At 49.2% G+C, this 72089-nt stretch overlaps 1 protein-coding gene across 1 annotated transcript; it reads left to right on the forward strand.

The window, feature by feature from the left end:
• Positions 1–17263: 17263 nt before the first annotated feature.
• On the forward strand, positions 17264–59122 carry LOC140720446 (uncharacterized). Its single transcript, XM_073035300.1, has 10 exons — positions 17264–17322; positions 41029–41208; positions 43073–43141; positions 49794–49913; positions 54034–54150; positions 55883–55986; positions 56088–56274; positions 57826–57968; positions 58286–58350; positions 58666–59122. The coding sequence occupies exons 2-10, from the start codon at positions 41142–41144 to the stop codon at positions 58853–58855; spliced, it is 1062 nt and encodes a 353-aa protein (XP_072891401.1). The 5' UTR covers positions 17264–17322; positions 41029–41141; the 3' UTR covers positions 58856–59122.
• Positions 59123–72089: the final 12967 nt, after the last annotated feature.

Below are 72089 nucleotides of genomic sequence, written 5' to 3' on the forward strand. Positions count from 1 at the left end.
GAAACATATGTTATCCTCCCTCCACACCGTTTCATCCACTCTCCCGGGTTCAGAAACAAAGTGATTCTCCCTCCACACCATCCCATCACACACTCCCTGGGTTAGATACAGAGTGAATCCCGCTACACACCGTCCCATCACACACTCCCGGGGTCAGACAGAGAGTGAGGCTCCCTCCACAGATTCTCATCAAACACTCCCGGGTTGAGGCACAGAGTTAATCTTCCTCCACACATTGCCATCAAACACTCCAGGAATCAGACACGTAGTGAATCACCCTTCACACGGTCCCATCTCACATTCCTGTGGTCAGAGACAGATTGAATCTCCCTCTACACCGTCCCATCACCCACTCATGAGCTCAGACACAGAGTGATTCTCTCTCCACACCGACCCATCACACACTCCCTGGGTCAGACACAGAGTGAATCTCCCTACACACCGTCCCATCACACACTCCCGGGGTCACACACAGAGTGAATCTCTCTCCACACCGTCCCATCACACACTCCCGGAGTCAGACACAGAGTGAATCTCCGTCCACACCGTCCCATCACACACACCCTGGGTTAGATAGAGAGTGAATATCCCTCCACACCTTCCCATCACACACACCCGGGGATCGACACAGAGTGAGTCTCCCTCCACACCGTCCAATCACCCACTCCCGGGGTCAGACACAGAGTGAATCTCCCTCCACACCATCCCATCACACACCCCCTGGGTTAGATACAGAGTGAATCCCCCTACACACCGTCCCATCACACACTCCCGGTGTCAGACAGAGAGCGAGACTCCCTCCACAGAGTCTCATCACACACTCCCGGGTTGAGGCACAGAGTTATTCTCCCTCCGCACATTCTCATCAAACACTCCCGGAGTCAGACACGTAGTGAATCACCCTCCACACGGTCCCATCTCACTTTCCCGTGGTCAGAGACAGATTGAATCTCCCTCCACACCGTCCCAGCACACACTCCCTGGGTCAGACACAGAGTGAATCTCCCTCCACACCGTCCCAACACACACTCCCGGGGTCACACACAGAGTGAATCTCTCTCCACACCGTCCCATCCCACACTCCCGGGGTCAGACACAGACTGAATCTCCCTTCACACCGTCCCATCACACACACCCGGGGATCGACACAGTGTGAGTGTCCCACAACACCGTCCCATCACCCACTTCCGGCGTCAGACACAGAGTGAATCTCCCTCACCACCGTCCCATCACAGACTCCCGGGGTCAGAAACATATGTTATCCTCCCTCCACACCGTTTCATCACACTCTCCCGGGGACCGACACAAAGTGATTCTCCCTCCACACCATCCCATCACACACTCCCTGGGTTAGATACAGAGTGAATCTCCCTACACACCGTCCCATCACACACTCCCGGGGTCAGACAGAGAGTGAGGCTCCCACCTCAAAGTCTCATCACACACTCCCGGGTTGAGGCACAGAGTTAATCTTCCTCCGCACATTCCCATCAAACACTCCCGGAGTCAGACACGTAGTGAAACACCCTCCACACGGTCCCATCTCACATTCCCGTGGTCATAGACAGATTGAATCTCCCTCTACTCCGTCCCATCACCCACTCATGAGCTCAGACACAGAGTGATTCTCTCTCCACACCGTCCCATCACACACTCCCTGGGTCAGACACAGAGTGAATCTCCCTCCACAACGTCCCATCACGCACTCCCGGGGTCACACACAGAGTGAATCTCTCTCCACACCGTCCCATCACGCACTCCGGGGATCAGACTCAGAGTTAATCTGCATTCACACAGTCCCATCACAAATTCCCGGGTTGAAGCACAGAGTGAATCTCCCTCCATACATTCCCATCAAACATTCCCGGCGTCAGACACGTAGTGAATCTCCCTCCACACGGTCGCATCTCACATTCCTGTGGTCAGAGACAGACTGAATCTCCCTCTACACAGTCCCATCACCGACTGCCGAGCTCAGACACAGAGTGAATCTCCCTCCACACCGTCCCATCACCCACTCCCGGGGTCAGACACAGAGTGAATCTCCCTTCCCACCGTCCCATCACAGACTCCCGGGGTCAGAAACATATGTTATCCTCCCTCCACACCGTTTCATCCACTCTCCCGGGTTCAGAAACAAAGTGATTCTCCCTCCACACCATCCCATCACACACTCCCTGGGTTAGATACAGAGTGAATCCCGCTACACACCGTCCCATCACACACTCCCGGGGTCAGACAGAGAGTGAGGCTCCCTCCACAGATTCTCATCAAACACTCCCGGGTTGAGGCACAGAGTTAATCTTCCTCCACACATTGCCATCAAACACTCCAGGAATCAGACACGTAGTGAATCACCCTTCACACGGTCCCATCTCACATTCCTGTGGTCAGAGACAGATTGAATCTCCCTCTACACCGTCCCATCACCCACTCATGAGCTCAGACACAGAGTGATTCTCTCTCCACACCGACCCATCACACACTCCCTGGGTCAGACACAGAGTGAATCTCCCTACACACCGTCCCATCACACACTCCCGGGGTCACACACAGAGTGAATCTCTCTCCACACCGTCCCATCACACACTCCCGGAGTCAGACACAGAGTGAATCTCCGTCCACACCGTCCCATCACACACACCCTGGGTTAGATAGAGAGTGAATATCCCTCCACACCTTCCCATCACACACACCCGGGGATCGACACAGAGTGAGTCTCCCTCCACACCGTCCAATCACCCACTCCCGGGGTCAGACACAGAGTGAATCTCCCTCCACACCATCCCATCACACACCCCCTGGGTTAGATACAGAGTGAATCCCCCTACACACCGTCCCATCACACACTCCCGGTGTCAGACAGAGAGCGAGACTCCCTCCACAGAGTCTCATCACACACTCCCGGGTTGAGGCACAGAGTTATTCTCCCTCCGCACATTCTCATCAAACACTCCCGGAGTCAGACACGTAGTGAATCACCCTCCACACGGTCCCATCTCACTTTCCCGTGGTCAGAGACAGATTGAATCTCCCTCCACACCGTCCCAGCACACACTCCCTGGGTCAGACACAGAGTGAATCTCCCTCCACACCGTCCCAACACACACTCCCGGGGTCACACACAGAGTGAATCTCTCTCCACACCGTCCCATCCCACACTCCCGGGGTCAGACACAGACTGAATCTCCCTTCACACCTTCCCATCACACACACCCGGGGATCGACACAGTGTGAGTGTCCCACAACACCGTCCCATCACCCACTTCCGGCGTCAGACACAGAGTGAATCTCCCTCCCCACCGTCCCATCACAGACTCCCGGGGTCAGAAACATATGTTATCCTCCCTCCACACCGTTTCATCACACTCTCCCGGGGACCGACACAAAGTGATTCTCCCTCCACACCATCCCATCACACACTCCCTGGGTTAGATACAGAGTGAATCTCCCTACACACCGTCCCATCACACACTCCCGGGGTCAGACAGAGAGTGAGGCTCCCACCTCAAAGTCTCATCACACACTCCCGGGTTGAGGCACAGAGTTAATCTTCCTCCGCACATTCCCATCAAACACTCCCGGAGTCAGACACGTAGTGAAACACCCTCCACACGGTCCCATCTCACATTCCCGTGGTCATAGACAGATTGAATCTCCCTCTACTCCGTCCCATCACCCACTCATGAGCTCAGACACAGAGTGATTCTCTCTCCACACCGTCCCATCACACACTCCCTGGGTCAGACACAGAGTGAATCTCCCTCCACAACGTCCCATCACGCACTCCCGGGGTCACACACAGAGTGAATCTCTCTCCACACCGTCCCATCACGCACTCCGGGGATCAGACTCAGAGTTAATCTGCATTCACACAGTCCCATCACAAATTCCCGGGTTGAAGCACAGAGTGAATCTCCCTCCATACATTCCCATCAAACATTCCCGGCGTCAGACACGTAGTGAATCTCCCTCCACACGGTCGCATCTCACATTCCTGTGGTCAGAGACAGACTGAATCTCCCTCTACACAGTCCCATCACCGACTGCCGAGCTCAGACACAGAGTGAATCTCCCTCCACACCGTCCCATCACCCACTCCCGGGGTCAGACACAGAGTGAATCTCCCTTCCCACCGTCCCATCACAGACTCCCGGGGTCAGAAACATATGTTATCCTCCCTCCACACCGTTTCATCCACTCTCCCGGGTTCAGAAACAAAGTGATTCTCCCTCCACACCATCCCATCACACACTCCCTGGGTTAGATACAGAGTGAATCCCGCTACACACCGTCCCATCACACACTCCCTGGGTTAGGTAGAGAGTGAATCTCCCTCCACACCGTCCCATCACAAACTCCCGGGGTCAGATACAGAGTGATTCTCCCTACACACCGTCCCATCACACACCCCCGGGGTCAGACAGAGAGTGAGGCTCCATCCACACCGTCCCACCACACACTGCAGGGATCAGACACAGAGTTAATCTGCAATCACACAGTCCCATCACAAATTCCCGGGTTGAGGCACAGAGTGAATCTCCCTACACACATTCCCATCAATCACTCCCGGCGTCAGACACGTAGTGAATCTCCCTCCACACGGTCCCATCTCACATTCCCGTGGTCAGAGACAGATTGAATCTCCCTCTACACCGTGCCATCACCCACTCCCGAACTCAGACACAGAGTGAATCTCCCTCCACACCTTCCCTTCACACACACCCGGGGATCGACACAGAGTGAGTCTCCCTCCACACCGTCCAATCACCCACTCCCGGGGTCAGACACAGAGTGAATCTCCCTCCACACCATCCCATCACACACCCCCTGGGTTAGATACAGAGTGAATCCCCCTACACACCGTCCCATCACACACTCCCGGTGTCAGACAGAGAGCGAGGCTCCCTCCACAGAGTCTCATCACACACTCCCGGGTTGAGGCACAGAGTTATTCTCCCTCCGCACATTCTCATCAAACACTCCCGGAGTCAGACACGTAGTGAATCACCCTCCACACGGTCCCATCTCACTTTCCCGTGGTCAGAGACAGATTGAATCTCCCTCCACACCGTCCCAGCACACACTCCCTGGGTCAGACACAGAGTGAATCTCCCTCCACACCGTCCCAACACACACTCCCGGGGTCACACACAGAGTGAATCTCTCTCCACACCGTCCCATCCCACACTCCCGGGGTCAGACACAGAGTGAATCTCCCTTCACACCGTCCCATCACACACACCCGGGGATCGACACAGTGTGAGTGTCCCTCAACACCGTCCCATCACCCACTTCCGGCGTCAGACACAGAGTGAATCTCCCTCCCCACCGTCCCATCACAGACTCCCGGGGTCAGAAACATATGTTATCCTCCCTCCACACCGTTTCATCACACTCTCCCGGGGACCGACACAAAGTGATTCTCCCTCCACACCATCCCATCACACACTCCCTGGGTTAGATACAGAGTGAATCTCCCTACACACCGTCCCATCACACACTCCCGGGGTCAGACAGAGAGTGAGGCTCCCACCTCAAAGTCTCATCACACACTCCCGGGTTGAGGCACAGTGTTAATCTTCCTCCGCACATTCCCATCAAACACTCCCGGAGTCAGACACGTAGTGAAACACCCTCCACACGGTCCCATCTCACATTCCCGTGGTCATAGACAGATTGAATCTCCCTCTACTCCGTCCCATCACCCACTCATGAGCTCAGACACAGAGTGATTCTCTCTCCACACCGTCCCATCACACACTCCCTGGGTCAGACACAGAGTGAATCTCCCTCCACAACGTCCCATCACGCACTCCCGGGGTCACACACAGAGTGAATCTCTCTCCACACCGTCCCATCACGCACTCCGGGGATCAGACTCAGAGTTAATCTGCATTCACACAGTCCCATCACAAATTCCCGGGTTGAAGCACAGAGTGAATCTCCCTCCATACATTCCCATCAAACATTCCCGGCGTCAGACACGTAGTGAATCTCCCTCCACACGGTCGCATCTCACATTCCTGTGGTCAGAGACAGACTGAATCTCCCTCTACACAGTCCCATCACCGACTGCCGAGCTCAGACACAGAGTGAATCTCCCTCCACACCGTCCCATCACCCACTCCCGGGGTCAGACACAGAGTGAATCTCCCTTCCCACCGTCCCATCACAGACTCCCGGGGTCAGAAACATATGTTATCCTCCCTCCACACCGTTTCATCCACTCTCCCGGGTTCAGAAACAAAGTGATTCTCCCTCCACACCATCCCATCACACACTCCCTGGGTTAGATACAGAGTGAATCCCGCTACACACCGTCCCATCACACACTCCCGGGGTCAGACAGAGAGTGAGGCTCCCTCCACAGATTCTCATCAAACACTCCCGGGTTGAGGCACAGAGTTAATCTTCCTCCACACATTGCCATCAAACACTCCAGGAATCAGACACGTAGTGAATCACCCTTCACACGGTCCCATCTCACATTCCTGTGGTCAGAGACAGATTGAATCTCCCTCTACACCGTCCCATCACCCACTCATGAGCTCAGACACAGAGTGATTCTCTCTCCACACCGACCCATCACACACTCCCTGGGTCAGACACAGAGTGAATCTCCCTACACACCGTCCCATCACACACTCCCGGGGTCACACACAGAGTGAATCTCTCTCCACACCGTCCCATCACACACTCCCGGAGTCAGACACAGAGTGAATCTCCGTCCACACCGTCCCATCACACACACCCTGGGTTAGATAGAGAGTGAATATCCCTCCACACCTTCCCATCACACACACCCGGGGATCGACACAGAGTGAGTCTCCCTCCACACCGTCCAATCACCCACTCCCGGGGTCAGACACAGAGTGAATCTCCCTCCACACCATCCCATCACACACCCCCTGGGTTAGATACAGAGTGAATCCCCCTACACACCGTCCCATCACACACTCCCGGTGTCAGACAGAGAGCGAGACTCCCTCCACAGAGTCTCATCACACACTCCCGGGTTGAGGCACAGAGTTATTCTCCCTCCGCACATTCTCATCAAACACTCCCGGAGTCAGACACGTAGTGAATCACCCTCCACACGGTCCCATCTCACTTTCCCGTGGTCAGAGACAGATTGAATCTCCCTCCACACCGTCCCAGCACACACTCCCTGGGTCAGACACAGAGTGAATCTCCCTCCACACCGTCCCAACACACACTCCCGGGGTCACACACAGAGTGAATCTCTCTCCACACCGTCCCATCCCACACTCCCGGGGTCAGACACAGACTGAATCTCCCTTCACACCGTCCCATCACACACACCCGGGGATCGACACAGTGTGAGTGTCCCACAACACCGTCCCATCACCCACTTCCGGCGTCAGACACAGAGTGAATCTCCCTCCCCACCGTCCCATCACAGACTCCCGGGGTCAGAAACATATGTTATCCTCCCTCCACACCGTTTCATCACACTCTCCCGGGGACCGACACAAAGTGATTCTCCCTCCACACCATCCCATCACACACTCCCTGGGTTAGATACAGAGTGAATCTCCCTACACACCGTCCCATCACACACTCCCGGGGTCAGACAGAGAGTGAGGCTCCCACCTCAAAGTCTCATCACACACTCCCGGGTTGAGGCACAGAGTTAATCTTCCTCCGCACATTCCCATCAAACACTCCCGGAGTCAGACACGTAGTGAAACACCCTCCACACGGTCCCATCTCACATTCCCGTGGTCATAGACAGATTGAATCTCCCTCTACTCCGTCCCATCACCCACTCATGAGCTCAGACACAGAGTGATTCTCTCTCCACACCGTCCCATCACACACTCCCTGGGTCAGACACAGAGTGAATCTCCCTCCACAACGTCCCATCACGCACTCCCGGGGTCACACACAGAGTGAATCTCTCTCCACACCGTCCCATCACGCACTCCGGGGATCAGACTCAGAGTTAATCTGCATTCACACAGTCCCATCACAAATTCCCGGGTTGAAGCACAGAGTGAATCTCCCTCCATACATTCCCATCAAACATTCCCGGCGTCAGACACGTAGTGAATCTCCCTCCACACGGTCGCATCTCACATTCCTGTGGTCAGAGACAGACTGAATCTCCCTCTACACAGTCCCATCACCGACTGCCGAGCTCAGACACAGAGTGAATCTCCCTCCACACCGTCCCATCACCCACTCCCGGGGTCAGACACAGAGTGAATCTCCCTTCCCACCGTCCCATCACAGACTCCCGGGGTCAGAAACATATGTTATCCTCCCTCCACACCGTTTCATCCACTCTCCCGGGTTCAGAAACAAAGTGATTCTCCCTCCACACCATCCCATCACACACTCCCTGGGTTAGATACAGAGTGAATCCCGCTACACACCGTCCCATCACACACTCCCTGGGTTAGGTAGAGAGTGAATCTCCCTCCACACCGTCCCATCACAAACTCCCGGGGTCAGATACAGAGTGATTCTCCCTACACACCGTCCCATCACACACCCCCGGGGTCAGACAGAGAGTGAGGCTCCATCCACACCGTCCCACCACACACTGCAGGGATCAGACACAGAGTTAATCTGCAATCACACAGTCCCATCACAAATTCCCGGGTTGAGGCACAGAGTGAATCTCCCTACACACATTCCCATCAATCACTCCCGGCGTCAGACACGTAGTGAAACTCCCTCCACACGGTCCCATCTCACATTCCCGTGGTCAGAGACAGATTGAATCTCCCTCTACACCGTGCCATCACCCACTCCCGAACTCAGACACAGAGTGAATCTCCCTCCACACCTTCCCTTCACACACACCCGGGGATCGACACAGAGTGAGTCTCCCTCCACACCGTCCAATCACCCACTCCCGGGGTCAGACACAGAGTGAATCTCCCTCCACACCATCCCATCACACACCCCCTGGGTTAGATACAGAGTGAATCCCCCTACACACCGTCCCATCACACACTCCCGGTGTCAGACAGAGAGCGAGGCTCCCTCCACAGAGTCTCATCACACACTCCCGGGTTGAGGCACAGAGTTATTCTCCCTCCGCACATTCTCATCAAACACTCCCGGAGTCAGACACGTAGTGAATCACCCTCCACACGGTCCCATCTCACTTTCCCGTGGTCAGAGACAGATTGAATCTCCCTCCACACCGTCCCAGCACACACTCCCTGGGTCAGACACAGAGTGAATCTCCCTCCACACCGTCCCAACACACACTCCCGGGGTCACACACAGAGTGAATCTCTCTCCACACCGTCCCATCCCACACTCCCGGGGTCAGACACAGAGTGAATCTCCCTTCACACCGTCCCATCACACACACCCGGGGATCGACACAGTGTGAGTGTCCCTCAACACCGTCCCATCACCCACTTCCGGCGTCAGACACAGAGTGAATCTCCCTCCCCACCGTCCCATCACAGACTCCCGGGGTCAGAAACATATGTTATCCTCCCTCCACACCGTTTCATCACACTCTCCCGGGGACCGACACAAAGTGATTCTCCCTCCACACCATCCCATCACACACTCCCTGGGTTAGATACAGAGTGAATCTCCCTACACACCGTCCCATCACACACTCCCGGGGTCAGACAGAGAGTGAGGCTCCCACCTCAAAGTCTCATCACACACTCCCGGGTTGAGGCACAGTGTTAATCTTCCTCCGCACATTCCCATCAAACACTCCCGGAGTCAGACACGTAGTGAAACACCCTCCACACGGTCCCATCTCACATTCCCGTGGTCATAGACAGATTGAATCTCCCTCTACTCCGTCCCATCACCCACTCATGAGCTCAGACACAGAGTGATTCTCTCTCCACACCGTCCCATCACACACTCCCTGGGTCAGACACAGAGTGAATCTCCCTCCACAACGTCCCATCACGCACTCCCGGGGTCACACACAGAGTGAATCTCTCTCCACACCGTCCCATCACGCACTCCGGGGATCAGACTCAGAGTTAATCTGCATTCACACAGTCCCATCACAAATTCCCGGGTTGAAGCACAGAGTGAATCTCCCTCCATACATTCCCATCAAACATTCCCGGCGTCAGACACGTAGTGAATCTCCCTCCACACGGTCGCATCTCACATTCCTGTGGTCAGAGACAGACTGAATCTCCCTCTACACAGTCCCATCACCGACTGCCGAGCTCAGACACAGAGTGAATCTCCCTCCACACCGTCCCATCACCCACTCCCGGGGTCAGACACAGAGTGAATCTCCCTTCCCACCGTCCCATCACAGACTCCCGGGGTCAGAAACATATGTTATCCTCCCTCCACACCGTTTCATCCACTCTCCCGGGTTCAGAAACAAAGTGATTCTCCCTCCACACCATCCCATCACACACTCCCTGGGTTAGATACAGAGTGAATCCCGCTACACACCGTCCCATCACACACTCCCGGGGTCAGACAGTGAGTGAGGCTCCCTCCACAGATTCTCATCACACACTCCCGGGTTGAGGCACAGAGTTAATCTTCCTCCACACATTGCCATCAAACACTCCAGGAATCAGACACATAGTGAATCACCCTTCACACGGTCCCATCTCACATTCCTGTGGTCAGAGACAGATTGAATCTCCCTCTACACCGTCCCATCACCCACTCATGAGCTCAGACACAGAGTGACTCTCTCTCCACACCGACCCATCACACACTCCCTGGGTCAGACACAGAGTGAATCTCCCTACACACCGTCCCATCACACACTCCCGGGGTCACACACAGAGTGAATCTCTTTCCACACCGTCCCATCACACACTCCCGGAGTCAGACACAGAGTGAATCTCCGTCCACACCGTCCCATCACACACACCCTGGGTTAGATAGAGAGTGAATATCCCTCCACACCGTCCCATCACACTCTCCCGGGGACAGGTACAGTGTGATTCTCCCTCCACACCGTCCCATCACACACTCCCGAGGTCAGACACAGAGTAAATCTCCCTCCACACCGTCCCATCACACACTCCCTGGGTTAAATAGGGAGTGAATATCCCTCCACACCGTCCCATCACACATTCCCGGTGTCAGACACAGAGTGAATCTCCCTCCACACCGTCCCATCACACACTCCCTGGGTTAGGTAGAGAGTGAATCTCCCTCCACACCGTCCCATCACAAACTCCCGGGGTCAGATACAGAGTGATTCTCCCTACACACCGTCCCATCACACACCCCCGGGGTCAGACAGAGAGTGAGGCTCCATCCACACCGTCCCACCACACACTGCAGGGATCAGACACAGAGATAATCTGCAATCACACAGTCCCATCACAAATTCCCGGGTTGAGGCACAGAGTGAATCTCCCTACACACATTCCCATCAATCACTCCCGGCGTCAGACACGTAGTGAATCTCCCTCCACACGGTCCCATCTCACATTCCCGTGGTCAGAGACAGAATGAATCTCCCTCTACACCGTGCCATCACCCACTCTCGAACTCAGACACAGAGTGAATCTCCCTCCACACCTTCCCATCACACACACCCGGGGATCGACACAGAGTGAGTCTCCCTCCACACCGTCCAATCACCCACTCCCGGGGTCAGACACAGAGTGAATCTCCCTCCACACCATCCCATCACACACCCCCTGGGTTAGATACAGAGTGAATCCCCCTACACACCGTCCCATCACACACTCCCGGTGTCAGACAGAGAGCGAGACTCCCTCCACAGAGTCTCATCACACACTCCCGGGTTGAGGCACAGAGTTATTCTCCCTCCGCACATTCTCATCAAACACTCCCGGAGTCAGACACGTAGTGAATCACCCTCCACACGGTCCCATCTCACTTTCCCGTGGTCAGAGACAGATTGAATCTCCCTCCACACCGTCCCAGCACACACTCCCTGGGTCAGACACAGAGTGAATCTCCCTCCACACCGTCCCAACACACACTCCCGGGGTCACACACAGAGTGAATCTCTCTCCACACCGTCCCATCCCACACTCCCGGGGTCAGACACAGAGTGAATCTCCCTTCACACCGTCCCATCACACACACCCGGGGATCGACACAGTGTGAGTGTCCCTCAACACCGTCCCATCACCCACTTCCGGCGTCAGACACAGAGTGAATCTCCCTCCCCACCGTCCCATCACAGACTCCCGGGGTCAGAAACATATGTTATCCTCCCTCCACACCGTTTCATCACACTCTTCCGGGGACCGACACAAAGTGATTCTCCCTCCACACCATCCCATCACACACTCCCTGGGTTAGATACAGAGTGAATCTCCCTACAGACCGTCCCATCACACACTCCCGGGGTCAGACAGAGAGTGAGGCTCCCACCTCAAAGTCTCATCACACACTCCCGGGTTGAGGCACAGAGTTAATCTTCCTCCGCACATTCCCATCAAACACTCCCGGAGTCAGACACGTAGTGAAACACCCTGCACACGGTCCCATCTCACATTCCCGTGGTCATAGACAGATTGAATCTCCCTCTACTCCGTCCCATCACCCACTCATGAGCTCAGACACAGAGTGATTCTCTCTCCACACCGTCCCATCACACACTCCCTGGGTCAGACACAGAGTGAATCTCCCTCCACAACGTCCCATCACGCACTCCCGGGGTCACACACAGAGTGAATCTCTCTCCACACCGTCCCATCACGCACTCCGGGGATCAGACTCAGAGTTAATCTGCATTCACACAGTCCCATCACAAATTCCCGGGTTGAAGCACAGAGTGAATCTCCCTCCATACATTCCCATCAAACATTCCCGGCGTCAGACACGTAGTGAATCTCCCTCCACACGGTCGCATCTCACATTCCTGTGGTCAGAGACAGACTGAATCTCCCTCTACACAGTCCCATCTCCGACTGCCGAGCTCAGACACAGAGTGAATCTCCCTCCACACCGTCCCATCACCCACTCCAGGGGTCAGACACAGAGGTAATCTCCCTTCCCACCGTCCCATCACAGACTCCCGGGGTCAGAAACATATGTTATCCTCCCTCCACACCGTTTCATCCACTCTCCCGGGTTCAGAAACAAAGTGATTCTCCCTCCACACCATCCCATCACACACTCCCTGGGTTAGATACAGAGTGAATCCCGCTACACACCGTCCCATCACACACTCCCGGGGTCAGACAGAGAGTGAGGCTCCCTCCACAGATTCTCATCACACACTCCCGGGTTGAGGCACAGAGTTAATCTTCCTCCACACATTGCAATCAAACACTCCAGGAATCAGACACGTAGTGAATCACCCTTCACACGGTCCCATCTCACATTCCTGTGGTCAGAGACAGATTGAATCTCCCTCTACACCGTCCCATCACCCACTCATGAGCTCAGACACAGAGTGATTCTCTCTCCACACCGACCCATCACACACTCCCTGGGTCAGACACAGAGTGAATCTCCCTACACACCGTCCCATCACACACTCCCGGAGTCAGACACAGAGTGAATCTCCGTCCACACCGTCCCATCACACACACCCTGGGTTAGATAGAGAGTGAATAACCCTCCACACCGTCCCATCACACTCTCCCGGGGACAGGTACAGTGTGATTCTCCCTCCACACCGTCCCATCACACACTCCCTGGGTTAAATAGGGAGTGAATATCCCTCCACACCGTCCCATCACACACTCCCGGTGTCAGACACAGAGTGAATCTCCCTCCACACCGTCCCATCACACACTCCCTGGGTTAGGTAGAGAGTGAATCTCCCTCCACACCGTCCCATCACAAACTCCCGGGGTCAGATACAGAGTGATTCTCCCTACACACCGTCCCATCACACACCCCCGGGATCAGACAGAGAGTGAGGCTCCATCCACACCGTCCCACCACACACTGCAGGGATCAGACACAGAGTTAATCTGCAATCACACAGTCCCATCTCAAATTCCCGGGTTGAGGCACAGAGTGAATAACCCTACACACATTCCCATCAATCACTCCCGGCGTCAGACACGTAGTGAATCTCCCTCCACACGGTCCCATCTCACATTCCCGTGGTCAGAGACAGATGGAATCTCCCTCTACACCGTCCCATCACCCACTCCCGAACTCAGACACAGAGTGAATCTCCCTCCACACCTTCCCATCACACACACCCGGGGATCGACACAGAGTGAGTCTCCCTCCACACCGTCCAATCACCCACTCCCGGGGTCAGACACAGAGTGAATCTCCCTCCACACCATCCCATCACACACCCCCTGGGTTAGATACAGAGTGAATCCCCCTACACACCGTCCCATCACACACTCCCGGTGTCAGACAGAGAGCGAGGCTCCCTCCACAGAGTCTCATCACACACTCCCGGGTTGAGGCACAGAGTTATTCTCCCTCCGCACATTCTCATCAAACACTCCCGGAGTCAGACACGTAGTGAATCACCCTCCACACGGTCCCATCTCACTTTCCCGTGGTCAGAGACAGATTGAATCTCCCTCCACACCGTCCCAGCACACACTCCCTGGGTCAGACACAGAGTGAATCTCCCTCCACACCGTCCCAACACACACTCCCGGGGTCACACACAGAGTGAATCTCTCTCCACACCGTCCCATCCCACACTCCCGGGGTCAGACACAGAGTGAATCTCCTTCCACACCGTCCCATCACACACTCCCGGGGTCACACACAGAGTGAATCTCCCTCCATACCGTCCCATCACACACTCCCGGGGTCAGACACAGAGTGAATCTCCCTCCGCACCGTCCCATTACACACTCCCGGGTTCAGACACATGTTTATTTTAAACTATTTTTTTTTAAACAGACAAAAACAGAAACACTAAATATATGCTAACAAATCCAGGGAATCGCACATAAACAGCAACAAATAACTTTAACTATATAAATAACAAAGAGGTGTAAATACTGTCGGACAGAAGGTACTACTCCTAAGAGGAGCTCATAAGGATCATTTCTTTATCATAATTATTTTGTAAATTCACAGCAAATTTTATATCCATAAATGCAAATATGGCGAAAGTATATATTCGTTCATATTTTTACGTCAGACTTCAAACTACACGTTAATACTCTGAAACTTCCCATAACCTGAAAGCTGTAAAGACTCTCCATATCTGTCAACGTTTCTGGTTAACTCTGTACATGTTTTTGTTTTGTGACTCCTTTTAGTTGTGGGTCAGACACGTGGTGTAGCTCCCTGCACATCTTCTGAGTTCGACCGGATATCTATTTCTCTGTTCTCAGCTTCTCTAAGTCTCTGTGAACACAGTCCGTTCGTGTGGCTTCACACCACTTCCTCCCAGCCACTGCAAATTGAGCTCCCCTTCACAGCCCTCCCTCTCCTCCCCCTCCTTTCTCCGTTCTACATCTGATCTCACACACACTTATTAACTTTCAGACAGACAAACCGCCAGTTGTGTGAAGTACTGGCGATTGGTGAGAGGGAGAAAGAGAGTAAAGAGATAGATTCGCTGTATTTCAGACCCCCGGAGTGTGTGATGTGACGCTGTGTAGGGAGATTCACACTGTGTCTGACCCCGGGAGTGTGTGATCGGAATCTACGCGAGAGCTTCTCTCTGTTTCTGACCCTGTGGAGAATGTGATGGAATGGTGTGTAGGGAGCTTCACTCTGTGTCTGATCAAGGGTGTGTGCTGGGACGTGTGGAGGGAGCTGCACTTATGCCTGATTCTGGAAGTGTATGTTCGGACGGGTCCGAGTCTTTCTCTCTCTCTCTCTCTCACACACACAAACACACAGACTCACACGCACACGCACACACACACACACACACACACACACACACACACACACACACACGCACGCACACACACACACACACACACACACACACACACACACACACACACACACACACACACACTCATATTTCCTCACGAATGTAACGGTTTCATTGCTAATGTACTAGTTTCCAAAGAAACGGGGTCTTTGGAATGTGCGCCATCCAATGAGAGACTTGGTGTTTCTTTCTCGTGTGTCTGAGAGGAGATATTCGCTGCCTTTTGGGCGAGAGCTGAAGAGAGAAGACATGAGTGGAGTCAGCTAGGAGACTGCTGGACGGAGTGGACTTGGAGTGCGGGTGCGGGAGTTGACGACGATCGGTGAAATCGATGTGGAATTCCACGACGTAGAACCGTGAGCTCCAACTTGCACAACAGCCTGTTTCGTTAAAATGGGCCCTTTTGCTTTTTGTTTAGAACTATGACGTGCATCTCTTTAATCGCAAATGGTGAACCGCCTGATCTTTCGTGCTACTGAGTTCTACAAGGGGAAGATATCACGCAGCATCCACACAAGCGAGACTTCATCTGTTCGCCATGGGGGCGGGAGAGGACCGTGACTGTCTTCCGCTAGTCTAACACAGCCCGCCGAAACAGGGGGTTACACATTTACCCCACTGCAATCTACAATTGACCAGAACAGAGTTTGTTTTCTGCCGAGCGAACACTAGGGGGCACCACACACTCCTGTCTGGAGGCTGCGCCACACCGCCCCCACGATGCTCAGCTCTTTCATTTCCTCTCCCAACAGCAACTCTCAATTGACACCTGAATGTGAAGTGGAACTTATAACCCAGCGGGAAGTTTTGCCATTAGCAAGGGGGAGTGCTGGAGTTCAAACGAGAGTTGCAGGGGGATGAAGGGCTGATCGGCTGAACAGATAGTGGAGTGGTTGTTGGAACAGACCTCAGACAAAGTTGGGAGGCAGAATGTTGAGTCTGCTGGGACTCATGTCTGAGCAGCGTCCGTTTCAATGCAGGAAGTATTGTACAGAAAGTTGACCAGCTCAGGGCAGGGGCCTCCGTCAAACAGTCCCTCTCCTACACAATCTCCGTCTCCGTCACAGCTCCATCCCTTGCAAGCTCCCGCGTCACCGTTAGTCACCCACTCAGTTCTCATTCTCCATCATCCTCTCCCTTCTTTATGCCCACCCACTCTCCGTGACACGCTCTATCCTCTAAAGCCCTCACAATCTCCGTCGACCCCCTCCCCTCTCTGTGCTCACAGGCAATTGTAGTGACTATGAGTGAGAGAAGGCGTCTGGTGCTGCACCTCCCCCCGTCCACCGGATATCTGTCACCAGTTTCTGAGCCTCTCCACAGCTCTACATGCACAGACCGGTCACGTGGTTCCACCATCAGTGGCTGCAGCCCCACCACCCTTTCACTGACCTCCTCTCTCCTCCCCTTCCTTCCTCTTCTGGCAGCACGCCATCCGGTCACACAGATACACACAGAGCATCTGCGAGAGACACACACAGTTCGAGTCTGCTGGAACGCCGAAGTGCTGGATATTGGTGAGTGGGGAGACCGGGGGAGAGAGGGAGCTGCGTACATTTTCTGACTCCAGTAGACTGTACTGCGATGGTGAGGGGGTTGTTCACATTTCTGACACCGGGAGAGTGATGGGTCGGTGTAGGGTGAGTTTCTGTCTGTGTCTGACCCCGGGACTGTGTGATAGAAAGGTGTGGAGGGGGTTTCTGTCTGTGTCTGACACCGAGCGTGTATTATGGGAGCAGTGTGGAGGGAGATTCACTCTGAGTCTGTTCCTGGCAGTGTGTGATGGATCGTTGCGGTGGGAGCGATGCTCAGTGTTTGTTTCCAGGAGTGTGCGATGGGATTGTATGGAAGCATTATCATCTGTCTTCGACTCCTAGTCATGGGTCAGTGGATTTCGGCGTTTAAACAGATTCCAATCAGAGATAGGGAGCAAGAAAATGGTGTGTCACAAGTTCTGCTCTAACGGCTGAATCTGGACACCGTTTCTGTGGCCTCCACTCTCCTCCCCTTCCTTCCTCTTTTCTCAGCACACCATTCCGTCTCAATGACCCTTAATGGGGCGAGAGAGCAGCATATATGTCGCAATGAAATCGGTATGTATGGGAAGGTGGTTTTGCAAAGTGAGGTCAGGGATTTAGCTATTAAATTAAAGGACAGGACCACTACCCGTCCCAGTGTGCCCAGACAGAGGAAGGCCAGACAGTTATGCACGTGGCTCAAATGCTTGTGTAGATGTGAGGGCTCCAAAATTGTGAAATCACTGTATTGTTTTCCAAGGAGTGTGGAATATGTATGGAAGAGATGGAAGAGATGGAAAGCTGGAGGGGAACTGATGTCCTAGCGGAAAGGTTTGTCAGTACCGTGTCTGAGAGATGTTGAACTTGAGTTGCAGGGGGATGGGATTCAGAGTTCGGGAGCAGATAGCGGAGTCGATATGGAGACAGATGTTGTTCAGACCTCAGAAAAAGGCAGGAATTTTTAGACGTGAGAAGGGTGAAGGAATAACAGAAGGAGGGATAACATTGCAGGACTGAGAAAATGTCACCGCAGAGCACAGTCAGAACAGACAGGAGAACTCGTCTAGTTCAGGCTTTACGGGTGGGAAACATAGAAACATGGGAAACCTACAGCACAATACAGGCCCTACGGCCAAAAATTGTTTCGTACGTGGCCCTACCTAAGATATTACTAGGCTTACACATAGCCCTCTACTTTTCTAACCTCCACGTACCTATCCAGATGTCTCCTAAAAGACCCTATTGTATCCATCTCCACCATAGTTGCCGGCAGAATTTTCCACTCACTCACCACTCTTTGCGAAATACATTTACCCCTGACATTTCCTCTGTACCTACTCCCAAGAAACTTAAACTTGTGGCAACCATTTCAGCCCTGCAAAAATCCTCTGACTATCCACACGATCAATGCTTCTCATTATCTTATGCACCTCTATTAGTTCACCTCTCATCCTACGTCGCTCCAAGGAGAAAAGGCCGAGTTCACTCAAACTATTGTCATAAGCCTTGTTCCCCGGTCCAGGCAACATCCTTGTAAATATCCTCTGCAACCGTACTATGGCTTCCAGATCCTTCCTGTAGTGAGGCGACCAGAAATAAACTCTACTCCAAGTGGGTTCTGACCGAGGTCATATATAACTGCAACATTTCCGCTCGGCTCCGAAAATCAGTTGCCCGGTTGATGACAGTCAATGCACCGTAAGCCTTCTTAACACATCCCTCTGATCCTCCACACTGCCAAGAGCCTTAACATTGATACTATATTCTGCCATCATATTTGACATACCAAAATGAACCACCTCACACTTATCTGGGTTGAACTCCATTTGCCACTTTTGAGGTCGGTGTTGCATCCTATCGACGTCCCGCTGTAACCTCTGACAGCACTCCAGAGTATCCACAACACCTCCAACCTTTGTGTAATCAGCAAACTTACTTACACATCCGTCCACTTCCTCATCCAGGTCATTTTAAAAAAAATCACAAACAGTAAGGGTCTCACAACAGATCCCTGAGGCACCCCACTCGTCACAGGCCCCCGTGCAGAATATGACCCGACTACAACCACCCTTTGCCTTCTGTGGGCAAGTCAGTTCTGGATCCACAAAGTACTGTACGATTGGATCCCATTGCTCCTTACTTTCTCAATACGCCTTGTATGCGGTACTTTATCAAATGCCTTGCTGAAAACCATATACACTACATCTACTGATCTTCCTTCATCAATGTGATTAGTCTCGTCCTCAATAAATACAATCAGGCTCGTAAGGCACGACATGCCTTTCACAAAGTCATGCTGACTATTCATAGTCATGTCATACCTCTCCAAATGTACAAAAATCCTGCCTGTCAGGATCTTCTCCATCAATGTACCAAACACTTAGATAAGACGCATTGCTCTTTAATATTGTGGGCTATCTCTACTCCCTTTTTTAAATAAACGAACAACATTCGCAACCCTCCGATCCTGATCCCGGGAGTGCGTTGTCAGAGAGTGTTCTGGAACCTTCTCCGTATGTCTGACAACAGGCTTATTTGATGCGACAGTGCAGAGGAGGATTCACTCTGTCTCTAACCCAGCGATTTTGTGTGATCGGTCAGTTCGAAGGGATATTCACTTTACAACTGACGCCTGGATGGTGATATGGGCCGGGGTGAAAGGATCCGCATTCTGTGTCTGACTACCGGTGGGGGTAATGGACGGGGCAGAGAGAGAGTCACTGTTCTTTGGTCCTATTTTCCAGAGCAACCGATGTGGCGAAGCAACAATGTTTTAACTCTGATTCCAAGCCACTTGAAGTAAATTCAAAAGAGAAAAAAGACGTGTCAGATCGACAGTGGATATATGCAAACCAGAGAGAAGCAGACTCCACTCGATCACATCACACAATCCCGGGGTCAGACACAGAGTGAATCTCTCTCCACACAGTCCCATCACATACTCCCGGGGTCAGACACAGAGTGAATCTCCCTCCAAACCGTCCCATCACATACTCCCGGGGTCAGACACAGAGTGCATCTTCTTCCAAACCGGCCCATCACACACTTCAGGGGTCAGACACAGAGGGAATCTCCCTCCACACTTTCACATCGCACATTCCCGTGGTCAGGCACAGAGTGAATCTCCCTTCACACCGTCCCAACACACACTCCCGTGGTCAGCCACAGAGTGAATCTCGCTACACACCGTCCCAACACCACACTCCCGGGGTCAGACACAGAGTGCATCTTCTTCCAAACCGGTCCATCACACACTCCAGGGGTCAGACACAGAGTGAATCCCCCTCCACACCGTCCCATCACCCAATCCCGCTGTCAGACACAGAGTGAATCTCCCTTCACACCGTCCCAACACACATTCCCGGGATCAGACACAGAGTGCAACTACCAACAAACCGGCCCATCACACGCTCCAGGGGTCAGACACAGAGTGAATCTCCATCCACACCGTCCCATCACACACTCCCGGGATCAGATACAGAGTGATTCTACCTCCAAACAGGCCCATCACATACTCCAGGGGTCAGAAAGAGAGTGAAGCTCCGTCAACACAGTCCCATCACACACTCCAGGGGTCAGACACAGAGTGAATCTGCATTCACACCGTTCCATCACACACTCCAAGTACTGGAGAGTTTAAGATCGGTAGCTGAGCGAAGGGCGCTGAGTAGGCTACGGTCAATTATGGATAACTCTGAACATCCTCTACATAGCACCATCCAGAGACAGAGAAGCAGTTTCAGTGACAGGTTACTATCGATGCAATGCTCCTCAGACAGGATGAAGAGGTCAATACTCCCCAATGCCATTAGGCTTTACAATTCTACCGCCTGGACATAAGAACTTTTTAAAAGCAATTATTAATGCTTTTTGAGACGGTGATTTAGATGCATATCATATTTTTTTACTGAGTTAAGTATTGTATGTAATTAGTTTTGCTACAACAAGTGTATGGGACATTGGAAAAAAAGTTGAATTTCCCCATGGGGATGAATAAAGTATCTATCTATCTATCTATCTATCTATCTATCTATCTATCTATCTATCTATCTATCTATCTATCTATCTATCCATCACACCTTCCCATCAAACACTCCCGGGGTCAAACACGTAGTGAATCTCCCTCCACATGGTCCCATCTTACATTCCCGTGGTCAGAGACAGAGTGAATCTCCCTCTACACCGTCCCATCACACACTCCCGAGGTCAGACACAGACTGAATCTCACGCAACACCGTCCCATCACACACTCCCGGTGTCAGATACACAGTGATTAACACTCCACACCGTCCCATCACCCACTCCCGGGGTCAGACACATAGTGAATCTCCCTCCCCACCGTCCCATCACACACTCCCGGGGTCAGACAGAGTGAAACTCACTCCACACGGTCCAATCACATATTCCCATAGTCAGACACAGAGTGAATCTCCCTCTACCCCGTCCCATCACACACTCCCGAGTTCAGACACAGAGTGAAACTCACTCCACACCGTCCCGTCACACACTCCGGGGTGAGAAACAGAGTGAATCTTCTTCCACACCGTCACATCACTCACTCCCAAGGTCTGACACGGAGTGAATCTCCCTCCACACCGTCCCAACAGACACTTCCGGGGTCAGACACAGAGTGAATCTTCCTCGAAACCGTCCCATCACACACTCCGTGGTGAGACACAGAGTGAAACTCCCTCCACACCGCCCCCTCACACAATCCCTGGGTTAGGCACAGAGTGAATCTCCCTCCACTCATTCCCATCAAACACTCCCCGGGTGAGACACACTGTGAATCTCCCTCCACACGGTCCCAGCGCACACTCCCGGGGTCAGACACAGAGTGAATCTCCCTCCACACGGTCCCATCTCACATTCCCGTGGTCAGACACAGATTGAATCTCCCTCTCCACCATCCCATCACACACTCCCGAGGTCAGACTCAGAGTGAATCTCACTCCACACCGTCCCATCACACACTCCCGGGGTCAGACACAGAGTGAAACTCCCTCCACACCGTCCCATCACACAATCCCTGGGTTAGGCACAGATTGAATCTCCCTCTACACCGTCCCATCACACACTCCCGGGGTCAGACAGAGAGTGAATCTCCCTCCACACCGTCCTATCACACTCTCCCGGTTTCAGACCTGGAGTGATTCTCCCTCCACACCGTCCATTCACACACTCCAGGGGTCAGTCACAGAGTGATTCAGCATTCGCACCGTCCCTTCACACACTCCGGGGTGAGAGACAGAGTGAAACTCCCTCCACACCGTCCCATCACTCACTCCCAAGGTCTGACACAGTGCGAATCTCCCTCCACACGGTCCCATCACACACTGCATGGGACAGACACAGAGTGAATCTGCATTCACACCGTTCCATTGCACACTCCCGGAGTGAGACACAGAGTGAATCTCCCTCCACACCTTCCCATCAAACACTCCCGGGCTGAGACACAGAGTGAATGTCCCTCCATACCGTCCCATCACACAATCCCGGGTTCAGACACAAGTTTATTTTAAACCTTTTTTTTAACACAGACAAAAACAGAAACACTAAACTTATGCTACAAATCCAGGGAATCGCACATAAACAGCAACAAATAACTTTAAATATATAAATAATAAAGAGGTGTAAATACTGTTGGACAGAAGGTACTACTCCTAAGAGGAGCTCATAAGGATCATTTCTTTATCATAAATCTTTTGAAAATTCAGGCAAATTTTATATCCATAAATGCAAATATGGCAATAGGAAATATTCGTTTATATTTTTATGTCAGACTTCAAACTACACGTTAATACACTGAAACTTCCCATAACTGGAAAGCTGTAAAGACTCTACATATCTGTCAACGTTTCGGGTTAACTCTGTACATGTTTCTGTTTTGTGACTCCTTTTAGAAATGGGTCAGACACGTGGTGTAGCTCCCTGCACATCTTCTGAGTTCGACCGGATATCTTTTTCTAGTTTCTCAGCTTCTCTAAATCTCTGTGAATACAGGCCGGTCGTGTGGCTTCACTCCACTTCCTCCCAGCCACTGCAAATTGAGCTCCCCTTCACAGCCCTCCCTCTCCTCCCCCTCCTTTCTCAGTTCCACATCTGATCTCACACACACTTATTAACTTTCAGACAGACAAACTGCCGGTTGTGTGAAGTACTGGTGGTTGGTGAGAGGGGGGAACGAGAGTAAAGGGGGAGATTCGCTCTGTTTCTGACCTCCGGAGTGTGTGATGGGACGCCTTGGAGGGAGGTTCACACTGTGTCTGACCCCGGAGTGTGTGATCGGAAGCTACGCGAGAGCTTCTCCCTGTTTCTGACCCTGAGGAATATGTGATGGAACGGTGTGTAGGGAGCTTCACTCTGATCAAGGGTGTGTGCTGGGACCTGTGGAGGGAATTGCACTTTTGTCTGACCCTGGGAGTGATTGTTTGTACGGGTCCGAGGCTCTCTCTTTCTCTCTCTCTCTCTCTCTCTCTCTCTCTCTCTCTCTCTCTCTCTCTCTCTCTCTCTCTCTCTCTCACACACACACACACACACACACACACACACACACACACACACACACAAACACACACAGACACACACACACACACACACACACACACACACAAACACACACACACACACACACACACACACACACACACACACACACACACACACACACACACACACACACACACACACACACACACACACACCCGCCTCCGGCACAACGCATCCCGCACCTTTACCAACTTAGCCACTATTCCTCCACAATTGCCAAAGCCCCTGTTTCCTTTCATCTCCCCCTTACTAGCTGTTGATGATGTAACTAATCCGCACTGAACTGTGAGCGGTGCCTTTCCCAGGAACAGGTGAGACGGCCCGGTAACGTTCCAATGGGGAAAGAGAGTCAAACCTCAAACAGCGCGCAGCGTGTGTCGGTTTCCTGTGAACTTCAATATCTAAATGTCCGCTTTCTTTGATAATTCAACGCGGTATAAAAAGGGCAATATGTTGCTCTACACGTCTTCTCGATGGGAGGCGGCTCCGTGCTTCCGTGGGTGTCACAGGTTTTTCCCGGGGCTGTGGTTTCTAGAGCACAGAGGCTCTGAATCAACTGGAGGTTGGGGTCGGGGATGGGGTTTGTTTGCAAATAATTCGGACAGTAAAGTCTCTGCATGAGTGACAACATATCCGTCCATTGCCCCTCCCTGATCACTCGTCATTCCTCACTCTTCCCCTTCTTCCATTGCTTTCTCTCTCCCTTCTTCTTTTCCTATGTCCCTCCAACTTCCATATTCCTTCTCCCTCAATCGTCCCTTCCCTGCATTTCTCCTCACTCTCTGTAGGGCTTTCTCTCTTCTTTCGCCACTCCTTGTGTGTTTCTCTGTCTCTCTCTCTCTCCTACTTTCCTCCGTTATCTCGCCCTCTCTTCTCAGTGTTTCCCCTAATTTCTCTCCAAGAATCAACCCTATTTTTACCCCTCTCTCCCAATTCTTTCCCACTTCTGGACCGCCCCTTCTATAATTTCGCTCTCCCTTTCTGACAGCAGTATCGCACGCCTCTCTCTCCCCCAAACCCCAACCTTCCCTCATTCCCCGCTCGCTCTGTATCTCCCACTCAAAGTACTCTCCCCACTGCCTCTCTCTTCGCTCCAGACCACTCCCTTTCACTACCACAATCTCCCTCCTGCCGGCACTTCCTCCCCCTTATGTCGGCTCATCTGTTAATCAGCTGCTCACCTGGTGTCGATCTGATCCCCTTGTCGACACGGGCTTCCTCTGACAACATTTAATTCCCCTCGCTGAACAGAGGGTCTTCGACGGATCGACGACAACGCGAATGTGCAGCTCGTAAAACCGGACTCACGGTTTCCATCGAGACGTCAGTTAGTCCTGACGAAGGGTCTCGGCCCGAAACGTCGACAGTGCTTCTCCTTTCAGATGCTGCCTGGCCTGCTGTGTTCCGCATGCATTTTGTGTGTGTTCCCGGGGTTGTGAGATGGGGCGGCGTGGAGGCAACTTTATTATGTGTCTGACGCAGATTGTATGTGCTGGTGCTGTGTTTTGGGATCTTGACTCTGTGTCTGAACCCGTGAACGTGTTTTGGGAGATTGTGTTGGGAACTTCTCTGTATGTCTGACAATAGGATTATTTGTTGGGTCAGTGCAGAGGTAGGTTCACTCTGTCTCTCACCCGGCGAGCCTGTGTGATCGGACTGCTTGGAGCGATCTTCAATTTATAACTGACGGTGGGAAATGTGTGATGGGCCGATGTGAAAGGATTCCCATTTGAGTGTCTGACTACAGGCGGATGTAATGGAATGTGAGGAGACAGATTCACTGTTCATTGGTCCTATTTTCAAGAGCAGACGATGGGGCGTAGCAACATTGTTCCTACACTGTTTCAAAACGTCTTGAAATGAATTCAAAAGAGGAAGAGGTATGTGTGATATATCCAGCCCAGTGTGAAGCTCCCTCCTTCCATCCCATCACAAACTCCCGGATCAGACACAGAGTGAATCTCCCTCCACACCTTCCCATCACACATTCCAGGTATCAGACACAGAGTGGATCTCCCTCCGCATCGTCCCATCACACACTCCCGGGGTCAGACACAGAGTGAATCTCCCTCCACACCGTCCCATCACACACTTCCGGGGTCAAACACAGAGTGGATCTCCTTCACACCGTCCCATCACACACTCCCGGGGTCAGACACAGAGTGAATCTCCCTCCACAACGTTCCATCACACACTCCCGGTGTCAGACACAGAGTGAATCTCCCTCCACGCCGTCCCATCACACACTCCCGGGGACAGACACAGAGTGAATCTCCTTCACACCATCCCATCACACACTCCCGGTGTCAGACACAGAGTGAATCTCCCTCCACGCCGTCCCATCACACGCTCCCGTGGTCAGACACTGAGTGAATCTCCCTCCACACCGTCCCATCACACACTCCCGTGGTCAGACACAGAGTGAATCTCCCTCGACATCGTTCCATCACACACTCCCGGCGTCAGACACAGATGAATCTCCATCCACACCGTCCCATCACACACTCCCGGGGTCAGACACAGAGTGAATCTCCCTCCACACCGTCCCAACACACACTCCCGTTATCAGACACAGAGTGAATCTCCTTCCACGCCGTCCCATCACACACACCCGGTGTCAGACACAGAGTGAATCTCCCTCCACACGGTCCCATCTCACATTCCCGTGGTCAGACACAGATTGAATCTACCTCTCCACCATCCCATCGCACACTCCCGAGGTCAGACTCAGAGTGAATCTAACTCCACACCGTCCCAACGCACACTCCCGTTATCAGACACAGAGTGAATCTCCCTCCACACCGTCCCATCACACACTCCCGGGGTCAGACCCAGAGTGAATCTCCCTCCACAACGTTCCATCACACACTCCCGGTGTCAGACACAGAGTGAATCTCCCTCCACGCCGTCGCATCACACACTCCCAGTGTCAGACACAGAGTGAATCTCCCTCCACACGGTCCCAACACACACTCCCGTTATCAGACACAGAGTGAATCTCCCTCCAAACCGTCCCATCACACACTCCCGGTGTCAGACACAGAGTGAATCTCCCTCCACGCCGTCCCATCACACACTCCCGGGGTCAGACACAGAGTGAATCTCCCTCCACACCGCCCCAACACACACTCCCGGGGTCAGACACAGAGTGAATCTCCCTCCACACCGTCCCATCACACACTCCCGGGGTCAGACACAGAGTGAATCTTCATCCACACCGTTCCATCACACACTCCCGGCGTCAGACACAGAATGAATCTCCATCCACACCGTCCCAACACACACTCCCGTTATCAGACACAGAGTGCATCTCCCTCCACACCTTCCCATCATACATTTCCGTGGTCAAAAACAGAGTGAATCTCCTTCACACCGTCCCATCACACACTCCCGGGGTCAGACACAGAGTTAATCTCCCTCACACCGTTGCATCACACACTCCCGTGGTCAGACAGAGAGAGATTAACTCCCTCCATTTCCCTCATGGAAAAGGATAGAATCAGAGAGAACAGGAATTTTTTGATTGGTTAAGGCAAATTATGAGGCTAGAACGTGTGGATGTGAATTGGGATGATGTTTTTTGTTTCTCTCTGGGACATGTACTTCCTTGTGAGAAAGATTAAGAATGGAAGTGTGAAGGAACCATGGGTGACAATTGAGGTGGAGAATCTAGTCAGGTGTAACAAGGCAGCATTCATGACGTTTCGGAAGCAATGATCAGATGGGTCTATTGAGCAAGAAAGGAGCTTAAAAAAGGGCTGAGGAGAGCATGAAGAAGGCATGGGAAGCGAATAGGGTAAAGGAAAACCTCAAGGCATTCTTGCCCCCTGGAAATGTACGACAGACATCTGGTCGATGTTTAACCATATATAACAATATAATAATCACAGCACGGCAACAGGCCATCTTGGCCCTTCTAGTCCGTGCCGAACGCTTACTCTCACCTAGTCCCAGAGGCCGCACTCAGCCCATAACCCTCCATTCCTTTCCTGTCCATGTTTAGGGATCTCTTCCAGGATGTTTGGGATAAATTTCTTCCGGTAAGGGAAGATAAAGAATGGTAGGATGAAGGAAACATGTGTGACAGGTGAGGTGGAAAATCTAGTCAGGTGTAAGAAGGCAGCAAAGATTACGAAGCAAAGATCTATTGAAATATACTGTAGGAAGAAAGAAGCTTAAGAAGGGGCTGAGGCGAGCAAGAAGGGGGCATGGGAAGGCTCTGGCTAGTAGGGGAAAGGAAAACCCCAGGCACTCTTCAATTATGTGAAGAACAAAATGATGACAGGAGTGAAGGTAGGACCGATTAGAGATAAAAGTGGGTAATTGGGCCTGGAGGCTTTGGAAGTGAGCGAGGTCCTCAATAAATATTTCTTTCGGTATTCACCAATGAGAGGGAACTTGATGACGGTGAGGAGAATATGAGTGAGGTTGATGTTTTGCAGGATGTTGATATTAAGAGAGAGGTAGTGTTAGAGTTGTTAAAATACATTAGGACGGATATGTCCACGGGGCCTGACGGAATATTCCCCAGGCAGCTCCTCGAGGCGAGGGAAGAGATAGCGGAGCCTCTGCATAGGATCTTTATGTCCTCGTTGTCAACGGTAATAGTACCGGAGGACTGGAGAAGGCAAATGATGTCCCCTTGTTCAATAAAGGTTTCAGGGATATTCCGGGTAATTATAGACCACTGAGCCTTACGTCTGTGGTGGGAAGGCTGTTGGAAAATATTCTTAGAGACAGGGTCTATGGGCATTTAGAGAATCATTGTCTGATCAGGGACAGTCAGCATGGCTTTGTGAAGGGTAGATCGTGTCTAACAAGCCTGATAGAGTTATTTGAGGAGGTGACCAGGCATATAGATGAAGGTAGTGCAGTGGATGTGATCTACATGGATTTTTGTAAGGCATTTGACAAGGTTCCACACGGTGGGCTTATTCAGAAAGTCAGAAGGCACAGGATCCAGGGAAGATTGGCCAGGTGGATTCAGAATTGGCTTGCATGTAGAAGGCAGAGGTTGTGGTGGCGGGAGTACATTCAGATTTGAGGGTTGTGACTAGTGGTGTCCCAGAAGGATCTGTTCTGGGACATCTACTTTTCGTGATTTTTGTTAACGACCTGGATGTGGGGGTAGAAGGGTGGGCTGGCAAGTTTGCAGACGACAGAAGATAGTTTAGAGGATTGTCAAGGATTGCAGAGATACGTTGATAGGATTTTGAAGTGGGCTGAGCAGTGGCAGATGGACTTCAACCCGGAGAAGTGTGAGGTGGTACACTTTGGAAGGACAAACTCCAAGGCGGAATGCAATGTAAATGGCAGGATACCTGGTTGTGTGGAGGAGCAGAGGGATCTAGGGTACCTGTCCACAGATCCCTGAAAGCTACCTCACAGTTAGATAGGGTAGTTAAGAAATCTTGTGAAGTTGTAGTTTTCATAAGTCGAGGGATAGAGTTTAAGAGTCGCGGGGTAAAGATGCAGCTCCATACAACTCTGGTTAGGCCGCAGTTGGAGTACTGTGACCAGTTCTGGTCGCCTCAGTATAGGAAGGATGTGGAAGCATTGGAAAGGGTAGAGACGAAATTTACCAGGCTGCTGCCAGTTTTAGAGAGCACGCATTATGATCAGAGATTAAGGGAGCTGGGGCTTTACTCTCTGGGGAGAAGTAGGATGAAAGGAGCCATGATAGAGGTATACAAATATATTAAGAGGAATAGATAGAGTGGACAGCCAGTGCCTCTTCCCCGGGGTACAACTGCTCAATATAAGAGGACATGGCTTTAAGGTAAGGGGTGGAAAGTCCAAGGGGGATATTAGAGGAAGGTATTTTACCCAGGGAGTGTTTGGTGCGTGGCATGCACTGCCCGAGTGAAATTTAAGCTACTACTAGACAGGTATATCCCTCCACAGCACTCACTCCCCTCCCCTTCCTTCCTCTGTTCTACCTTTGGTCTCACACACACGTATCTTTGTGAGACAGACACACAGTTCTAGACTACAGGAACGCTGATGTGCTGGTGATTGGTGAAAGGGGGAGAGTGGGAATCAAGAGGGAGATTTGCACTATTTCTGAATCCGTTTTGTGTTTTCGGACTGTGAGGCGGCAGATTCACTCTGTGTCTAACCCCAGGAGCGTGTGATGGAATGGAGTTGAGGGAACTTCATTCTGTGTCTGACTTCGGGACTGTGTGCTGGGACGGTGTGGAGGGAGATTCACTCTGTGTCTGACCCCGGGAGAGTGCTGTGGGATCGTGAGGAATTGAGCTTCACTCTGTGTCTGATCCCGCAAGTGTGCGACGGAACTGTGAGGAGGGAGCTTCACTCTTAGTCGGAAGGCGGGTAGTTTGTAATAGGAAGGACAAGAGGGAGATATTGTCTGTATCAGACCCTGGGAGAGTGCTGTGGGACCGTGAAGAGCTGAGGTTCATTCTGTGTCTGACCCCGCAAGTGTGTGACGGAACTGTGTGAAGGGAGCTTCACTCCGAGTCTGACTCCGGGAGTGTGTGATAGGACAGTGTGGAACCAACTTTACTCTGTGTCTAAGGTAGTTTGTATGTGTTGGCGCTGTGTTTTGCGTTCTTGACTCTGTGTCTGATCCCAGGAAGATTTTCTCCGACAAGCAACGCAACACCAACCCCCTCTTGACCCTCCGATTCTATCACACCTGAAGCAACGAAATCCAGGAATATTTAGTTGCCAATCACACCCCTTCTGCAGCCATGTTTCATTAATAGCTACAACATCATATTTCCAGGTATCAATCCATGCTCTAAGCTCATCCACCTTTCTTACAATGGTCCTAGCATTAATATAAATGCACTTAAGTAATTCTCCACTTTTTCCTCTCTGCTTATCTCTAACAGTACAAAGAACTTAACTGTCTTCTTTTTACTTCCTTCTCCCATACATCTGTACCTACACTCTGGTTCCCCTCCCCACTCATATCTAGTTTAAATCCACTGGAGCCTCTCTAGCAAACCGACCTGCAAGAATATTTGTCCCCCTCCGGTTCAGATGTAAACTGTCCCGCCGGAACAGGTCCCACCTTCCCTGGAAAACTGCCCATTTTTCTATAAATCCTAAGCCCTCCCTCCTCCACTATGTCTTCAGCCACGTGTTGATATGCACAATCTTACTATTTTTAAACCCACCTACACGTGGTACTGGTAGCAATCCTGAGATTGCTGTCCTGGAGGTCCTGTCCTTTAACTTGGCACCTAACTCCCTATATTCCCCATTCAGGATCTCCTCACTCTTCCTACCCACGTCATTGGTCCCTACATGGACCACGACATCCGGCTGCTCATCCTTCGTCTTGAGCATACTGAAAACTTGATCAGAGATATCGCTGACCCTGCCTGAGACTGTACTCGCTGATTTTCAGAAAGATGAGAGGACATCTTATAGACGCATCTAAATTTATGAAAGGGATAGATACAATAGAGGCAGGGAAGTTGTTGTCACTCTAGGTCAGACTAGAAAGAGGGAGGTAGCCTCAGGATGCGGGGTTGGAGATTTCGGACGGAGATGAGGACGGAGTGTTATTCGCAGAGAGTGGTGAACTTGTGGAAATCTCTGCACAATGAAACAACGGATGCTACCTCACTAAACAGCGAGAGGAAAGGAAAAGGAATCGGGGAGAAGGAAAGTTGTGGTAAGAGAGAACGGGAAGTGAGGGAGAGTGCATGGGGGATGGGTGAGAAAGGGATGGAACGAGGTGAGCCGAAGGAGGAAGGAGGCGGGTAATGGAAGGATGAGATAGGGGAAGTGAAAGCAGAGAGAGACGGTGAGCGAAGTCTGGGTAACCCTGGTCAAACACCACGTAATCCCCAACAGCTGACCAGGGCTTTATATAGCTGGACCATTGCCAATCGGTTCTGAAACACAATCCCGCAGTTGATGAAGGTCGATGCACCGGACACCTTCTGAACAACAGAGTCAATCTGGACAGCAGCTTTGAGTGACCTATAGACTCGGACCCCAAGATCCCTCTGAATCTCCTCACTGCTATAAGTCTTCCCATTTATACCATAATCTGCCATCATATTTGACCTGTCAAAATAAACCGCCTGACACTTATCTGGGTAGAGCTCCATCTGCAATTCTCAGCCCAATTTTGCATTCTATCGATCACCCAACGGATCCTTGAGGCACACCACTGTTCACCTATCTGCGTGCAGAATATGACCCGTCTACAGCCACACTTTACCTTCTGCGAGCAAGCCTGTTCTGAATCTACGAAGCAAGCCCCCCTTGGATAATAGGTCTCCTTATATTCCGAATAAGCCTTGCATGGGGTACCTTGTGAAGTGCCTTGCATAAATCCATATACTCTACATCTACTGTTCTGCCTTCAACAATAGGTTTAGTCACATCCTCTAAAATGCAATCAGGCTCGTGAGGCAGGACCTGCCTTTGACAGAGCCACGCTGACAATGCTTAATCATACTATGGGTCTCCAAATGCTCGTAAATCCTGCCTCTCAGGATCTTCTCCATCAACCGATCAACCACTGAAGTAGAATCACTGGTCTATAATTTCCTGGGCTATACCTTCTCCCTTTCTTGAATAAGGAAGCAACATCTGCAACTCTGCAATCCTCCGGACACTCTTCCGTCTCCATTGATGATGTAAAGATCATTGCCAAAGGCTTCAGCAATCTTCTCCCTCCACTCCAACAGTTGGCTGGGGTACATCTCATCAGGCCCCGGAGACTTATCCAACGATGTTTTCCAAAAGCTCCAGAACATCGTCTGTCTTAATGTCTATCTGTTCAATCTTTTCAATCCACTGTAAATCACCCCAACAATCGCCAAGATCCTTTCCCGTAGTGACGACCGAAGCAAAGTATTCATTCAGTACCTCTGCTAACTCCTCCTGTTCTAAACACACTTTTCCACTGTCGTATTCTCTGAGGACCTATCCTCTTGCTCCACACGACTGGTAGAATGCGTTGGAGTTTTCCTATATCCTGCTCGCAAAGGCCTTCTCATGTCACGTTTTGGCTCTCTAATTTCATCCTTAAGCTCCTTCCTGCTAGCTTTATAATCTAGATCCCTATCATTACCTGTTTTATTTTTTGAAACTTCCGTCAGCTTCTCTTACTCTCTTGACTAGATTTTCAACAGCCTTTGTACACCTCAGCTCCTGTATCGTACCATCCTTTCCCTGTCTAATTGGAAATTGCCTATGCTGAAATCCACACAAATATCACGTGAACATTTGCCACATTTCTGCCGTACAATTCGCTGAGAGCATCTGTTCTCAACTTCAGCTTCCAAGTTCCTGCATAATAACTACCAGTTTCCCCTTAGTCCAATTAAACGCTTTCCTAACTTTTCTGTTCCTATCCGTCTCCAATACAATGTTAAATTATATAGAATTGTGATCACCATATCCAAAATACTCTCCCACTGAGAGATCTGAAACCTGACCAGTTTCATTACCCAGTAGTATATCAAGCACTGACGCTCGTCTTGTAGGCTTATCCACATTTTTTTACAGAAACCTTCCCGAACAACCTATCAAACTCCACCCCATGTAAACCACTTGGGAAGATGACAATCAATATTTCGGAAGTCGAAATCTTTCACTACGACAACCCGTTATTATTCTACGTTTCCAGAACCTGTCTCCATATCTGCTCCTCGATATCCCTGTTACTATTATGTGGTCCATAAAAACACCCTGTCGAGTTAATGATCCCTTCCTGTTCCTAATGTCCACACAAAAAGATTCCTCCTTTTCTGCAGCCGTAACACTATCTCTGATCAGCAGTGCCATGCACCCACATCTTTTGCCTCTCTCCCTGTCCTTTCTGAAGCGTCTATAACCAGGAACTCTCAGTAACCATTCCTGCTCCTGAGACACCCCAGTCTCCGCACCGCTCCTATTCGCTGACTTCCACGCGCTTGCGCAGTCGTCCTCCCATCAAAGCTCCGTGGTCGGACAGCCGGGATGCAATCAGTGGATGGGTGAGGATATGCTCGATCAGGGCGACAAAGATGTTGGTCCTGGAGAAGAGAACAGAGTGAGGCAAATTGGGGAGATATTTCAATAAAATAATGAGGATGCTGACAGAGTGTGGCGGTGGGAGAGAGGAATGTGGAGAAAGGGCGGGTTGAGATAGGGGAAAGGCGAGGAGGGGTGGAAGATAGGTGAGAGACAGAGATGGAGGAACAGTGAGAGGGAAAGAGGAGAGGGAGAAAGGAAGCGTGGGAGAAGGTTGGAGAAGGAGAACGAGTTAGGAGAGAGGGAGAGAGAGAGAGAGAGAGAGAGAGAGAGAGAGAGAGGAGAGAGAGAGAGAGAGAGAGAGAGAGAGGAGAGAGAGAGAGAGAGAGAGAGAGAGAGAGAGAGAGAGAGAGAGAGAGAGAGAGAGAGAGAGAGAGGGGTGGCATGGTGTTCGTAAGGGAAGTGAGAGTGCGCCACTAGACGAGGAAGGTGAGGTAACCCTTGGAGGGAACATTTCGGTGTGAGGTGCTTACCAAACGCGGAGGGAGGGGCTGTGCGTTCAGCACACCTGACTGTGTGATGGTGGTTTGTCCTGGGGGCGTTGTATCTCGAAGACGGAGGATCTCGGACCCCCGGAAGTGAGCAGGAGTAGTGCGAATGTCCAACGCGCAAACCATGAAACAACAGGGGAGTGATCTCTCCAGGAACACATACACACACACACACACACACACACACACACACACACACACACGCACACACACACGCACACAGGCGCAAACACGCACGCGCGCACACACACACACGCACACACACACACACGCCACACACACACACACACACACACACACGCACGCACGCACACACACACACACACACACACACACACACACACACACACACACACACACACACACACACACACACACACACACACACACACACCTGTATATGCAACTATGAACTATGCAGCTTCTTGAGGCCCAGGAGACGTTGAATGCTACAAGAATCTACAATCTACCACAACAAAGGTAGATTGCTGCCAAACGAGCACTAGGGGGCGGAACAGACTCCCGCCTGGAGGCAGCGCCACACCGTCCCCTGGTGTTCTGCTCCTTCATTTCCTCTGGCATGAATCACTCTTAGTTTACCCCTGAAATGGAATGGAACTAATACCCCAAAAGGGAGGTTTGCCATTAAAGTGGGGAGTGGTGCGGTTTAACCCAGAGTTGCAGGGGGATGAACTCCAGAAAGGCATAACACGTGGTGGAGTGGTTTATGGGACAAAGTCTGAAACCAAAAGGTTGAGCTTGCTGGGACTCATGTTCTGAGCTGCATGCATTTCAACACAGGAAGCAGTGTACGAAAGGCAGATGAGCTGATGGCAGGGGCTAACGCCTGGAAACATGATATTTTAGATTAGAGAGCAAAATCTATAAGCAGATCTCATAATTTTTTTTTTGGTTTCTCTTCTCTGGAGCGGGGCACTCTGAGGCAACAGTTGTTTCTGTCATTACGAGAGGCACAGACAGAGCAGACAGCAGGTATTTTTTGACCCAGGATGGAAATGCCGAATAACGGAGGACCCGCATTAAGGTGAGATCGGGTAATTTCAAATGTAGATGATTTCAGCAAGTTTCTGTTTTCACAGAGAGTGAATTCTGACTGAAGCGTGCTGCCAGCGCTGGTGGTGGAGAGAGATTCTCAGGGGCGTTTAAGAGGCTCTTTAACAGGCAGGTAGGTGTGCAGGGAATTTAGGGAGACGGACGTTGTGTCAACAGATTTAGCTTAATTGGGATATCACGAATTTATGAGCCGAAGGATCTGTTCTCTTCTGTGATCTACGTTCTCTGTCCGTGACCCACTCCCTCTCCTGCACACTTCCCCGTCTCCGTCATCCCCTACATTCGCTACAGCACACCCCGTCTCCGTGACCCGCTACATCCACCAGGGACATCCTCAAATGCGCCGCCACAGAACTCGCCTCTTCTCTGTGTTTGGAGGCAATTGTGGGAGTACGAGGGAGAGTTGACGTCTAATGCTACACCTCTCCCCTTCCACCGGATATCTACCATCAGGTTCTGAGACTCTCCACAACTCTGCATGCACAGGCCAGTGGAGTGTTTCTACACCGTTTGCATCAGTGGTTGCAGCTTCGTCACCCTTTCCCCGGCCTCCTCTCTCCTCCCCTTCCTTCCTTTTCCGTCAGCACGCCATCCGGTCACACACACACACACAACATCTCCGAGAGACACACAATTCGAGATTTCTGAAACACCGAAGTGCACGGTATTGGTGAGTGGGGAGACCGGGGGAGAGATGGAAGGAGCTTAGCACTTTGCCTGACTCCAAAAAAGTGCCCTACGATCGTGCGGGGTGCACTTCACCTGCCTGAGTCCGGGAGTCTGATGTTATAATACTTAGGGAACTTCACTGGTTGTTTGACCCCGGGAGTGTGTGACCAGACGGTCTGGACGGGGGTTCACTGTGTGCCTAACCACAAGAGTGTGTGGTGGGACTGTGTGCACGGATCTTCACTCTGTGTCTGACCCCGGGAGTGTGTGATTGGACTGTGTGGAGGGAGATTCACTCTGTGACTGACCCCGGGAGTGTGTGATGAGACGGTGTGGAGGGAGATTCACTCTGTGTCTGACCCCGGGAGTGTGTGATGGGACGGTGTGGATGGAGATTCACTCTGTGTCTAACCCCGGGAATGTGTGATGGAACGGTGTGGATGGAGATTCACTCTGTGTCTGACCCCGGGAGTGTGTGATGGGACGGTGTGGATGGAGATTCACTCTGTGTCTAACCCCGGGAATGTGTGATGGAACGGTGTGGATGGAGATTCACTCTGTGTCTGACCCCGGGAGTGTGTGATTGGACTGTGTGGACGGAGCTTCACTCTGTGTCCGACCCGGGGAGTGTGTGATGGATCTTTGCGGATGCAGCGTCACTCAATATATGATTCCAGGAGTGTGTCATGGGTCTTCTAGCGGTAGCCTCACTCAGTTTCTGACTCACAGTCGTAGATCTGAGGATTTTCCGCTATTAAACAGACTCCAATTAGAGACAGGGAGCAAGAAAACTCACACGTTCTGCTCCAAAGTCTGCAAGCTGAGAATCCTTTCTGTGGCCTCACTCTCCACCACTTCATTCCTCTTCTCTCAGCACAGCATTCCGTCTCTATAATTCTTAAATGTGTGAGTGCGTAGCCGGAGGTCCTGGTACATATTGGTAACAATACCATCGGTATGTATAGGAAGGTGGTTACACAAAGGGAGATCAGAGATTGAGTTATTAAATTAAAAGACAGGAGAGCGGAGTCGATGTGGAGACAGATATTGCAAAGGCCTCAAAGGCTGGAATCAATCTTTTGAGCATGATGCTACTAGTGTCCTGAGCTGCTCAGTGCTGGAAGTTTTAGATAAAGACCGGGAAGTTCAGGGCATGAATCAACACATTGAATTGTGATAATGTGGCCATTATTGAGACTTGGTTGCAAGAGGAGCAAACAGGACAGCACGATATTTCGCGTTTCGCTATTTTTAGACGTGAGAAAGCGGAAGGAGTTAAAGGAGGAGGGGTGACATTACTAGCCTGAGAAAATGTCACCACAGTGCACGGTCAGAACAGACAAGAGAACTCCTCTAAGTGAGGCATAATGGGAGGAAATGTGGAATAAGAAATTTATGACGATATTCATGGAGCTACATTATAGAGCAGTCAACAGTCCGCTGGATTGGGATAAACATACCTGTAGAGAGATCGCAGGAAGTATAAGATTGTGAGAACAGGAGATTTCAGATTTCCACCTATTGACTGCGAGTCGCATACTGCAAGAGGACCAGTGGGATAGAGTTTGTCAAAAATGTCCAGGGAAGATGATTTCACCAGCATGTAGGAAGCCGAATGAGAGAGAGCAATACTTGATGAAACAAGGCAGGAGCACAGTTTGTATCCAGTGATCATAAAGCGCTTAGTTTCAAGGTAATTATGGAAAAGTATCGGACTGCTCATTCTAAACTGGAGCAAGGTCAATACTACATTGGACAGAAAGGATCTGGAAAGTGTGGATTTGGACAAGCAGCTGCCTAGTAGTCTCTTAAACTTCACTAGTGTATCTGCCTCAACCACTGATTCAAGCAGTGCATTCCACACACCAATCACTCTCTGAGGAAAATACCTTCTTCTAAAATCCCCTTGAACTTCCCACCCTTTACCTTAAAGACATGTTCTCTTGTATTGAGCAGCTGTGCCCTGGGGAAGAGACGCTGGCTGCCCAGTCTACCTATTTCTCTTAATATCGACGCATGCCTGTATATCATGTCTCCTCTCATCCCCCTTCTCTCCAAAGAGTAAAGTCAAACCCCCCTAATCTCTGATAACAATGCATACTCTCGAAACCAGGCAGCATCTTGGTAAATTTCCTCTGTACCCTTACCAATTCTTCCACATCCATCCTATAGTGAGGAGACCAGAACTGGACACAGTACTGCAAGTGTGCCTAACCAGAGTATTATAGAGCTGCATCATTACCTCGCGACTCCTAAACACTATTCCTGGACTTATGAACGCTAACACTCCATCAGCTTTCTCAACTAGCCTATGTACCTGAGAGGCAGCTTTCAGCGATCTGTGGATATGTAACCCCAGAACCCGCTGCTCCTCCACAGTGCCAGGTATCCTGCTATTTATTTTGATCCCTGCCGTGGAGTTTGCCCTTCCAAAGTGTACCACCTCACACTTCTCCGGGCTGAACTCCATCTACCAATTTTACTCCCACTTCTGCATCCTATCAATGTCTCTCTGCAAACTTCGACAATCCGCTACACTATCCACAACACCAAACAACATTTGTGGCGTCCGCAAACTTGCCAAACCTCCTTTCTACCCCCACATCCAGTTAGTTAATAAAAATCATGAAAAGCAGAGATATCAGAATCGATCCTTGTGGGACACCACCAGTCACAGCCCAAACACGAACTTCTGCATTATGCAGGAAAGCTAATTCCGAATCCACCTGCCCAGACTTCTCTAGATCCCATGCCATCTGACTTTCTGAAGAAGCCTACCGTGTGGAAAAGGAACCTTGTCAAATGCCTTACAAAAATCCATGTCGATCACATCCACTACACTACCCTCATCTATATGCCTGGTCATCTCCTCAAAGAACTCTAGCAGACTTGTTAGACACGATCTGTACTCCACAAAGACACGCTGGCTGACCCAGATCAGATCATGATTCTCTAAATGACCATAGATCCTATCCCTAAGATTCTTTTCCAACAGCTTTCCCACCACAGACGTAAGGCTCACTGGTCTATAATTACCCGGACTATCCCTACTACCTTTTTGGAACAAGGGGACAACATTCGCCTCCCTCCAATCCTCCGGTACGATTCCCATGGACAACGACGACATAGAGATCCTAGCCAGAGGCACAGCAATCTCTTCCTTCGTCTCGTGGAGCAGCCTGGGGAATATTCCGCCAGGCCCCGGGGACCTATCCACCCTACTGTATTTTGACAATTCCAACACCTCTTCTCCCTTAATATCGACATGCTCCAGAACATCAACCTCACTCTAATTGTCCTCAGCGTCATCAAGTTCCCTCTCTTTGGTGAATACAGAAGGGAAGTATTAATTGAGGACGTCGCTCACTTGCACAGCCTCCAGGCACATCTTCCCACGTTTATCTCTAATCGGTTCTACCTTGCATAGAACATAGAGTAGCACAGCATATTACGGGCGTTTCGGCCCACAAGGGTGTGCCGACCCTCAAAACATTCTTCCCATGTTACCCCCTACCTTACATTACTCCATATACCTGTCTAGTTGTCTCTTAAACTTCACTAGTGTATCTGCCTTCTCCACTGACTCAGGCAGTGCATTCCACGCACAAACCACACTCTGGGTGAAAATCCTTCCTGTAATATCCCCCTCGAACCTCCTTCCCCTTGCCATGTCCTCTTGTACTGAGCAGTAGTGCCCGGGGGAAGAGGCGCTGACTGTCTAATCTGTCTATTCCTCTTAATATCCTGTACACCTCTATCATGCCTCCTCTCATCCTCCTTCTCTCCAAAGAGTAATGCCCTAGCTCGCTTAATCTCTGAACACAATCCATATTGTCTATACCAGGCAGCACCCTGATAAATCTCCTCTTTACCCTTTCCAATGCTTCCACATCCTTCTTACAGTTAGGCGAACAGAACTGGACACAGTACTAAAAGTGTGGCCGAAGCAGAGTTTTATATGGCGTCTCTTAAACTCTATTCCTCGACTTATTTAAGCTAACAATTCATATGCTTTCTTATCTACACTATCTAACTGTGAGGCAACTTTCAGGGATCTGTGGACATGCGCACCCAAATCCCTCTGCTCCTCCAAACTAACATGCATTCTGCCATTTACTGTGCACTCTGCCGTGGAGTTTCTTCTTCCAAAGTGTACCACCTCACACTTCTCCGGGTTGAACTCCATCTGCCACTTCTCAGCCCACTTCTGCTTCCTATCTATGACACTCTGCAATCTTCGACAATACTCTACACTATCTATATGCCTGTTCACCTCCTCAAAGAACTCTTTCAGGCTCGTTATACACGATCTGCCCTTCACAAAGCCATGTTGTCTATCCCAGATCAGACCGTGAATCTCTAAATGTCCATTGATCCTGTATCTAAGAATCTTTTCCAACATCATCCAAGAATTACTTTCACAGCCTCCAGGCATATTTTCCCACTTTTATCTCTAATAAAGATCTCTAATAAACCTTCACTCTTGTAATCCTATTGTTCTTCACATAACTGAAGAATGCCTTGGGGATTTCCTTTACCCTATTCGCCAAGGCCTTTTCATGCCCCCTTCCTGCTCTCCTCGGTCCCTTCATGTTCCTTTCTTGCTACACTATATTTCTCAATAGCCCAAGGCCGACCCTTGCTTCCTAAATCTCACTCATGCTGCCTTCTTCCACCTGACTAGATTTGCCACCTCACTAGTCACCCATGGGTCCTTCACCATACCATTCTTTATCTTCCTCAGCAGGACAACTTTACAGCCTCCTATTTTTCCCTTCCATAATTATTTTCTTTCCCTGTTCTCTCTGATTCTATCCTTCTCCATGATAATATTAAAGGTTAGGGAGTGGTGGTCACTGTCCCCCAGATTCTCACCCACTGAGTGATCTGTGATCTGACCCGCTCCTCTCTTTATCAGCTGCTCATCTGGTGTTCGTTGGCGTCGGTGTGACTCACTCGTCAACACAGGTTTCCTCTGACAGCGGTTGCTTCTCCTTCCTGAGCTCAGAGACGTAGCGGATACTCGACAGGATGGACAACAGCGAGACCTACATGAATAAGAAACCCACAAAAACTGGCTCACGGGCTCCTTCCCGAGGTGAGTGGGGCAGAAAGACGGAGGGATGGAGTTCCAGTCTGACTCAGAGAGAGTGTGATGGACAGCGTGGATGGAAACTTGCTCTGCGTATGACACCGAAGGTTTGTGATGGCACAGTGGGGAGGGAGCATCACTCTATGTCTGAGCCCAGGATTGTTAGACGCTGCAGTGGAATATTCACTCTGTGTTTGACCGCGGTAGTATGTGATAGTACGGTGTTGAGCGAGGTTCACTCCGTGTCTGATCCCGGGTGTGCGTGCTGGGTCGATGATGAGGGAGCCTCAGCCAATTTCCGAACTTCACTGTTTTGCTCCCAGCTGAACCTGATGTATCGTACGTGGAGCCTAACGTCAAGACCCTCTCTGTGCCCCAGGTCCGTAGAGATGGAGATCAGTTTCATCTGTTTTGCCTTGACTGTGTTCATGCAATGTGTCCATTCCCGTCGAGAGACCTCAGGGCAAACTTACAGCTGACTCCAATTATTCCCTGTCGGAGAATATGTCGGAGGGAACGCGCAGGAGAGGCGACTTGGAGGGAGCAATGTGAGGGATTGGGGCGTCAGTGACAATGGCGCTCTCCGGGAAGGATGGCCTGGAGGGAGCGGCATAGGGGGGCGGTACAGAGGCATCATTGTGGAGTGGGTGTAGAGAGATTGGAGTGGGGGGACGGTATGTCATGGGAGGGGCCATGCTGTGGATGTGTCGTGGTCGGGGCGGTGGGGTTGAAGGGTGACTGAAGGGGGAGCGCTGAGAGGGCGAAAGGAGGGAGCGCTATGGGGTAGCAGGTGAATAAGGAGGCCGTGGGAAGCGTAATGTTTAGAGAGGGCAATGAGAGATGCGGTGATGAGTGAGCACTCTAAAATATATTTTAATCCCCTCTTGCCCCTTCACTCTACTCTCCCTTCTCTCACTCTGCACAGCTTTATCTCTTCCCCTCTTCTCTCTCCCTTTCCCTCTCACGCTCATTCTTCTGTTTCCCCTCTCTTCTTCCCTCTCTCCCTCTTTTCCCATCTCATTCACTCTCCCCTCTCTTTTCCTCACTCTGCCCCTTGCCCCCGTTTACCCCTTCTTTTTCCCACTCACCAGTCTACCCTTGCTGCTCACTCTCGCTCCACTCTAACGCCCCCCCCTCTCTCTCCCTCCTTCAAACTCTCTCCCTTCCGTACCCCACTCTGCCCCTGTCCTGTCTCTCACGCTATCTGTCCCTCTATTCCCTCTCTCCAACTCTCTCTCCCTTTCCCTCCCTCTTTCTCTCCTCTCTTGCCTCCCTCTCGCGCACTCATTCTGCCCGCTCTCCAACTATTTCCCAGCATCTCTTTACTCCTTCTTCCCCGTTATCTCTTCGGTCTCTCATTGCTCCCTTTCTCAATCCTCTCCCTCCTGTCAGCGTCCCTCGGTCTCCCACTCTCGCTCTCCCTTCTGCACACTTCCCCTCACTCTCTCAATCCGTTTGTCTCTTTCAACCTCTCTCTCCCACACATTCCACCCTTCACTTTATACTCTCTCACACATCTCTCTCGCCTCTCAATCCTACTCTCCGCGCTGACTACCTCACTCACTTCACCACACTTTATCCCCTCTCTCTCCTATCTCTCCTTGTTCTATTTCCCCCATTCTCTTCCATTTTCCCACACATCACCCCACTTCGATCATCACTCTCCCAAGCGCTCCATCCATCCATTTCACCCTCTCTGTGGTTGTACTCCCTGCCTCGCTTCTCTATATTGCCTCTCTCCCTTCATCCCTCTCGCTGTCCCCAACCCTCTCTCCCTCCCTTTCTCTGTACTCTTTTCCCTTCCCCCTGTACCTCACTGTCCCCGATTGTCTACCGCGCTCTCTCATCCTTGTCTATCTCTCTCACGCAGACGATCTGTCCTCCACCTACACATCGCTGAACATTCGGAAAGTCGAACGCCTCACCAATACACAAACAGGTCAGTGATGCAACAACGACGTCATTCTGTAGGGCTCACATGTCAGACTCCCAAATTCAGAAATGTGTAATGTATTCGTCTCCACCAATTCCCTGGCAGCTCCTTCCACAGACTGACCACCATCTGGGTAACAAACGGTTGTCAATCGGCTTACCAGTTGAATCTTTTTCCCCTCACTCCTTATACCTGTGCTGTCTGGTCTTCGATTGTCCAGGTTAAGGGAAAATAATTGCACCCATTCACTCTATTTGTGCTCCTCGTGGCTTCATATACCCCTGAAAGTTCACCCCTGCGCTACAAGGAAAAAAGCCACAATGAACCCAACCTCTTTCCTTAACTCAGTCCCTGGAGTCCCGGCAACGTCGTCTTGAATCTCCCCGCGCAGTCATTTCCAGTTCGATGGTATCTTTCCGGGAACAGAACAACCAACACTGAACACCGTACTCCACGTGTATCGGCGTCCTGTACAACTGCAACATGCTCACCTGACTCCTGTACTCAGTGACATTCTGATGAATGTCTGCGTTCAGACGCATTCTTCACCGTCCTGTCTACCCGTGACTTCACTTTCTGGGAACCGTGTTCCTGTACCGCGGGTCCTTCTGTTCTCCAGCATTCCTCTGTGTTCCTCAAGATCATTGTTAAAATCCAACCCTGGGCTGCCTTACAGAATTTCGACTGCTCGCACTTATCCGATTTAAATAGCATTTGCTTCTGCTAGTGACGGGTTCCCAGTCTGAGAAATGAACTGTGAAATTAAATCATTGTTCCGCACTCCAAGCCAGTTGTATATCCAGTAAGCCATCCGGCCCGTCTTCCAGAGCGGTATACCATCTGGAACCTTGTTAAAATCTGGGTACGTTACATCTACCATCCCGGCTTGATCAGTCCTCCGCAATCAACTTCGTCAGAAATATCTCCTGGGCTCCACATCATCCTCCAGAACAGATACCCATAGGAGCAGAATTAGGCCATCTGGTCCATCGAGTCTGCTCCGCTATTCAATCATGACTGTTCTTTTTTTTCTCTATCTCTTCCTCAATACCTGTTCCCCGGTGTTATGGTCCGGTCCGGAGCCCGCGTTCCGCTTCCTGATCCGGTCTGTGGACTCCGGACTCCGGGTCTTGTAGCCGTCCCTCGTTTCGCCCTTGAGCCCAATTAGTCACCTGAGGATCATCTTGGCTTAAGAAGACGCACCTGATGCCTATCGGCAAACGGTGGATATCAAGAGCTCTTGGGGCTGAGCATAGTTGGGGTGACGTCCTGTTTATCCTGTTCCTCCGGTTCGCCTTGTTCCCCCTGTTTATCTTGTTCATCCGGTTCGCCTTGTTCCCCCTGTTTATCCTGTTCCTCCGGTTCGCCTTGTTCCCCCTGTTTATCTTGTTCATCCGGTTCGCCTTGTTCCCCCTGTTTATCCTGTTCCTCCGGTTCGCCTTGTTCCCCCTGTTTATCTTGTTCATCCGGTTCGCCTTGTTCCCCCTGTTTATCCTGTTCCTCCGGTTCGCCTTGTTCCCCCTGTTTATCTTGTTCATCCGGTTCGCCTTGTTCCCCCTGTTTATCCTGTTCCTCCGGTTCGCCTTGTTCCCCCTGTTTATCTTGTTCATCCGGTTCGCCTTGTTCCCCCTGTTTATCCTGTTCCTCCGGTTCGCCTTGTTCCCCCTGTTTATCCTGTTCCTTCGGTTCGCCTTTTTCGTCCTGTTTATCTGTCCTCCTGTTCATCCTGATTCGTCCTGCTCTTCCTGACAAGTTTTGCGAGTAAGTCTGGCAGCCACCCAGGACCGAGCTCCCTTCTTATCCCTTGCCTCTGTCAGGTAAGCCTGGCCGGACTGCCGTGGCCCGGCGGGGGACTCTGCCCCGTCGCAACCCTCGCTGCCGACGGGTTGTGCCCCGCAACGTCCCCAGGTGCCCCACGATTTGCCCAGGCCTTCGTGTTATGCGGCCAGGAGTTATGCGGCCCGCCCAGAGAACTTCGATATCCTGCCTGAACTTCGATATCCTGCCTTAATGATATCCTGCCTGAACACCGAGACTCTCTCTGACCCCCAGAATCACCTTGTACGTCACGTCCCTCACATACGCCACGGTCTCCACATCTTGTCTATCGTTTAGTTGTCTCGTCCTGCCCCTTGTACTTCACTGCCTGCGTCCTGCAATTGGGTACAGTCTCACGCCCCCTCATGACACCCGGCTTCTTAAATACACCCATGTGGCAGCAAATTGCACAGATTCACGAGATATGACTGAAGGAATTTCTCCGCATATCTGTTCTGAAAGGGCGCCCCTCTATCCTGAGGGTGTGCCCTCTTGGCCCAGAAGCTCCGATCATGGGCAACATCATTTCCACATCTAATCTCTGGGCCTTACAACATTCCATAAGACCATAAGACAAAGGAGCAGAAGTCGGCCATTCGGCTCATCGAGTCTGCTCCGCCATTCCATCATGAGCTGATCCATTCTCCCGTCTGGTCCCACTCCCCCGTCTTCTCTCCATAACCCATGATGCCCTGGCTACTCAGATACCTCTCCATCTCTGCCTTAAATACACCCAATGACTTGACTTCCACTGCCGTCCGTGGCAACAAATTCCACAGATTCACCACCCACTGGCGAAAGACATCTCTGATCTGAACGGACGCCCTTCAATCCTTCAGTCATGCCCTCTCGTCCTAGACTCCCCCACCGTGGGAAACAACTTTGCCACATCCGCTCTGTCGATGCCTTTCTGCTTTCGAAATGTTTCTATGAGGTCCCCCCTCATTCTTCTAAACTCCAAGGAGTACAGTCAAAGAGCGGTCAAACGTTCCTCAAATGTTAACCCTCTCATTCCCAGAATCATTTATAGTGTATATTCTCTGAACCCTCTCCAACGTCAGCACATCATTTCTTAAATAATTAGCACAAAACTGCACACAGTACTACAAGTGAGGTCACACCAGTGCCTAATAGAGCCTCAACATCACATCCCTGCTCCTATACTCCATGCCTCTAGAAATGGATGCCAACGTTGCATTCGTCTTCTTCACCACCGACTCAACCAGGAGGTTAAACTTAAGGGTATCCTGCACGAGAACTCCCAAGTCCCGTTGCATCTTAGAACTTTGAATTCTCTCCCCGTTTAAATAAAAGGCTGCCTGTTTATTTCTTCTACCAAAGTGCATGGTCATACTTTTTCCAACATTTTCCGCTTCTTTGACCGTTCTCCCAATCTATCCAAGTCTCTCTGCAGACTCCTTGTTTCCTGCAAATTAGCCAACGCTCTATCCAATATTTCCCGTAATTCCTTGGGTTCTTATCTTGGTTAGCAGCCTCATGTGCGGCACCTTGTCAAAGGCCTTCTGTGAATCCAAATACACAACATCTACTGAATCACCCTTGTCTAGTCCACTTGTAATTTCCTCAAAAAATTGCAATATGTTTGTCAGTCAGGATTTTCCTTTAAGGAAACCATGCTGAGTTCTGCCTGTCTTATCACATGCATCCAGGTATTTCGTAACATCATCCTTGACAATCGACTCCAGCAACTTCCGACCATATAACCTATTGTAGAAACTGCCTAGAATTTCCAAAGAGCATCGCCCTCTATTTTTCGCCCTATTGTACCCGCTTCCACCACCGTCGACGGCAGTGCATTCCACGCACTCCCCACTTTCTGTGTGAAATTCTTACCCTTGACATCTCATTGACACCTATTTCCAAGCGCCATAATACTCTGCTCCCTCCTGTTGGCCATTACACATCCGGGAAACAGCGTCCCGCTATCCACACGATCAGGGCCTCTTATGATCTTAAACCCCTCCATCAGATAGATAGATAGATAGATAGATACTTTATTCATCCCCATGGGGAAATTCAACTTTTTTCCAATGTCCCATACACTTGTTGTAGCAAAACTAATTGCATACAATACTTCACTCAGTAAAAAAATATGATATGCATCTAAATCACTATCTCAAAAAGCATTAATAATAGCTTTTAAAAAGTTCTTAAGTCCTGGCGGTAAAATTGTAAAGCCTAATGGCCATCAGGCCGTCTCTTATCCTCCGTCGCTCTAAGGATAAAGGGCCAAGATCACTCAACCTATTATACACAAAGCTTTCTTTTTTTAGTTTATGAAGGGTAAAAGAGAGTCAAGTGTAGATATTGGAGCAATAGAACATGACGCTGGGGTTATTGTACTGAGAGACGCAGAGATGGCAAAGGAACTGAATGCATATCTTGTATCAGACTTCACAGTGGAAGACGTCTGCAGTATGCCCAACATGCAAGAGTGTTAGGGAAGTGATACTTTTGCAGTGAAAAGAATGAATTAGAATGTGCTCAGGAAACTTAATGGCCTGAGGGTGGATAAATCTACTGGACCCGATGAAATGCACCCTCGGGTTCTGAAGTGTGTAGTTGGAGAGATGGCGAAGGCATTGACAATGATCTTTCAAGAATCGACAGATTCTGCATTGTACCTGCTGATCGGAAAATTGCAAATGTTACTCCTCTATTTAGGAAGGGTGTAAGGCTGCAGAAAGTAAGCCATAGACCTGTTAGCCTGACATCAGAGGTTGGGAAGTTATTGGAATGCATTGTTATAGATGGGATTACGGAATACCTGGAATCAAATGATAAGGTAGGCCAAAGCCAGCATGTTTTCCTGTAAGGAAAATCCTGCCTGAACAAACTACTGCAATTTTCGGAGGAATCTACAAGCAGTGTCGTCTAAGAGAATGCTGTAGGCATGGTGTACTTGGATTTTCAGAAGGCCTTTGGCAAGGTACCGCACATGAGGTTGCTAAGGAAGATGAGAGCCCATGAAATTACAGAGGAGATACTAGCGTGGATGGAGCATTGAGGGATCGGCAGGAAAGAGAGACTGGAAATAAACGGATCCTACTCTGTCTGTCTACCAGTTACCAGTGGAGTTCCACAGGGTTCGGTGCTGGAATCGCTGCTTTTTGCGATGTATGTCAATGATTCCCGGCGACAGACATATAGGTGGAGTAGCGAGTAGTGTTCTGTAGCCTGCAGAAAGACTAAAATAGTTTAAGAGAATGAGCAACGAAGTGGCAAACTAAATACAATGTTGGAAAGTGTATTATCATGCAGTTTGGTGGAAGAAATAAATGGGCAGGCTATTAGTTAGATAGGGAGTGATTTCAAAATGCAGTGATGCTAAGGGACTCGGGAGTCTTTGTGGAGGATATCCTAAAGTTTGACTTCCAGGTAGAGTCGATGGTGAAGAAGGCGAGTGCAATGTTGGCATTCCTTTCCAGAGGTATGGAATATAAGAGCGGGGTATGATGTTGAGGCTCTATAGGACACTCGTGAGACTACACTTGGAGTATTGTGTGCAGTTTTGGGCTCCTTATTTCAGTAAACGGATACTGAAATTGGAGAGGGTTCAGAGAAGATTCACAAGAATGATTCCAGGAATGAAAGGGATACCGTATGAGGAACGTCCGGCAACTCCTGGTCTGTATTCCCTGGAATTCAGGAGAATGAGGGAGAATCTCATGGATACGTTCCGAATGCTAAAAGGCCTGAGCGGATTACATATGGCAAAGTTATTTCCCATGGTAGGGGAGTCTAGGACAAGAGGGCACGGGTCAGGAATGAATGACGGACTTTTAGAACTGAGATGCAGAGAAATACTTTAGTCATAGGGTGGAAAAATCTGTGGTATTTGTTGCCATCAACAGCTGAGGAGGCCAAGTCATTGGGTGCACCGAAGGCCGAGATCGAGAGTTTCTTGTTTAGCCAAGATATCAAAGGGTATGGGGAGAAGGAAGGGGAGTGGTGATTGCTAGTGAATTGGATCACCCCATGATTGAATGGAGGAGCAGGCTCGAAGGGCCAAATAGCCTACTCCTGCTCCTATATCTTATGGTCTTCTGGTCTTATGATTTTAGCAGCCACCCATTTCCATTTCCATTTAGATCATTCATTCACATCACAAAAACCGAACACTCGCTTGGATATGTAAATGACAATCAACCTTGAGATTCGTCTTTGTAAAAATATATTGAGATTTGTTTAACTCGGGATTCTGGTACTGTAAGCCACCAGGCTCCATACCGATCTTCCTCTTACAATCAGCCAGGAAAGAAAGGAACACAGTGGAGCGCGGAAAGCCCCACAACATGTTAATCCCCACATGACCACCATATTTCCAATGTGTGAAAAAAGAACAGCGGTTGCAAACAATAATACAACTACGAAAAATATAATAAAACCTTAACCCTCTCTCTTTCTTCTCTCTCTGTCACCCATTGTCTCTCTCTGCTTGTCCCTCTCGCACCCTCTGCCATTTTCTCCCCTCACTCTACCCCTCTCTCCCTGATTCTTCCGATAACTCTCTCAGACTTCTCACTCCCACTTCACTCAGAGCCTCGCTCTCTCCTCTCCATCTCCATTGCTTGTCGAATTTCTCTCTTTGTTCACTCTCACCATTCTGTCCAATTTTCCCGGCCATCTCCTTCATCTTTCACCCTATTTCCTCTCACCATCCAGTCATCTATCTGCTGTTACGTCTCCACGTCTTTCTCCACTCACTTCCTCATATCCCTCATATTTTCTCCCAGTCGCTCACAGTGCCCCCCATTCTCTACCTGTCCCTTCCCCTTCTGTTTGTCTCTCTCTCACAGTCTCTTCCATTCTCTCCCAGACGGTCTGGACCCCACCTACTCTCAGCTGAACTTTCGCCACAATGGACCTGTCATCGCTAAGGATGAAGATCCTCCTTTTGCGTCGGGACCAGGAGAAACGCCATTGACTGCTCAGGCAGGTCAGAGTTCACATTAGTGACACCATTCTGAAGGGGTCACCTGATGTACGCACAAGTGTACAAGTGCTAATATATCTGTATCGACCATTTCCTCTGGCAGTTCCTTCCACAGACAGAACACCGTTTGCTTAAAAAAGAATTCTCACTCTGGTCCGCAATTAAATCTGTTTCAGCTATCACCTCAGAACTGTGCATTCTGATCCTCGATTCTCCAAATCAATAGAAAATGACTCTGCGCATTCTCCTTGGCTGTGTCCCACGTGCTTTTATAAACCTCTGTAAGGTCACCCTGAATTCCAAGTTATAAAATCCTAACCCGCCGGAATTATCTCCATAACTCAGTCCCTCGGGCCTCGGCAATATCCCCGTAAAGCTCACTCTGCAATCTTTGCTGCTCACTGGCATTTCACCTGGAGCAGGTGGACAAAAACCTAACACTATACTCCAAGATCAGCCTACCCTACATCCTGTACAACTGCGCAGTAACCTCTTGACTCCTGTGCTCAGAGCCTTCATTGATGAAGATGGAACCTTCACCGCCTTATCTAACCTTGTCCTCAATTTCTAGAAACCGTTTTCCCGTAGCCCTAGGTCCATCTATTCTATAACACTTCCCAGGGTTCCTCCTCTTCACTGTGAATGTCCCACCCTGGCTAGTCTTCCTGAATACGACAGGTCGCACTAATCCGAAATAATTTTCGTTTGCCGCTTTTCGGCCCAATTTCCCAGTTAATCGAGATCCCACTGTAAGAGATAACCGTCTTGCCTGTTTACCACGTCATCTACAATCTTATCAACGGCGTCTTGTGTAATCTGTTACAAATGGTCGATATAGTTGACAAAGATCCCGGGTCCCACTAGCGGCCTTCTGGTAAACACGGCCAGTGACCCGCCTCCAGTCTGAGAAACGAACTTCAATCCTCAACCTTTGCTCCGACCGCCTAGCCAATTGTTTATCCAGTCAGCCATCCCTCCCTTCGTCGCACACCAAGCAGTAGACCATTTGGACATTGTTAAATCTGTATATATTACATCTACCAACCTGACCGACCCTGTTCTTCGCAGTCAAATTAGTCAGAGAGATCTCCTTTGGTTCTACATAATCCTCCAGAGCAGTCTACCATCTGAACTCTTGTTGATAGCTCCTGATAAGTCTACGTACGATACACCAACTACCCGTGCCTGATCTGCCCTCCCTGTCAAATCAGCCGACCACTCTCCCAGGGTCTCACAAAATCTAGCATCCCCCCCACTCTATCTTCCCCAGTCCGTTTATTTCCCTCCTTGTTCCTGTCTAACCTCTCCATTGCTTCTCCGTCCCTCCCTTTGTCCCTTTCTTCCATCATCCAGTGCGATATACAATCTGGGAACTTGTCAGTCAGCGTACATTATCTCTGCCTATGCGCAGAAATCAGTAAGACAAATTTCGCTGTCTCCCCCACCATTCTACAGAGTAGCTCACTAACTAGAAACATTAAATGCCTTATTGAATTCCCGATCCATCACGTCTACTTCCCTGTTCTCGTGAACCGCCCTCGTTCCTCACTCAAAATGTTGAATCCGCTTCACCCGTGACCGCAGTAAACTGCTGAGCGCTGTGGAAAGAGCTGAGCCTTTCTCGGAAACCAGCGTCCCTTCCATGAACTCCGTCCACAGTTCCTGGTGCCTCGATGAAGCAGCCAGCAGCATCACAGAACCACCTCCAGCCACACCGGTCATTCTGTCTTCTGCAAATTAAATGGCCTATCCCTTATTCTTAAACTGTGGCCTCTGGTTCGGGACTCCCCCAACATCGGGAACATTTTTCCTGTCTCTAGCGTGTCCAATCCCTTAATAGTCTTATACTTTTCAATCAGATCCCCTCACGTCCTTCTGAATTCCAGTGTATACAAGCGCAGTCGCTCCAATCTTTCAACATATCTCTCCTGTCTGTAATGTATGTGAATGACCCGGATGACAGTTTAGATGAGTGGTTTGGTACGTTTGCAGATGATACGACGATGGGTGGTGTTGTGGATCGTGTAGAGGACCTGAAAAGAATTCAGTGGGATATGGACCAGTTACAGATCGGTGTTGGAGAAACGGCAGATAGAATTTCACACTGACAAATGTGACACGTTTCACCCTGTTAGGTCAAATGTTCCGACACAGCGCACCCTTAAAACCAAGACCCTAAACAGTGTTGATTTACAGAGGAAGATTGGGGTCCAATGTCATTATCAGTGGTTAAGCAGGCCTATAACACGCTTGACTTTATCACTGGGAGCACTCGGTTCAAAAGTCAGGAAGTTATATTGCAACTTTATCAACATTTCTGATTGTGCTGCATCCCGCGCATTCTAGTTCTAGTCATCACATTATTGGAAGGATTAGAATGCCTTGATCTTGTTAAAATCTGTGTACTTTACATCCAGCACCTGGACCTGAGCAGTCCTCCTCAAATAATTTGGTGTGACATTTCTCCTTGGATCCCACACCATCTTCACACCATTCTACAATCTGAGCCTTTGTTTGATAGCCTCTGTTGAAGCCTCTGTATGGTACATCTACTACTAATTCCAGGTCTGTCCTCCACAGTCAAATCGACCCGACAATTCTACTTGGGTCTCACGCCACCTGTTATCTCCTTCCCCCGTCTCTCTTCTAATCTCCCTATCTTTCCCTCTCCTGCCCAGTCTCACCGCTCCATTCCTTCTCGGTTTCTCCCTACATTCCTCTCTCCCATCATCCAGAGTGATCTACAATCTGGCATCTTGATACGTGACTTGTAAAGCGTCCATTATGTCTATCAATCCGGACATATCAGTCCGTCAACCCCTCTGGGTCCCCACACCATCACACAGAGTAGTCTACCAAGTGAAAAAAAAATGTCTTATTTGCTTCCCTGTTCACAATGTCTACAACCCTGTTCTCATGAAACACCCTGGTTCCTTACTAAAAATATAAACACTGCTCCGCCCATGACCGCTGGAAACTGCAGAACGTTGTGGAAAGAGCTGAGCCCAGCTCCGAAACCAGCTTCCCCTCCATGAACTCTTTCTACACACACTGCTGCTCCGATAAAGTACCCAGCATCATCAAAGGTCCCCGGACATTCTGTCTACTGCACTCTCCCATCGGAGGGAAAATGCGAAAGCATGTATCAGGAGGCTCAAGGACAGCTTCTACACTACAATAATCAGAAAATTGAACAGACTCCTAATACGATAAGATCTACTCTTGACCACAAATCTTCCTCTTCGTGGCTCTTGAACCTTATAGTCTGCCTGCACTGCAATTTCTCTGTAATTTCGATACTTTATTCTGCATTCTGTGACTGAGTAACCTTGTTCTACTCCAATGACGTGACCTGTATCTGTGGATGTGGGTGAGATCTCTCCTCTCTGTGATGTATATAAACGATCTGGATGAGAATGTAGATGGCTGGTTTGGTATGTTTTTAGATGATACGTCGATGGGTGTTGTGAATAGCTTAGAGGACCTGCAAAGAATTCCATAGGACACGGATCAGTTTCTGATATGAGTTGAAATAATGACAGACAGTTTTAATCCGGACAAACTTAAAATGTTGCGCCTTGGTAGCTCAAATGCTCAGAAATAGCACACTGTTAAATCCAGACCCCTAAATTGTGTTGTTCAGCAGAGGGATCAGGGCCAGGCTTTCTGATAGGAAAGTTAGTTGGGGCACTGAGCTTAAGAGTTCGGCTGTTATATTGCAACTTTATAAAAATCACTGGTTGGGCTGAATCAGGCGTATTGTATACAGCTCTGGTCACCCCATTATCGGAAGGATGTCAGGGCGTTGGGGAGCCTCCGGAGGGGTTTAGCAGGACTCTGCCGGGATTCGGTGGCATGTGTTACAACGAGAGGTCGGACACTTGGGTCGTTTCCTCTGGAGCGGAGGAGGCTCAGGGGAGATCTGACTGATCTCTGGAATCCGTCAGACACCTGTCAGCCTTTGCCAAGTCAAGGAATTTGCACTTTCGGCGATGACGGCTGAAAGTAGATGAGATTGAGAGAGGAGGGGTGATCTTGGTGGAGAACACGGATGTTGGATGGGAGAGAATTTCAGTGCGGGTCACGGCTGAATTCACGCACACGCTGAATGGTCTCTCAACAGGTCCGCATACAGAGCAGCCGAAAGATAAAATCAGAAATAGACTTTACCGTAAGATCTGCCTACTCTGCCTAGTTACGTCCGTCCTCATCACTATAGTGGCCGGGCTCTCGATCTATGGTGAGTCGACTGGGCTCTGGGTGGAGTCAGAATGTAAACAAACAGAGTGGAATGAAACGTGATATTAAAACACCACAGAGACATGGTCACGCCGCTCAACGTGACACCGACACACAATGCACTCTGACACCAAAACGTACCTCACCGTTGCATCGACACATACCACGCCGTGACACCGATACGCCCCTCGTGGAGAAATTGACACTACCCTCACGTTGACAGGGACACAACTCCCACCATGACACCATTATTCCCACAGCGTGACACCGACAGGCACCTGAACGTGATGTTGAATTTCACCTCACCGTGACGCCGTGATTCCATCACAGTGATAATAACGCGCCCAACATGTTGAAGTCGACATGCCCCAAATCGTGACACCGAAATCCCCGTCACTGTGACACCGATACTCGCAAAACCGTGGCACCGACACGACCTGACCCATGACAGTGACAAACCCCTCACTGTGAATCCAACCGACAGGCTCCGTGTCGTGACAACGGCATTCCTTTCACCGTGACACTGACACCCGCCTCAATGAGACACTGACATTCCCCTCACCGTAACACAAACACGACACTCATAGTGACACTGACACGGCCTTCATCATGACACCTGCACAACACAGATGGTAACACGTACGCTCACCTCACCCTTTCGATGGCACACACCACACCGTGACACCGCCGATCCCCTACACATGATACAGACACCGCCCGCACTGCAACATCACAATGGGATGAGGGAGGATTTGGGTAGTACAGCAGCTGAGCAAACTTCTGGGCCTGAAAACAGACAAGTCTCTGGTCCGGATGGAATGAACCCCAGGGTGCTGACAGACACGGCAGAAGTTATAGTTGAGGCTTTGGTGATAATTTACCAAAATTCTCTGGGCTTCGCGCAGGTCCCGGCGAATGTCACGCCAGTGTTGAAAAAAGAATGTAGGAAAAAGGCATTTTACTCTAGGCCGGTTAGTTTAACATCTGTAGTTGGGAAGATGTTTGAGCTTATCATTAAAGAAGAAGAAATAGCGAGGCATCTGGAAAGAAATGGATCCACCAAGCAGACGCAGCTAATCGACAATCCTCTTTGAGCACATAACGAGCGCAGTGAATAGAGGGGCAGAGATGGGCGTTATTTATATCCAGAAAGCATTCGATAATGTGCCGCATAAAATACGTGATTGGTGAATCTGTGGAATTCTCTGCCCAGTAAAGCAGTGAAGGCGACCTCAGTAAATATATTTCAGACAAGTCTGGATAGAGTTTTGCACAGTAGGGGAATTGAGGATTATGGGGAAAAGGCAGGAAGGTTGACATGAACCCATGGCCAGATCACCCGTGATCTCATTGAAAGGTGCAGCAGGCTCGACGGCCAGATGGCCGACTCCTACTCCTATTTCTTACGTTGTTACCCGGGCAGATCCCACACCGTGAGAACGATAAACCAGTTATCAGAACACCTACACATTCCACATTGTGAACCGGCACTCCAAACCGCGACAGCGAGGCGCCCCACACTGTGATGTCGACAACACCCTGATCGTGACACTGACAGGACAATCAGCGTGACATCGACACGTCGCTCACAGTGCTGCAGTACCGTCTCAGTATGACACCGACATTCAACATCACACTAACACGCCACTCAGCGTGACACCCACACGACACTCAATGTGACACCGACACACCACTCGGCATGACAACGACACACGACTTACTATCACTCTCAGTATCACAGATTCGTCACTCTCTGATTACCTGCGACCGAGGCCAGCAGGAATTGTGGGAACAATATCAGGAGATGAACCGGACCCAGCGGCGATGTCGACTTCAGGTAAATGAGTTAAACTCAACCCTTGAAACCAGCATAGCCGAGAATTCCAGCCTGACTCTCTCCCGGAGCAACTGTCTAAAGAATATCTCCGTCCTCAACAGAACGACTCCATACCAGAAAGGAAATTGTTCGTTCCCGAAAATGAAAACTCCGTCCTGAAAATCCATATCTCCGATCTGATTGAAACACAAACCGATCTCCGTCAAAAGATCAGTGACCTCGAAATTAAGTACAGGACTCTAAACGGAGAGAAGGCTCAAATCTGTTCAATGCTGACCAGCAGAAAAGGTGAGTTAAAACACCAACCTCAAACCCACCATCTCCTGCTACTCATCACATTACAGAGAGATAAGAAGTTATCATCGGTGTCTCACCCAGGGAGTGTCTGAAGGGACGGTATCCCAAAGCCTCACTCATTGTCTGATCCCGGGAGTGTCTGAAGGGACGGTATCCCGGAGCCTCACTCATTGTCTGATCCCGGGAGAGGGTGAGGGGACGGTATGGATGGAGCATCACTATGTGTCTGAACCAGGGAATTTATGATGTGACGGTGTGGAGGGAGATTCACTCTGTGTCTGACCTGGACAGTGGGTGATGGGACGGTGTGGAGGGAGATTCACTCTGTGTCTGACCCCGGGAGTGCGTAATGGGACGGTGTGGAGGGAGATTCACTCTGTGTCTGACCCCGGGAGTGTGTGTTGGGACAGTGTGGATGGAGTTTCACACAGTGTCTGACCCCGGGAGTGTGTGATGGGACGGTATGTAGGGAGTTTCACGCTGTGTCTGAACCCGGGAGTGTGTGATGGGACGGTGTGGAGGGAGTTTCACTCTGTGTCTGACCCCAGGAGTGTGTGATGGGACAGTGTGGAGGGAGATTCACTCTGTGTCTGACTCCGGGAGTGTGTGATGGGACGGTGTGAAGGGAGTTTCACGCTGTGTCTGACCACGGGAGTGTGTGATGGGACGGTGTGGAGGGGGTTTCACGCTGTGTCTGTCCCCGGGAGTGTGTGATGGGACGGTGTGGAGGGAGACTCACTCTGTGTCTGACCACGGGAGTTTGTGATGGGCCGGTGTGGAGGGAGTTTCACTCTGTATCTGACCCCAGGAGTGTGTGATGGGACAGTGTGGAGGGAGATTCACTCTGTTTCTGACTCCGGGAGTGTGTGATGGGACGGTGTGAAGGGAGTTTCACGCTGTGTCTGACCACGGGAGTGTGTGATGGGACGGTGTGGAGGGGGTTTCACGCTGTGTCTGACCCCGGGAGTGTGTGATGGGACGGTGTGGAGGGAGACTCACTCTGTGTCTTACCACGGGAGTTTGTGATGGGACGGTGTGGAGGGAGATTCACTCTGTTTCTGACCCCGGGAGTGTGTGATGGGACAGTGTGGAGGGAGTTTCACACTGTGTCTGACCCCGGGAGAGTGTGATGGGACGGTGCGGAGGGGGATTCACCCTGTGTTTGACTCCGAGAGTGCGTGATGGGACGGTGCGGAGGGATATCTCCTCTCCTAGTATCCTCGTGTTTCAACTCGGATGTGTGTGACGCGACGCGGTAGAGTTAACTTGACTATGAGTCTGAGACTGTTTGAGCGATTAGATGGCAGATGGGGAGCTTCACTCTGAATTGGGCATCTGGTCGTTGCGTTTGCCCGAAGAAGCGAGCTTCGTACTCTGATTGCCTCCCAGTATGAGTAACCTGAGAGTATAAAGTGAATTCCTCACAGTCCACCGCAGTTTGTGACGAAATCGTGGGGAGTACTTTCCACTCTGTGTCTCACCGCGGGTGTGTGTAATGGGACGATGTGCTGGAGATTCACTTTCCTTGTTCCTGATTTCCAGAGCAAGCATGTTTCCAGGACTGGATCAGAAATGAAGACAGCTGTTATTTCATATCCACGTTGGAAACATCTTACGATGGAGCGAAAAGATATTGTTCAAACATTGATGCAAGTTTGCTGGAAATAAATTCAAAAAAAGAGCAGGTATGTGTCACACCGAGAGAGGAGATATCGACAACAATCACACACTCCCGGGATCAGACACAGAGTGAATCTTCCTCCACACCGTCCCATCACACACTCCCGGGGTAAGACACAGAGTGAATCTCCCTCCACACCGTCCCATCACACACTCCCGGGGTCAGACACAGAGTAAATCTCCCTCCACACCGTTCCATCACACACTCCCTGCGTCAGACACAGAGTGAATCTCCCTCCACACCGTCCCATCACACACTCCCGGGTTCAGGCTTTGAGAGAGTCTCCTTCTTAACGTTAATTAAACAAGTTAAATTTCGCAGAATGTTATTTCCAATGTTCTCGTCCATCAAGACAGAATATACCGGATTGGGAAATGCGCAGACGGGTGAGATTCGGATTTTTACTGGATTGGGACTGGGTCATTACGATTAGTTTGGAGACACACCGGGGCAGTGCGAAGTGAGAGGTCACGATCGTTGATTCGATTCTGACACAGGGCTATTGGCGAGAGTGTGGGGTAATGACGTTAGTTTGGAGAACTGTACGGGTCTGTGGGATATAGTGGGTCGGGGGATTAGTTTGGAGACCGACACGGGGCTGTGTGCTTAGTGCGATGCAGTGGAATTAGATTGGTGACTGTCTGGTGTGTCCGCTTGGAGCTGATTTGACCCTGTTGACATTGTTTAACTATATTTGATAGGGAAGAGGCGTCTAGTGTTATTAACAAGGTCTCCAGTGGAACGTCCGTCTGCGTTAACTGCGACTCGTCCGGCTGGAGGGACTACTGCAAACGTCAACACCCTTTCATCTGCGAGAAGTCTGCACATTGGTGCACGGATTTTCCTGAAGAAATCCAGGATCTCTGTCAACAGTCCGCAGGGCAAACTTGAATGACCTTACAATCCGTTTTCCTCCCCCGTCTCTCTTCCCCACTCTTATCCACCTCACCCTCACATTCCCATTTCAGCAACTCTGTCTCTCCCCCAACCATTCTCCTCCACAACTGGCATCCCATTCCCCCAACACTCTCCTACGTTCCTCTTTCCCCACGAATCTCCTTCTTTCTCGCCATCTGTCCCACTCTTCTCTTCCCCCGCACCGTTCTCCACCCCTCTTTATCTTTTATCTCTCTCCTTCATCTCCACCCACTCTCACCACAATCCTGTGCACTCTGGTTCACAGATTACCCACCCTGCGGTAAAATACTGTGCACATTCACTCTACCTATACCCCTCGGGGTTTTATACACCTCTATAATTTCACCCGCGATCTCCAAAAATAACCTCCTCACGCCAGCCCGGTCTCCACAACTCGGCCACTCGAATCCCGGCAACATCCTCGTAAATCTCCCTCTGCACTCTTTCCAGCTCATCTTTCCCACAGCAGGACGACCTGAACCGAACACAGTACTCCAAGCGGGGGCTCACCGATGTCTGGTACAACTGCAATGTGAATCCGCTTCCCGCTTACGCACATGTGAGGCTTATTGACCGCCTTTAATCTCTCCCTTTTCCGATTTAAACTTCGAAATTTTAACTTCATTCAGTCGAATTTGTGTAACAATAGTTATAATTATGGCGACTTCGAAGAGCACCAGACGAAATCCCGACCCATCCAACCGAAAATCTGAAAAAAGCTGACGAGTTTTCGGAAGAACCCCTTTGGGTCAGGAGATTGGAATCTCGAATCACCGGTTAATGTACCGAAATAACTCAACGAGAAGAGAAAGGTGAAGAAATAAATTGACCCTTTCAGCCTCGATCTTAAAGATGTGAGTCGAAATGCGGCTGACCTTTCTTCTCGTTTGGAAAAGGCTCAACAACGAATCGTGGATTTGGAAGCTGGATCGCGTCGGAATAATATTCGAATCGTTGGATTAAAAGAGAAATCAGAATCTGCCGACACACCGGATTATTTTGCTAAAATATTCCAGTCTTTGATTCCGGAGGTTTGTTCGCAACCCGCGGAGCTTGAATCAGCTCACAGAGCCGGTGCTTTCAAATCTGTGGATGAAGGTAAAAACAGGCATTTTGTTGTGCGTTTTCTCCGTCTTAGAGACAAGGACCACAATGTTCAGCTTGCAAGAAAACAGAGATTATTTCAATATCAAGGTTCAGAAGTTCGGTTTTTTTTCAACAATTTGCACGTGAAATTGTTCAGAAACGTGCAGCATTTGCTTCTTCTATGAAATTGCCTTTTCAAACAAAGCTCTTTCCAATATTACAATACCCAGCCAAATTAAGGCTTTTTGTTAAAAATTCTGGAGCTCGTATTTTTGATGATCTAGCCGAAGCATTGCGTTTTATTAACACTTTGTCTGAAGAGTCCGACGGCGAATCTGAAGTCTGAAGTTTGAATGATTTATAATAATTGTTACGTGGTGTAAAGTGATGAAAATGGAAGATTTGATGGTTATAGAAAGTTTTTACCTGAAACTGTATTCTTCGCTTTGAAAAAGACTGGTTTGGATGGTTTTAACCTTCGAAGATATAGCGGGAGTACTGTTGGAAGACTGTAGATAATTCTGAACCATCGAGTTTTTTTTTCTGCAGCATTTAAAAGAACCAACTGATTTTTTTTTGTTCTATATGTTTGTTTTAAGTTTTTTTGTTGCTTGGATTTCTTTACCTTTGAAAGAAAGACTGGACAATTTAAAGATGGCAATTGTTTTTTCCGTTTGTGCCAATATTTCACTGTCGACGAGTCTGAAGTTTGAAGTTTGAATGACTTATAATGGCTTGAGTGCCTCATGGTGTAAAGAATGATAAGACTGGAAGATCTGGTGGTCAGAGAAAATTTTTGCCTTAAAATTCATTTTCATTTTTGAAAAAGACTGGTTTGGATGGTTTTAACTTCAGAAAATATAGTGGGAGAACCCTTGATAGGCTGTAGTTAAATTTGAACTGTCTAGAACTTTTATTACTTTCTGCATCATTTAAATGAATTGATTGGTTTTTTCAAAAAATTCTGTATGCTTTATTGAAGATCGTTTAATTAATTACTTGTTTTTTTTGTGTTTTAAAGACAGATTGGATAATTTAACGTTGGCGATTGTTTTTATTTTGTGCAAATACTTCAAGAATCGTTTTGGATTTGTTTTTCTTCCCTTATCTAATATGACGACTGTAATGAGATTTATGTTCGGTAGAGGGAGACAGATTACTTTTTTATCATTCAAGTAGGCGGAGGTATATCACTATCTCTGCTTTTCTTGGGGCTTGCGTTGATAGATATCGACTTTTTTTCCGGGCTTTGTCGTCTGGGTGAGTTGTTTTTTTCTTTTTTTTTCACCCCCGTTATGGAATCCCAGAGCATACTCTAATTATTTTTATTGTTGTTCATCTCCGCCATTTTCGATCACCTGATCCTGACGTGCGTCTAAAAACTCTTTTTCGATACAAAGTTTCATGATGATATCTAAACAGCTAAATTTTTAAATCGGAATTTTCGCGATTTATGATGCGTAAGAAACCATTTAAAGTTATAAATCGATTCCAGCCTGATAGAGACGCATATCAGGTTATATGATAAAAGTTGATACTTTAAATTTTCGAGGGATCGTCAGTTTCATGCAAACCAGCACAGTAAAACTAGAGGTGTCTCAATTTTGATTGATTCCAATATTCCTTTTAATCAGGAAGATATTATAGCTGATATTACTGGTTGATTTTTAATTATTAAAGGAATAGTTTGTAATAAGAAAATGGTTTTGGTTCATATTTATGGATCAAACGTTGACGATCCGTCATTTTTTACAGCCGTTTTTGCTATGTTACCTGATTTAAATGAATATATGTTACTGATGGGTGGTGATTATTTAAATCCTTTAATAGATAAGTCATCATCCAAACATCAACTCCCTAATCGTTCTGCATCACTTATTAATTCCTTTTTAACTGATTATGGTTTAATTGAAGTCTGGAGGCACATACATCCTTGTGATAGAGAATATTTTTTTTCTCACATGTTCATAATAAGTATTAGAGAATCGACTCTCGACTCTTGTATAATGTTCAGAAACGTGAGTATGATGCGATTGCTATCTCTGATCATGCACCTTCAATTTTAACATTTGAATTGAAAGACCACTTTGGCGCTTTCCAGAACACTTATTACAAAGTTCAGAATTTGTTGAGTCTATTGAAGCTCAGATAAAACAGTTTTTTTTTCTCTTTAACAATATAGGTAAAGCCTCAAAGTTAGTAATTTGGGATACTTTAAGAGCTTATTTACGTGGACAAATTATATCGTATACAGCTAAATTTAAGAAATAAACAAGAATGGAATTAGATTTAAGTTTCTAAACAAATTAAAGAATTAGATAACATTAATGCAACCTCTCGAAATCTTGCTTCGTTTAAAAGAAGAGTAGAATTACAATCACATTATAACTTATTACTAACATATCCTATTGAAGGATATATGGTTAACTTGAAAGGTAAATTTTAAATTTTTGTGGATAAAAATAATCAGCTCTTAGATTCCCCATTAAGAGCAGCTAGAGCTAAAAGACAACTTTTAAAGATTCGTAAAAATAATGGAGATATAGTAAATAACTATGAGGATATTAATAATACATTTCAAGAGTTTTATTCTGATCTTTATAGATATCAATTTCCTGCAGTTTCCTCCAAAATGTAGGCATTTTTTACATAAGATTAAATTTCCACAAATTTCTGATCAGGATCAACAGATGCTTGATGCTCCAGTTACCGAGCATGAAATTCAGAAAGCTGTTTTATCAGTGCAATCAGGTAAAGCTCCTGGACTTGACGGTTATTCTGTGGGATTTTTCAAAAAAAATTGCAAGATTACTTTCTCCGTATCTTTTGGATATATTCCATGAATCTTTTGAGAAGGGTAATTTACCTTCTTTTTATGAAGCACTTATTTCCTTAATTCTTAAAAAAGATTATGATCCTATTGAATGCTCATCATATAGATCTATTTCACTATTAAATGTGGATTATTATGTGGACTATTAAATGTAGAAATGTCTTTCTAAAATAATGGCTAATCGCTTGGGAGTTCTTTTAAATAAAATCATCTCTATGGATCAAACGGGTTTTATTAAAGACCGTTTTCTTTCTCTAATGTTCGGAGATTGATGAACGTTATTTATTCACCATTATCTAAGCAACCTCAATGTGTTATCTATCTGTATGCAGAAAAGGCATTTTACAGAGTCGAGTGGCCATATTTGTTTAAAGTGTTAGAAAAAAAAATGGGTTTGGTAATAACAAATGGATTCAAACTATTTAAAGAACCCTATTGCCACGGTCATTACTAATATTTATAAGTCCTTTTTTAAACTTTCTCGTGGTACTAGACAGGGATGTCCATTAAGCCCTTTATTATGTAATTCTGTATTGGAGCCTTTAGCCATGACCTTCCACGCACAAATCCATGCTGACTGTTCCTATTCAGACCCTGTCTATCCAGATAATCAGAGATGCCATCTCTACCAATACTTTCCATTAATTTACCCACCACTGACGTCAAACTTACAGGACGATAATTGATAGGTTTAATCTTAGAAACTTTTTTAAACAATGAAACAACATGAGCAATACGCCAATCCTCCGGCCCCATCCCCGTTTCTAATGATATTTGAAATATTTCTGTCAGAGCCCCTGCTATTTCTACACTGACTTCCCTCAAGGTCCTACGGAATATACTGTCAGGTCCCGGAGACTTATCCACTTTTATATTCTTTAAGAGCGCCAGTACTTCCTCTTCTTTAAACATCATAGTTTCCATAACTGCCCTATTTGTTTCCCTTACCTTACACAATTCAATATCCTTCTCCTTAGTGAATACCTTAGAAAAGAAATGGTTTAAAATCTGCCCCATGTCTTTTGGTTCCACTCATAACTGTCCACTCTGATTCTCTAAGGAACCAATTTTATCCCTCCACATCTTTTTGCTATTAATATAACTGTAGAAACCCTTTGGATTTATTGTCACCTTACTTGTCAAAGCAACCTCATATCTTCTTTTAGCTTCTCTAATTTCTTTCCATGGATTTTTTAAATATTGTTTATATTCTTCTAGCAGCTCGTTTATTCCATGCTGCCTATATTTATTGTAGATCTCTCTCTTTTTCCGAACCAAGTTTCCAGTATCCTTTGAAAACCATGGCTCTCTCAAACTTTAACCTTTCCTTTCAACTTGACAGGAACATAAATCTTCTGTACGCTCAAAATTTCACCTTAAAATAGCCTGCATTTCTCTATTACGTCTTCCCCATAAAACAAATTGTCCGAATCGACTCCTTCCAAATCCTTTCGTATCTCCTCAAAGTTAGCATTTCTTCAATCAAAAATCTCAACCTTGGGTCCAGTCCTATCCTTCTCCATAATTGTATTGAAACTAAAAGCATTGTGATCACTGGTACCGAAGTGCTCCCCAACAGATACCTCCGTCACATGACCTATCTCATTCCCTAACTGGAGATCCAACACTACCCATTTTCTGCTTGCTAACTCTTTGTATTGCTGAAAAAACTATCCTGCACACATTTTACAAACTCCCAACCATGCAGCCCTTTTACAGAATTGGCTTCCCAGTCTGTGTGTGGAAAATTAAAATCTCCCACAATCAACCTTATGCTTACTACAAATATCTGCTATCTCCTTACAAATTTGCTCCTCCAATTCCCTCTACCCATTAGGTTGTCTATAATACAGCCCTACAAGTGTTACTACACTTTTCCCGTTCCACAGTTCCACCCAAATAGTCTCCCTGGACGAGCTGTCTAATCTATCCTGCCAAAGAACCGCTGTAATATTTTCTCTGACAAGCAATGCAACATTTCCCCCTCTTGCCCTTCCGATTCTATCACACTTGAGCAATGAAATCCAGGAATATTTAGTTGCCAATGACACCCCTGCTGCAACCGCGTTTCACTAACAGCTACAACGTCATATTGTCAGGTATCAATACATACTCTAATCTTATTCACCTTTCTTACAATGCTCCTAGCATTAAAATAGATGCATTTAAGAAATTCTGAACTTCTTACTCTAGGTTTATCCCTAACAGTGCAAACAACTTTATTATCTTTTTCTTACTTCTCCGCTACATCCTCGGTCTGAGCACTCTCCTTCTCTATCACCTGCCTATTCTTCCTCACAGGCTGTCTACTAGCTTCCTCTATTTGTGACTTAACCTCCTCTCTCCTGGTCACATCAGGTTGATTCCCACCCACAACCATTCTGGCCTTAGCATCTCTCCATGTCAGGTTATTTGTCCCCTAGGATTCAGGTGCAATCCGTCCTTTTTGCACAGGTCACACATGCCCCAAAAGCGGTCCCAATGATCCTGAAACTTGAATCCCTGCCCCCTGCTCCAATCCCTCAGCTACGCATCGATCCTCCACCTCATTCCATTCATATCCTCACTGTCGAGCGGCACAGGCAGTAACCCGAGATTACTACTTTGCGGTCCTTTTTCTGAATGCTCTTCCTAACTCCCTATATTTTCCTTTCAGGACCTCTTTGGACCACGACCTCGGTTCCTCACCCTCCCACTTCAGAATATCTTGGAAGCGATCAGAAACATACCGGACCCTGGCACCAGGGAGGCAAACTACCATCCGGTTCTCCTGACTGCGTCCACAGAATCGCCTGTCTGACCCCCTAACTATCGAGTCCCCTATTACTACTGCCTTCCTCTTCCTTTCCCTACCCTTCTGAGCCACAGGGCCGGACTATGTACTGGAGGCACGGCCACTGTTGCTTCCAGCGGGTAGGATGTCGTCCGCCCCCACCCCCCAACAACAGTTCACAAACAGGAGTACTTATTGTCAAGGGGCGCAGCCACTGGGGTACTTTCTAGTGCCTGACTCTTCCACTTCCCCCAACTAACCGTGACCCACTTGTCTGCCTCCCGTGGCCCCGGTGTGACCACCTGCCTGTAACTCCTCTCTATCAACTCATCACTCTCCCTGACCAGACGAAGGTAATCGAGAAGCAGCAGCCGTTCCCTGACACGGTCCCTTACGTGTCGGCATCACTGTGAGGTTTTATAATAATACTTCATTCCATTCTGTTTAATTACGGTCTGACTGGACCCTGAGCCCGTTTCACTGACAATGGATCGAGAGCTCGGCCACGATCGCAATGATGATGGGCGGAAATTAGCAGAGTAGGCAGATCTTGCGGTTCGGTCTATTTCCAAAGTTCTCCATCGGCTCCTGTTTCTTCGGACCTTTAGAGAGACCATTCAGCATGTGCGTGAACTCAGCCTGGACTGCCACTGGCTCTCCCTCCCACCCACCATCCACACTCTCTCCTTCCACCGCGATCACCCCCTCCCTCTCTCAATCTCATCTATTTTCACCCGTCATCGACGACAGTCCAAATTCCTTAACTTGGCAAAGGCGGACAGGTGTCTGCCGGATTCCAGAGATCAGTCAGATCTCCCCTGAGCCTCCTCCGCTCCAGAGGAAGCGACCCAGGTGTCCGAGGGCGTTGTAACACATGCCACCGTATCCCGGCAGAGTCCTGTTAAACCTCTCCGGAGGCACCTCAACGCCCTGACATCCTTCCTATAACGGGGTGACCAGAACTGTATACAATACCCCTGACTCAGCCTAACTAGTGATTTTTATAAAGTTGCAACATAACTCACTGACATTTGTACTCAATGCCCCGACTAATAAAGGCAAGAATGCCATAGGACTTTTTAACCATCCCATTAAACTGTCAGACACGTTCAGGGAGCAATTAAAATGGACCCCACGATCCTCTGCCCATCAAAGGGAAGGACATGTTCGGCACATCTTTACCATCCGAAGGGCCTGTATTGTGCTGTAGTTTTTCTATGTTTCTATGTTTCAACACTGTTTCGGGTCTTGGCTCTGATAGTGTGTCATTTCTTTCATTTGACCTACCAAACTGCCACATTTTAGGTTTGTCCAGGTTAAACTCCATCTTCCCGGTCTCCAAACCATATCTGTAACTGATCTACATCCCACTGAATTCTTGGCCAGTCGTCTCCGCTCTCCGCAGCACCGCCTCTCGCCGTATCATCTGTAAAGCTACAAACCCAGCCATCTACAACTTCATCCAAATCATGTATATACATTTAAGAGCCGAGAGATAATGTTACAGCTGTACAGGACTCTGGTCAGACACCACGTGCAGTGTCGGGCTCAGTTCTGGTCGCCTCACTATAGGAAGGACGTGGAACCCATAGAAAGAGTGCAGAAGGGATTGGGGAGCGTGCCTTGTGAGAATAGGTTGGGTAAACTCAGCCTTTTCTCCTTGGAGCGACGAAGGATAAGAAGTAAACCGATAGAGCTGAACAAGGTAATGAGAGGCATTGATCGTGTGGACGGTCAGAGGCATTTTTTCCCCAGGGCTGAAATGACTAGCACGAGAGGGCACGTTTTTGAGGTGCTTGTAAGTAGTTACAGAGGAGATATCAGGAGTAAGTTTTTTGATGCAGAGAGTGGTGAGTGCGTGGAATGAGTTGCCGGCGGCGGTTGTGTGGGCAAAAACGATAGGTTATATTAAGAGGTTTAAGAGACTGCGGACAAGTGTGAGGTATTGCACTTCGGAAGGTGAAAACAAGGTAGCACATACGAGGAAAATGGTAGGGTTCTGAGGAGTGCAGTAGAACAGAGGAATCTGGGAGTACAGATACATAATTCCCTAAAAGTGACGTCACAGGGAGGTAGGGTAGTAAAGAGAGCTTTTGGTACATTGGCCTTTATAAATCAAAGTATTGACTGTAAGAGTTGGAATGTTATGGTGAGGTTGTTTAAGACATTGATGAGAACGAATTTGGAGTATTATGAGCAGATTTTAGTCACCTAATTAGAGGAAGGATATTAATAAGGTAGAAACCGTGCAGAGAAGGCTTACAAGGATGATGCCGGGACCTGAGAAACTGAGTTACAGAGAAAGGTTGAATAGATTTGGACCTTATTACCTGGAGCGTAGGAGAATGAGGGGTGATTTGATAGAGGTGCATAAAATTATGATGGGGATAGATAGAGTGAATGCAAGCAGGCTTTTTCCACTGAGGCGAGGGGCGAAAAAAACCCAGAGGTCATGGGTTAAGTGTGAAGGGGGAAAAGTTTAAAGGGAACATTACGGGGGTTTCTTCACGCAGAGAGTGGTGGGAGTGTGGAATGAGCTGTCAGATGAAGTGGTGAATGAGATTTTAAAAAAAAGAACGTCGACAGCTATATGGATGAGAGGGATTTGGAGGGATTTGGCCCATGTGCAGGTCAGTAGGACTAGGCAGAAAAATGGTTTGGCACAGCCAAGAAGGGCCAAAAGGCCTTTTTCTGTGCTGTAATTCTATGGATCTATTTTTCTGGATGGCTACATGGAGCTTAGGAGAATAGAGGGATACGGGTCAAGCCTAGGTAGCCCTAAGGTAGGGATATGTCGGGCACAGTTTTCTGGGCCGAAGGGCCGGTATTGTGCTGTTTGGTTCTAACCCACCGGTCTACGATTTAATCCAGATCACTGATATACATCACAGGCAGTCAAAACTACGAGCGGTCAACGCGTACAGTTATTTTCCCCTAGACATGCAGAATCGAGGACCAGAGCGCACAGGTCTAAGGTGAGAGGAGAAAGGGATTTAATTGGGGAGCCAAGTGAGATCATTTTGTTACCCGGATGGTGGTCGGTCTGTGGACCGAGCTATCAGTGGACGTGAAACTCGGACTCTTGAGACTATGAAGCGTGACCCCTCCAGAATGACGTCATATCTGTGAACTCTGACCTGTTTGTGCTGTGGTTGACAGACCACCGTGGCCCGAGGAAATGGAAGGATCTTCATCCTCATCGATGCGCGGTTCCTCTTTCCCAAAGTTCAGCTCTGAGTAGGTGGAATTCAGACCGTCTGTGAGAGAGAGTCGGACAGGCGGATAAGGAAGAGAGTGAGAGCGGTAGGGAATGGGGGAGGGAGGCGGTGATAGACAGACGAGAGGGGGGTGAGGGAAGAGAGGGAAACGTGAGTGGGAGGGAAGGGGTGAGACAGCGAGATAGTGTGAGGGGGAAGAGGGGAGAGAGAGGACCGAGACGTGGGGTCAGAGAGAAGGAGAAAACTTTGGGCAGAGAGAGGAGGGAGCGATGTGGACATTGGACAGGAAAATGCGAGAGGAAGAATGGGGAGAGAGTGGGAGGGGGAGATGGGGAGAGTGAGTCGGGGAGAGAAGAGTGAGGTGTAAGAGAGGCGAATGAGAGGGGAGAGGGAGGGAGGGTAGAAGAGTGACAGAAAGATAAGGAACAGAGAACAAGGGAATTTCAGAGAGGGGAAGGAGCGAAGGGGGAGAGAGTCGGGAAGTGGGAGAGGGGTGGATAGAGAGGAGGGAAAATAGCGAGGGGAGATGAGCGGCAAACTTAAGGACAGAAGGAGTTTAGTAGACCGGGAGGAGTGGACGGTTTGTAATGAGAGTGAGCAGAGAGAGAGGGAAGGAGCGCGAAGGAGAGAGCAGAAGTGATAGAGACGGTAACTGTGATAAAGGAGAGACGGGGACAATGAGAGAGGGCGAATAGAAGGGGACAGTGCGAGTCAGAAGGGGAAATAGTGTGAGTGAGGGACAGTGCAGAGACGGCGAGAGGAGACGGGGTGAGTGAAGGGCAGGGGAGGCGAGAGAATGGGAAAGAGGGCAAAGAGAGTGGGGTTAGAGAAGGGAGAGAGGGATTAAGGTTTTATACCGCGCTCGCAACTCCCAGTCTCTCCCACTGACCTCACTTTTAACCACGCCGACATGGAGCTAATTCATCTCAGCCACCCCATACTCCGCCCCACGGCGCTCGCTCCTCATCGCCGATTCCTCCACACGGCCCAACCCATGCCATTTCGACTCGCCTATCTTTCCCACAGCAATCCCTCCCCAACCCATCCCACGGCGCTCCCTTTATTCCGCCCCTCCCAGGGCACAACGTTCCGCACCGACCATCAAAGAGTATTTCCCCGTCATCGCATCTCTCACGCGTTCCCTCCGTGTTATTCACAAACAGGGAATCCTTAGGGTGACTATACGTTTGCCCTAAGATCTCGACAGGATCGGACACGTCACCTAAACAGGGACAAACCTACAAAGATGAAACTGACCTCGATCTGTCCGGACCTGGTGCTCGGGGACGGTGTTGAAATTAATTTCTCCGTACGTTACATCAGGTGCAGCTGCGGATAGAACAGTGAGGGTCAGACACAGCGCGACGCTCCCTCCACACCAACTCATCACCCTCAGTCTCCCCTCACTATACCCCGTTTCTCTACCATGAATGCCACTAACCCGCTTCAAATTCGCTCCTCTCACCAGCTAACCCCTTTTCCCTCCACTCCATCTCTCTCCTCTGCCTTTCTATCTCGTAGATAGGGTTGTCATCGGTTAAAGCCTTTGTGTGTGTGTGTGTGTGTGGTGCGTGCGTGCGTGCGTGCGTGCGTGGTGGTGTGTGTGTGTGTGTGTGTGTGTGTGTGTGTGTGTGAGTGAGAGAGAGAGAGAGAGAGAGAGAGAGAGAGAGAGAGAGAGAGAGAGGGAGAGAGAAGAGAGAGGGAGAGAGAGAGGGAGAGAGAGAGAGAGAGAGAGAGAGCGAACGCCTCGGCACCGTCTGAACCAACATTCCCGGGGGTCATACATTAATGAAAATCTCTCCACACCCGTCCCATCACACACTCCCGTGGTCAGACACAGAGTGAAGATACTGATCACCGTCCCGTCACACACTTCCGGCGACAGACTCAGGGTGAAGCTCCCGTCCCACTATCCACTCCGGAGTGAGACATAAAGTACAGCTAACACAGCCACCGTCCCATCATACCCTACTCGCCGTAGGACACAGAGTGAATCTTCCTTCACACCGTCCCATTTACCACTCCCGGGGGTCACAATGAGAGTGAAGCTCACTCCACACTCTCCCGTCGCACACATCCGTGGTCAGACACAGAATGACACTCACGCCTCACCGTCCCATTACCTGCTCCCTGGGTCCAGAGAACCATAGAACCATAGAACGTACAGCAGGGAAACAGGCCATATGGCCCTTCCAGGCTGTGCCGAACCCATTTTCTGCCTAGTCCCCACTGACCTGCCCCTGGACCATATCCCTGCATGCCCCTCTCCCCCATATACCTGTCAAAGTTTTTCTTAAATGTTAACAGTGAGCACTCGTTCACCACTTCATCGGGCAGCTCATTCCGCACTCCACCACTGCCTGCGTGAAGAACTCCACCCCCCAATGTTCCCTTTAAACTTTTTCCCCCTTCATCCTTAAGCCTATGACCTCTGGTTCTTTTCTTCTCCCCTAGCCTCAGTGGAAAAAGCCTGCTTGCATTCACTCCTATCTATACCCATCATAACTTTATACACATCTGTCAAATCACTCCTCATCTTCTAAGCCCCAAGGAATAAAGTCCTAACATATAGAACCTTTCTCTGTAACTCAGTTTCGCAAGTCCCGGCAACATCCTTGTAAACCTTCTCTGCCATCTTTCAGTCTTATTAATATCCTTCCTGTAATTCGGTGACCGAAACTGCACACAATACTCCAAATTTGGTCTCACCAATGTCTTATACAACCTCATCATTACATTCCAACTCTTATACTCAATACTTTGATTTATAAAGGCCAATGTACCAAAAGCTCTCTTACAACCCTATCTACTTGTGATGACATTTTATGGAATTATGTATCTGTACTCCCAGATCCCTCTGTTCTACTGCACTCCTCAGTGTCCTACCATTTATCTAGTATGTTCTAGCTTGGTTTGACCTTCCGAAGAGCAAAACCTCACACTTGTCCGCATTAAACTCCATCTGCCATTTTTTCTGTCCATTCCTCCAACTGGTCCAAATCCCTCTGCAAGCTTTGAAAACCTTCCTCACTGTCCATTACACCTCCCATCTTTGTATCATCAGCAAATTTGCTGATACAATTTGCCACAGTATCATCCAGATCATTGATATAGATGACAAATAACAATAGACACAAGACTGATCCCTGGGGAACACCACTTAGTCACAGGTCTCCACTCAGAGAGGTAATTCTCCACAACCACTTCCTGGCTTCTTCCATTGACCCAATGTCTACCCCAATTTAGTACCTCTCCATGTATACCTAGTGACTGAACCTTCCTAACTAACCTCCCATG

This window comes from Hemitrygon akajei, unplaced genomic scaffold, assembly GCF_048418815.1.
Source record: "Hemitrygon akajei unplaced genomic scaffold, sHemAka1.3 Scf000042, whole genome shotgun sequence".
NCBI lineage: Eukaryota > Metazoa > Chordata > Chondrichthyes > Myliobatiformes > Dasyatidae > Hemitrygon > Hemitrygon akajei.

Excerpts from the sequence above, each read along its gene's own strand:
- LOC140720446 (XM_073035300.1), top strand. The coding sequence starts at position 41,142 with ATGGACAACAGCGAGACCTACATGAATAAGAAACCCACAAAAACTGGC. Across the intron at positions 41,209-43,072 it reads CTCACGGGCTCCTTCCCGAG|ACGATCTGTCCTCCACCTAC; the intron begins GTGAGTGGGGCA and ends TCTCTCACGCAG. Across the intron at positions 57,969-58,285 it reads TAAATTCAAAAAAAGAGCAG|AATGTTATTTCCAATGTTCT; the intron begins GTATGTGTCACA and ends TAAATTTCGCAG.